This window comes from Mobula birostris, chromosome 5 (genome assembly GCF_030028105.1).
Source record: "Mobula birostris isolate sMobBir1 chromosome 5, sMobBir1.hap1, whole genome shotgun sequence".
NCBI classification, from domain to species: Eukaryota; Metazoa; Chordata; class Chondrichthyes; order Myliobatiformes; family Myliobatidae; genus Mobula; species Mobula birostris.
Genome location: NC_092374.1, coordinates 132,878,104 through 132,950,192, shown reverse-complemented (window position 1 = coordinate 132,950,192; position 72,089 = coordinate 132,878,104).

Genomic DNA, 72,089 nt, shown 5'->3' with positions numbered 1-72,089 from the left:
TTCCTTTCTTTCTCATCCCTGCTTTCTCATATATCTTTTTCAACTGTTAAGGAAGTCTTTCTCAGGATTTGAGAGTCTGGTTGTGATGCGACTATTGGTTTTCCAGCCCACTTCAAAGGGCAGTTAACAGACAACCACACTTGCGAGGGACTGAATTCATGCTTCATGATTTCATGACTAAGTGTGTTAGGTTTCCTTTGGTGAATCACCTTGGGTATTTATAACAAACTAACAATGATGTGTCATGTTTTCCTACATCAGATTTTTAAAACCAAATTCAAACTCTTCAAAAGCCCTAGGAGGAATTTGAATGCATTCTCTGAATAATATTTTGCAGTCACTATGCTACTGTATGACTTTGCAAGTTCCTTTTCTGTTACTGCACTAAAATACAATGTTGTAATCTTTTCCTCTTAATTTCTGAATGAATTCTGAGACTTCTCAATTATTTTTGTGATTGAGCATTGGAAAGTTTTGCTTTGTTGCTGAATGTATTTACAACATTGGTGAAGCTGCTCGGTACTCTAAGCCACTTCTTTATATACTTGTTGATCTTCCGTTCCATTGCCTCAACATGGGACATTGCCACTTCATAGACAGTTAGTGGCCACATTATCTGTGGCATCAGTCTGTACTGCAAGCACCACAACTTCAACTTGCCAGGCAAGCCACACTTGTCAACAGACAAAGCTTATCATCCCAGTGCAATCCCTTGTTGAAGAGGTCAAGGTAGCCAAGGTAAGGTCATTCTTGATGCTTCGAGACTCAAAAGACCCTGTCATCAAGAACACCTAGCCGGATGTGAGATCAGGCAGGAAGTGGTCAGCCTGTGTAGCAGTTGATGAGGCAGAGTCTAGATTGAAGCACAAGGAAGCAGTTGGGGTATCCAGCTAGGCCGCCAGGGACTTGGATGGACAACCCACAAGTGGTGGTCATCTTCTACAGGTAAGGAGCACCGTGAGCTTGTAACACAGGAAATACGACAGGTAGAAGAGGAGAAGAGGTTAGCTAAAACAGCTGGCCTGGTCAAACAAGGGGCTTGGACCTGGTGGGAAAGTGTTGAACAATGACATCTATCTTGGAATGTTCTGTGGCAGATGGAACCACTCCGCATTTCTTTTCTATGCAGAGCAATGTACGATCTGCTCCCAACACCTGCCAACCTCAGCACCTGGTATGAAGATAAGACAGACAAGTGTGCTCCTTGCGGTGAGAAGGGAACACTTCAACATATTTTGAGTGCATGCAGAGTCAATCTTTCCAGCGGCATGTACACTTGGAGACATAACAATGTTCTCAAAGTTGTAACAGAAGCGGTTGAGCAGAGAGTACTGCAGCACAACTTATCTCATGCCCCATGCTGCACAGAACATCGCATATCATTTGTGAAAGAAGGCTCCAAGTCAAGGGTGTACAGCATAGGCTCACGATCAAGCATACTTTCTTCAGCCAATGATTGGTGTGTCAAGGCTGACCTGGACGGGAAAGGCAGTTTCCTGGAGCAAATAGCTTTCACCACATTGCGTCCAGATATAATCGTATGGTCTGACACCAGTAGAGAAGTGGTTATTGGTGAACTCACAGTCCCCTGGGAAGAAAACATCGATGAAGCCCATGAGCGCAAGTTAACCAAATATGCAGAATTAAGATCAGAGTGCAGAGACAGAGGGTGGAAGGTCTCATGCTATCCATTTGAAGTAGGCTGCCGTGGGTTTGTTGCGTTCACTTTCCAGAAGTGGCTGCGTGACCTTGGCTTCACTAGAAGAGAAATCAAGTCAACCAGCAGGGCTGCAGCTGAGGCAGCAGACAAAGGATCAGCATGGGTGTGGACCAAGTATGTCCAGAGGGGCAGATAGTCAGACAGTGTATACATATCTAGCAAACCCTTCAGTAGTTGCATAGACACCTGAAGAGTAGACTATCTGTTCGGTGGAAGCGACCTACAACTCTGATAGAGGCAGATGCCAAGTTTTTAAGCTCACCAGTGGGAGGTGGTGCTTTAGCACTGCTGGCCCACCACCTCGAGGGAGTCTTGATCATAAGCGGGCCGAAACTCCTGAAGACAGGTGGCAGATCAACTGATGATCCCACTGGTGATAGCACAGGACAGTTAACATCTTAGTCCACGTGTATTTTTTAACTCAGTATTCTAAGCTGACCATTAGAAAAGTGATCTAAACAATATGTTGTTGTGTCAAAACAAAATCACAAGTTCCATTTCATGGGAGGCAAATAGGACAGCGGCTACTGCAGCTGCTTCACACTTCTATGACGTAGGTTGCTTAGTAAATGGTATCTTGGTTTATCATTGTCACAAATACTGAAGGTCCAGGCAGGGCAGGGGTAGCATGCACCTCTGGGGAAGGGACTTTCCATGTCCCTTCCAGGGCAGCTCACTCACCTTGGGTCCCCACCCGTCTCTCACAGCGCTCATCTGTGGCTCCAAGCAGCTGTTTGCATGTGATAGCGGCCACTCCCCGGTACACCACTTCGACCGGCGGGCTAAACCATTTACAGGTAGCTGGCAGCCTCAAAGCCTGGTGAGATAGAGGTGTGCCTGCCCTTGCATGCCAAGTCCTCTCCGATGGACTGGGTGGATGAGATTCGTGGTGAGATCCAACAGCCAGGATGGTGGTACTGCAACGCTCCGTGGAGAGCGAAGGGCATGGCAAGGCACAAAAGACATCATGCTTATCCACTGCAAACAAGGAAGACCCCAGTTTGTGATGCTTGTTTGTACCACTGGACCCGGACTTCTGAAGTTGAGAGAGTGGAACTGCCCCAGTGCAATAGCACTTCTACTTAAAAAATTCTCCCCATAGGACATGATGGACAACCACCAACGAAGTACAGTGAACAACATTCCATCATACCGATCATTTCATCTTGGGTGCTTTCTGTGTGGAGTTTGCATGTTCTCCTGTGATATGGATTTTCCCTGGGTATTCCTGTTTCCTTCCTAACTCCAAAAGCTTAGTGGCAGTTAGGTTAGGAGATGGGTGGCAAGTGGATTAGTGTGGGACTTGGTGGGTATGAGAAGGAATATGTCTTCTCATGCCCCTCAGGGGACTTGGTGGGCCAAGGGAATTTCTACCATGCTTTATGACCCTATGATGAATAGTTCTAGTTGCCTGATTACAACCTAGCAGGCCAACAGTATGCTTTTCTGAAACAAACTGGACAAATCCCATGTGCTTGTTTTATCATTTTAATTTGAAATCTAAGAATACTAGGGAATTTGGCAATAAAACGTTACACTCTTCAATGTGATATTACGGGATTTTGTCATGCACAGCGATTGACTTTAGTTGATTTCTCTTAGACCAACTGTGGTGGAATTTAAAGGAAACTTGGAAAGATGCTAATTGTAAGTTAATTTACAGATCTACCATTACCTTTGAGAAGAGGGAACAGATTTAGTCAAGTACCCTGCATACGTCCCCATCATCAAAGTATTTAACTGTTCTTCCGCAGACAATGCATTTGTTACCTACAGTGTATTTTTTTAGGAAGTTAATGCGACAACTACAGCTGTGAAGATCCCTGCTGCACCTGATGACCCTGTGATCTCTGTCTCAGAGGCCGATGTTAGGCTCTCTTTAAAGAGAGTGAACCCTCGCAAGGCGGAAGGTCCCGATGGAGTACCTGGTAAAGCTCTGAAAACCTGTGCTAACCAACTAGCGGGAGTATTCAAGGACATTTTCAACCTCTCCCTGCTATGGGCGGAAATTCTCACTTGCTTCAAAAAGGCAGAAATTATACCAGTGCATAAGAAGAATAATGTGAGATGCCTTAACGACTATCGCCTGGTAGCACTCACACTGAGAGTGATGAAATGCTTTGAGATGTTGGTCATGACTAGACTGAACTCCTCCCCCAGCAAGTTCCTGGACCCATTGCAATTTGCCTATTGCCATAATGGGTCAATGACAGATGCAATCTCATTGGCTCTCCACACAGCTTTAGGCCACCAGGACAACACAAACACCTACGTCAGGATGCTGTTCATCGACTATAGCTCAGCATTTAATACCATCATTCCCACAATCCTGATTGAGAAGTTGCAGAACCTGGGCCTCTGTACCTCCCTCTGCAATTGGATTCTCGACTTCCTAACCGGAAGACCACAATCTGTGCGGATTAGTGATAACATATCCTCCTCGCTGATGATCAATGCTGGCGCACCTCAGGGGTGTGTGCTTAGCCCACTGCTCTACTCTCTGTATACACATGACTGTGTGGCTAGGCATAGCTCAAGTACCATCTAAAAATTTGCTGATGATACAACCATTGTTGGTAGAATATCAGGTGGTGACGAGAGGGCGTACAGGAGTGAGATATGCCAACCAGTGGAATGGTGCCGCAGCAACAACCTGGCACTCAACATCAGTAAGGCGAAAGAGCTGATTGTGGATTTCAGGAGGGTAAGACGAAGGAACACATACCAATCTTCATAGAGAGATCAGAAGTGAAGAGAGTGAGCAGTTTCAAGTTCCTGGGTGTCAAGATCTCTGAGTATCTAACCTGGTTCCAACATATTGATGCAGTTATAAAGAAGGCAAGACAGCGGCTATACTTTTTAGGAGTTTGAAGAGATTTGGCATGTCAACAAATACACTCAAAAACTTCTATAGTTGTACCATGGAGAGCATTCTGACAGGCTGCATCACTGTGTGGTACGGAGGGGCTACTGCACAGGACCGAAAGAAGCTGCAGAGGGTTGTAAATCTAGTCAGCTCCATCTTGGGCACTAGCCTACAAAGTACCCAGGACATCTTCAGGGAGCGGTGTCTCAGAAAGGCAGCGTCCATTATTAAGGACCTCCAGCACCCAGGACATGCCCTTTTCTCACTGTTACCATCAGGTAGAAAGTACAGAAGCCTGAAGGCACATACTCAGCGATTCAGGAACAGCTTCTTCCCCTCTGCTATCTGATTCCTAAATGAACATTGAATCCTTGGACACTACCTCACCTTTTTAATATACAGTATTTCTGTTTTTTGCACATTTTAAAAAATCTATTCAATATATACGTATACTGTAATTTATTTATTATTATTATTTTTATTTTATTTATTTTTTTCTCTTCTATATTATGTGTCGCATTGAACTGCTACTGCGAAGTTAACAAATTTCACGTCACATGCTAGTGATAATAAACCTGATTCTGACTTTGAATCTATCTTTAATTAGCTCAATCCTATGCAGCTGCTCTCATATCTAATTCCTCAGAACCTCATTGCTAAGAATATATCCTCATTGTTAACATCGACTATTTATTCCACTCTGTTGATGCTGCCTGGCTTGCTGAGTTCATCCAGCATTTTGTCTGTGTTATATCCTTACTAAACCTCTTTATCTTATTTACTCTTTGTGGTCTGTGGTCACTTTCCTGTAATGTTCTGAGGGAAATGTTGCCCTGCCTTAATTTTTGTAACATTCCAGGCTTTTATCCCCTTGTGTCTGAACTCTTCACCCTAGTGGACAATTGGCCCAGATCACTTCTGCTTTCTAGCCTTGCATCAGCCTTAAAACTTTAATTAACTCATTTAAAAGCTTTGTTATCCTTTATTAATATGCTAGTGGCTTCACAAAGCCAATCAACATGCCTTGTTACTGTTCCATTCAATGCACACTTCTCTTTGTTCTTTATTCCTTTAAAATGCTTTAATTCTTTGTCATATAGTGAGCTTATTGTCCATTGGCCCATCTGCCTCCCAGGTCTTGGGTCGGGAACTGCTTCATTACTGAAATATGAGAAACGTCTTCTCAAGTTATAATTAATGAACACTAATGAAGTTTCAGGAATGTGTGGCTTTGAATTTGGTATTTCTGGAAAATACCGTCTCACTTGTGGTAAAACAACAGAAGCAAAAAACAATAAACAGTCAATAAAGATGCATCTGTACTAATGATCTAGTAATTATGTTTCACCATAACTTAATCAGGCAGTTTGACAGCACTATTATTGTAAAGTTCATTTTTCACAGAAAAGTTTGTTAATCTATTTTTGAAGAATATATTTAACTAACAGTCACAATAATCCCGATTTAGTGATCACATTGCTTATAGGTGTCAGTTGGTAACACTTTCACTTCCAAGTTGAAAGGTCGAGGACTTGCACTGGTACCGTGCTTACACTGCTGTGGAGTGCTGATTCATTACAGGACCCATGGCTGTCTGGTCAGGAGATTCACCGGTATGTTTTACACATGAGCTAAGAAGGACATCTGGTTAGGACGTGTACATCCTTGCCAGGAGCTTGTCCTATGTTCCTGCCCTCTGTTGATGCTCCCTTGTCACAGATAAATGTGGAGAGTCTGTCTCTGAGGACTACTGTAGGGGTCTGGGTTGAGTGGTGTGGACTTCACTGCTGAATCCTGGTTGGCATAGTGAGCGTGGGCCATTGCTGGGACATCTCCTGCTCCCTGTGTTGGCAGTTCACCCAAGTCCTACGGTCTTCCTCTTCACTTCACTTTGGCATGCGATCGAAGTTATTGTTTCCCCTTCCTGCTTGGTAGCACTGCAGTTCCTAGCCCGGCGTGGAACACCAGTGTTCTTGACAGCAATGGGGAATACAGGAGTTCACTGAAGGTTTCCTGCACTGAAGTGCTGACAGTATAGTACATAAGCATAACTCTTTCGTGATCCTTTAATTAATGCTGATTCTATATGTTATTTCATTCCTGAGAATGTATTTCAAGTACTAAGTGAGGTCCTAGTGTCCTGATAAAGGACATCATTCTGAAACATTGGCAGTTTATTCCTCTCCATAGATGCAGCATGACCTGCTGAGTTCGTCCAGCATTTTATGTGCGTTGCTTAGGATTTCCAGCATCGGCAGAATCTCTTGTGTTTGTTCCAAAATATTCTGATATGCTTACCGTAGAAATTCTCCCTCTGCCTCCTGCTAATCAGCCAATCTTCTATCCATGCTGGTAATTTTCCTGGAATACTGTGGGCCCTTAGCTTACTAAGCAGCCTCATATATGGCATCATGTCAAAGGCCTTCTGAAAATCCTTGTAAACAACATCCATTGGCTCTCCATTGTCTATCCTGCTTGGTATTTCCAATCACTGAAGTCAGGCTAACTGGCCTATAATTTCCCTTTTTTCTGCCTCCCTCACTTCTTAAAAGTGGAGTGACATCTGCAGTGTTCCGGTGTTCCTGAAGCATTCCAGAACCTGGTGATTTTTGAAAATCATTACTAAAGCCTATACAATCTCTTCAGCTACCTCTTTAGGAACAGCAAGGTGTAGTCCATCTGGTCCAGGTGACTTATCTACCTTCAGACCTTTTATCTTCCCAAGCACCTTTTCCGTAGTAATAGCAATGACACCCACTTCTGTCCCCGACAGTCTCGCATTTCTGGCATTCTGCTTGTGTCTTCCACAGTGAAGAATGATGCAAAATACTTACTAATTTCATCAACTATTTCTTTGTTCCCCATTACTACCTCTCCAGCATCATTTTCCAATGGTCTGATATCCACTCTTGTCTCTCTTTTACTCTTTATATATCTGAAAAATACCTTTTGTACCCTCTTTTATATTATTGAATAGCTTACCTTCTTGTTTCATCTTTTCTCTCCTTATGGCTTTTTAGTTGCCTTTTATTGGTTTTTAAAAGCTTCCCAATCCTTTATCTACCCACTAAATTTCTATATTGTATGCCCTCTGTTTTGCTTTTATGCTGTTCTTGACTTCCCTTGTCATCCACAATTGCCTCATCCTCCCTTTAGAATACTTCTTGATCTTTGGGATGTATTTATCTTGTGCCTTCCATTCTGTCATCATCCCTGCTAGTGTCCCCTTCCAATCAACTTTGGCCAGCTTACCTCTCCTGTCTCTGTAATTCCCTTTACTCCACTGTAATACTGATACATCTGACTTTCGCTTCTTCATCTCTAACTGCAAAGTGAATTCTGTCATATTATGACCACTCCCTCAAAAGGACTCCTTTAGCTTAAACTCTGTAATCAAATCCGGTTCATTACACAATATTCAATCCAGAATACTGTAGCTGATGCCTTAGTGGGCTCAACCACAAGCTGCTCTAAAAAGTCATCTTGAAAGCATTCTACAAATCCCATTCCCTGGGATCCAGCACCAATCTGATTTCCCCAATTTACCTGCACACTGCCCTATTACAAGCCTTTGCTATTTCCTGTTGAAATTTATATTCCACATCCTGGCCACTGTTCGCTATTGAACTGTAATTTTTCATTCCTTCTTCACTTCCACAGATCTTCTCCTGTCATTTTCAATTTCCTTTCTTTTCCCCATCTCTGCATTTGATTTTGCCCTGTTCTGAGAAAGCCTCACCAGTGTCATGTGTTAACATCTTATTTCTCTCGATCTGCTGAATACATTTAGTGTTCTATGTTTGGAAATTATTTCTGATTACCCACTTTGCCAGCTTGAAGTTTTATATTTACTTTCAACACCCCTATGTGTAAGATTAAATGTTATCTTGGTACCTCTATTGTGATAAGGTCCACTACCGTTGAAATATAAGTAATGTCTATCCATTTCTATAGATGATACCTGACCTGCCGAGTTCCTCCAACATTTTCTGTGTGTTGCTCTAATCTCTATCCAAGCTATGGGAAATTTTAAAAAAAATGTTGCAGGTAATCTCCAGTCAATTTAGGTAAAACTCCAGCAGAGTAATGTTGATTTTCTATTAGTTGATGGATCCTGTAGGCAAAACAACTTAATGTATTGCTGCTGCTGCACTTTTCAAGCCCAGTCACATTTTACAGGCACTGTGCTTCCAGCTATAGTCATCCCCTTCATGCTGTGCCATTGTTTTACTGAGACCAGGTCATATTAAGGTACTGAATCAAGTTCAAGTTCTCGTGCGTTGGCAGCACCCTCTCAAGAGCGGTTCACATTGAAGACGAGGTCAGCAGCATGATCGCCAAGGCGAGTGCCAGTTTTGGGAGACTACGTGACACTGTCTGGGGGTGAAGGAGAATTACGCTGAAGACCAAGCTGAAAGTTTACCATGCTGTTACCCTACCCACCCTCCTCCAAGCGTGCGAAACGTGGACTGTGTACATAAGACACGTGCATAGACCGAACCACTTCCACCTGTCGTGCCTACGGAAGATCATCAAGATCAAGACAGAATTTCGGACATGGGAGTGCTGTCTGCAGCAGACCTGCCACCATCCACACATTGCTGACAAAACTTCAAGTCAGATGGGCAGGCCGGGTCATCAGGCTGTCAGACGATCGCATCCCCGAGCAGTTGTTCTTCGGGGAACTGTCCACAGGGAAGCGCTGTCATGGTGGTCAGTGAAAATGATTCAAGGACACTCTCAAGACCTTGCTCAATGCTCTTGAGATCGGTCACACTTCTTGGGAACCTGCAGCCTTGAATCGCTCACCCTGGCACAGCCTTCTCAATAAAGGTGCCACCAAAGTTGAAAAGAATCGCAACACTGAATCTAAAAAGCAACAACCACAGCGGAAAGAACAAGCAGCAGGCACTTCAACGACTGAACTTTCATACACTTGCTTCACGTGTGGGGGGTACTCCCTAGCCCGGATTGGACTCATCAGTCATCCCCAGACAAACAAATAACAAGCACACACTCAAGGATGTCAATGGTCCTAATTGCTTGCGATGGATGCGCGCGCACACACACACACACACACACACACACGCACACACCTCCGATGCCTCTCTGACGCAGGCAGGAACATGTTCTGTACTGTCCTGCTCCTTCAATTTCTCCACCAACCAGCCACTCGCTGATGGAATAAACCTGCAGTACTTTAAGCTCTTAATGGGCAGTAAGCTTTATCGTCATAAAAAAATATGGTAAAGAGGAGAAAAACACTTTTGTTTGACCCATAGAAGCTGCTGTGATCGAACATGATGCCATCCTACTGAAGTTTCTGGAATGTAAGGAATCATTAGATTTAGGCGGCTATTGCCATTCAACCATCAGTCTCCTGAACCTGTATAGGTAACTTCACTCACCTCAGCACTGAACTGATTCTACAACCTACCGGCTCAATTTCAAGGACTCTACAACTATCGTTCTGCATTTGATTTATTTACTTACAAGAGGAGATCTGCAAATGCTTCAAATCCAGTCAGCACACACAAAGTACCAGGGGAACTCGGCAGGTTGGGCAACATCTATGGAAAACTGCAAACAATTAATGTTTCAGGCTCAGACCCTTCATCAGTCCTGATGTAAACGTTGACTGCTTTCTCTTTTCCGCAGATGCTGTCTGACCTGCTGAGTTCCTCCAGTATTTTCCATGTCATTTATTTATTAAGATCACAGACCACCACAGCATTGAAACAGTTCATTTCTCCCATCTAGTCCATGCCAAACTATGATTGATATTTACTTTGCTTTAGTATTTGCACATATTGTTTTCTTTTGCACATTGATTGTCAGCCTGTGTTCATGTGTAGTTTTTCATTGAAGCTAGTTTTTCTTTGTCCTAATGTGAATGCCTGCAAGGAACTGAATCTCAGGGTGACATATGCATTCTTTGATAATAAGATTTGATCTTCAAAGATTGATAGCTAAGTCTTTCTCAGAGTAACACACTCTCTCACTTGTGTCTTGTAACCACTGTACAACTATTGGGGATTCCTCAAGTGTCTCCAGCTCATTTATTTCACATTAATTTGTATAAAAGTTTGTATGAGACATTCTGTACTTTACTTTCATGTCCAAGTTAGGAACTGAATCCAGACGGTGAGTCTGAGTTTGCTGTCTGTTAGCATTAATTTCTCATCGAACACATGAGTTGTCTTCATGAATGACAGTTCTAGATGCGTCAACATTGGCTTCCATCAAGCATGTTCTCTGTCTCTATCTCTCTCTCTCTCTCTCTCTGTATCTCTCTCTTTGTCTCTCTCTCTTTCTCTGTCTCTCTTTCTCTCTCTCTCTTCCTCCCTCCCCCTCTCTCTCTCTCTCTCTTCCTCCCTCCCCCTCTCTCTCTCTCTCTCCCTCTCTCTCTCTCTCCCCCTCTCTCTCTCTCTCCTCCCTCTCTCTCTCTCTCTCTCCCCCCTCTCCCCCCCCTCTCTCTCCCCTCTCTCTCTTTCTCTCTCTCTCTCTCTCTCTCTCTCTATGCCTCGGTCTCTGTCTCTGTCCGTCTGCCTGTCTCTCTGGTTGTAGTAGTACTCTTGAAGTTTCTCTGCTGTTTTTCTAAACACCCCTCAAGGAAAAGCATTTTGGTTTCTGTGTTTGATGGGTGTTTCTTTTGCACTGTGTTGCCCACTCTGTGATGTGGCACAACTGGTGAAAGAAAATATAAATTCTAAAGCTGTACAGGTTAGACTTAGTAAGTTGTGGGCATGCAACACTTGTGGGATGCCTCCTGCACATCCTCGGACTAGGTTGGTTGTTGATGCAAAATGGCACATTAGTATGTTTCAATGTATGTTAGACAAATAAAGCTAGTTTTTTTAAAAAGATCTTGAAAAGTTTGGCTTTGCAAGCTCTATGTCATTGTCAAGGTTATGTGACAAAGAGCTCAGTGTGTCCATTACCTTATATCAGGCGAAATTACCACGTACAAATTCATTCTCTTCAATGACATGTTCAGTTTGGTAAATATTTGCTTAAAATGACAACTTCCTTCTCAGCACTGCTGGGGTTTTTCAGGCACTGCCCTGAATGCAGTTGGAGTCCTGTGAGCAGTTTTGGTACATTATATAAGACAGAATGTGCCGACATTGGAGAGCGTCCAGAGGAGGTTCATGAGAAAAATCCATCATGAGCACTAACTTCCCCAGCATCCAGGACACCTTCTAAATGTGATGTGTCAAAAAGTGGGCATCCATCATTGAAGATCCCCTCACCCAGGACATGCCCACGTCTCACTGTCACCATCAAGGAGCAAATATAGGACCCACTACCTCAGTTTTTATTTCATTTTGTTTTGTTCTCTTTTTGCACTACTTATTTAATTTAATATATATATATATATTTCTTATTGTAATTTGTCGTACTTTTTCTTATTATGTATTACACGGTACTGCTGCAGCAAAACAACAAATTTCCTATGTCCGTTTGTCCCTCCCCACTAATCTCCCTCCCAGCACTTACCCTGCAATCAGCCAAAGTGCTACAGCTGCCCATTCACTCCTCTCTCACCTCCAATCAGGGCCTCAAACAGTCCTTCCAGGTGAGGCAACACTTCACCTGTGAATCTGCTGGGGTTGTCTATTGTGTCCTGTGCTCCCGATGCGGCTTCCCCTACATTAGTGAGATCTGTCGTAAACTGGGGACAGCTTCGTTGAGCGCCTCCACTCAATCTACCAAAAGCGGAAATTTCTAGTGGCCAAACATTTTAATTCCTATTCCCATTCCTGTTCCGACATGTTGGTCCATGGCCTCCTCCTGTGCTAAGATGAGGCTGCCCTCAGGATGGAGGAGCAACACTTTATATTCTGTCTGGGTAGCTTCAACCTGATGGAATAAAGATCAATTTCTCATTCTGGTAAAAAAAGATTCCCTCCTCCTCCCCTTTTTTTTATTCCCCATTCTAGCCTTTTACCTCTTCTCACCTGCCTATCACCTCCTCCTGGGTCCCCTTATCTTTCTCCTTCTCCCATGGTCCACTCTCCTCTCCTATCCGATTCCTTCCCTTCCAGCCCTTTGCCTTTCTCACCTACCCAGTCACACCTATTGCCTTCCAGCTAGACTCCTTCTCTTCCTCCCAACTTTTTATTCTGGCATCTTCCTCCTTCCTTTCCAGTCCTGAATAAGGGTTTTGGCCTGAAATGTCGATTGTTAATTCATTTGCATAGATGCAGCCTGACCTGCTGAGTTCCTCCAGCATTTTGTGTGTGTTGCTCTGGATTTCCAGCATCTGCAGAATTTCTCGTGTTAACAATCCCACAACATATGGCAGTGATATTAAATCTGAATCTGACAACGAGCAGGCATACCTAATAAAGTGGCCTCTGAGTGCATAACCATAACAAAATTTTCCCAACGCTTCAGTGTATTCTGATCTCATTGCTTCCCTCCCACAACATTGCTTATGTTATTACTATCTGAAATTGGAAGTATTGTCTGCTAATTTAGTCAATCTGATTTCAGTTCCTCAATACTTATCAACTTCCAACAGAGTGACCTAACTGTGCTGTCAGTGTGGTGAGTGTTTCCCGCAGGAGATTAATCTGGTATGGTTTTCTCTTTCATTGATATACATATTATCACAAGCGATTGTTTCTTAACCTCAGGAATCTGAGTTTACAGCCAATTCTAAATTGGATAGAAGTATAATCTCTCCAATAGCTATGACTTACCATTCTAGTGAATAGTGTACATCCAATCATGCATATTATTTACTTATTTAGATATACAGCACAGAACTGGTCCTTCCAGACTTATTTAACACTAGCTTCATCAGAGGACAATTTACAATGTCCAAATAACCAACTGTTCAGTATGTCTTTGGAATGTGGGAGGAAACCAGAGCACCTGGCAGAAACCCATATGGTCATGGGTAGAGCGTACAAACTCCTCACAGCCGGCGCTGGAATTGAACTCTGAACTCTGGACCCCCCTGAGCCGTAGTAGCAACATGCTAACTGCTACTCTGCTGTGCGCCCAAATTCGATCTTTTAAAAGTGCACTTATTACTTATTCGTGGTGACTGTTGCCACCTGGGATTTCTGCTCTTCCTTTCAAAGTGAGTTGTATAGAAAGGGCAGAAGAGAATAACCTTTCTACTTTTAAAATGCATCCTTGATCTACGTACCAGATGCTATGTGATACCAGTATTAGAGAGGTTGCAATGGACCAGCAAGCAGTAAGTGACTCTGAAATGCAACGCTTTACAAAAAGGTTCCAGGAATGTTACAACAGGGAAAATGCCAATCATCCAATCCACTATTTACTGGGTCAGTACAAGAACAATCCACATAGTTCTCTCATCTGACCTCTTCTCGTAATCATACAAGATTTTTTTCAACTCGCTACCACTCCCACTCCTTTGTGTGGTATGACTGAATTTACCTCCAGTATCTAAATTGGTAATACATTTTGATTCATTAACCAGTGACCTCTCCCACCACAGATATTCTCTCCGCTTCCCTCTCCCATTGTAGAGAAGATACAAAAGCCTGAAAGCATGTACCTCCAGGCTCAAGGACAGCTTCTGTTAGCAGGCTTTTGAATGGACCTTTTGACAATAAGGTGAACTCTTGGCTTCACAGTCAACTTTGTTATGATCTTGCACTTTATTGGTTACCTGTACTGCACTTCTTTGGTAGCTTTAACACTTCACTCTGCATTGTTATTGTTTCCCGTGTCGTGGCGGGGAGATACATCTCTACCAAAGGAGATGTAAGGCACTCCTTCCCTCCACTAGCCTGCAGGTTACCCTTGGGCAAGTGTAGCACTTGCTTAGTCCCCCGATCAGGGTCATGTGAAGCCATGGCAGCAGGTCGTGAATGGTCGTATGAGCAGCTGGTGCATATCACAAGTCCTGGTTATGCGACCACTGATGTCAGACAGAGAATTCCTGAAAAGTATTGATAATGGCTGAGGTCACTCATCTTGTAAAGACACTGCCCAGAAAAAGGCAATGGCAAATCACTTTTGTAGAAAGATTTTCTAAGAACACTCATGGTCAAACACCATGATTGCCCACATCATACTACAAGGCACATAATGATGATGATAATACTATTGTTTTATCTTATTCTAGCTCAATGCACAGTGTAATGATCTGATCTCTAGGAACAGTATGTAAAACAAGCTTTTCACTGTATCTTGGTACATGTGACAATAATAAACAAATACCAAATTTCTAAAACAAGTAAACGGTGAATAATATTGATCCTTGATCCTATACCAATTCCAGTTCTGGGTACGGTACTAACCATTCACTGTCTTCCATAAACCCCTTCAATATTTGGTCCTTTTGCTGATGGATGTTGTTTCTCTTCATCCACTTTTGTCTAGACACCTTTATGAATTTCAATGCATATACTAGACACACCTAAAAAACTCCCTATTCCAAGCAGAAGGGCTCTAGCTACTTGACCTCTGTAAATTTCAGTATTTCAGTAAATGTTTCCGTTGGCTTTCTAAATCATTAAATCTTTCCCAATGTGTGGTGCCCTAAACAGGAAAATCCCCTAATTCTGGCTGAATGTGATGTCACATGATGTCATCATGACTTTCTTGCTCTTGCAGTCTTACACAGTCCAAAATTCAATATTCTTTAATGGTTTTCTCTATCAGTTCAACCACGTTCAATGACTTATGCACCTATACCACCACATATCTCTACTCCTGTGACCCTTTTTTGAATTATTCAAGATTAATCATTGTTTTTAAATGTCATCAAGGATAAATTGTTATTATTGTGGTTATCCTTGCACCCTTTTATAACAAATGTACAAGGATTAAGGTGACATTTCTCTAGTCCTTTGGCACCATCAAAATACCTATAGACTTCGGACAATTATGACATTACAATGATTTACCCCTTGGTAATAATGATCAGGGAGGCATAGAGAGAATCTGTAATTACCAGCAAGTACGTTTATTGCCTCAATGGAAGAACACATAAATTTACGTACATAACCGAATACCTGTGTGCACTCCTACTAGGTTTTCCTGAACCACTATCAACAGTCGAAGAATAGAAAAGGTAATACCAGTAAAAAGGGGTCTCTACTTACCTCGTAATCCTGTTCCAAATTTCCACGTGTCCATGGGGAACTCCATGACCACAATGGTGTGTCTCTCAAGAGTCATCGCTGCCTGTGCAGTCAAAACGTCGACTTTTATATTCATTCCCGACCAACTCAAATTTTGCATTTCAGTGTTATTGGCTACAGGTCATCTGACGGTGGTAAGGACATGTGATATCGTATGTATGTTTTGAAATCTTCGCTAGTACACATCAGTATTTGGATAGTAAATAGTTACAATAACAATACTATTTTGAAATGATGTCATTTTTCATTAGTCTTTCTAATATTAATAATTTTGTACACATTTTCTAAAATACTTTACTTAGCAATACAGCACAGAACAGGCCCTTCCGGCCCTTTGAGCTGCGACACCCAAAAACCCCTTATTTAACCCCAACCTAATCACAGCACAACTTACAATTAACCTACCTGGTATGTCTTTGGACACTGGGAGGAAACTGGAGCACCTGGAGAAACGCCGAGCATTCCAGGTAAAAGATATACAGCGATTCTTTACAGAGGATGTCAGGAATTGAACTCTGACCTCTGACCTCTTCCAAGCTGTGATAGCATCATGCTAACTGCTACACCACTGTGGCGCCCAATCTATCTCTTATACTATTCAATTTGTCTTGCTTCTGCTATTATTCATAGTAAAACAATGAGCACTTGTAAGTAAGCAACAGGACCTATCCATTTTCCTTAGAGTCCATAATTTTTGTCACTAATTATTATTTAATGGTAATGCCTGCTCAAAATTACTATGGCACGTGAGAGAAACTTTTACAAGGTTATTGCCAAGTTGGGCACCCTGTCTCAAAAACATTTGCCACCCCAACCCTAGGTTGCTTTGTTGCTCAGAAACAGAATGATAGTGAACAAAGTTTCAGGATGGGTTCTTGTACTTTCAAGATATAGTCGTTAGAGTGTCACTGTCAATGAAATAATGAGCTCACCGACCTCCTTTTGATAGGGTTAACTCTGATTTCACCCACATAAAATTAGAGGAAGGTTCTGTTTCTTTTGTACTTCGACTGTGATTTAGTTTGCTGATGGAGGATGACTGAAAGGCATTGAATGACTCAACACAACATCAACGTCATCACTTAGCTACAGAACTTGGGTTTCAGTCCTGATGGGCTGAAAGCTCCCTCCGCACCACCCCACGCTCCCCATACAAATGCTGCTCAGCACTCTGAACTCCTCCAATAGGTTGTTTGCTGCTTCACATTCCAGCATCTGCAGTCTCTTGTCCAATTAAACTTAAAGACAAAAGTTAACTTTATTTGTCACACGTACATTGAGACAGACAGGGAAATGCGTTGTTTGCGTCGAGGATGCGCACTGGGCCTCTCACAAGTGTCGCCATTCTTCCGATGTCACCTGGATGAAACTGGGGGAACCCTATGGGGTCACAGGGAGAACGTACAAAGCCTTTACAGACAGTGGTGGGATTTGAACCTCAATCTTACACCCGATGTTGCAGAGTGTTAGGTAGCTGATACGCTACTGTGCTGACCCACTTTGCTGTCATGTCCCCATCCAGCAACATCATCCAATAATCTGAACCACCAGTTCTGATTCCATCCTTCCTTTCCCCTTCCCCAGTGCTGCTGCCTTCAGTCAATTAAAGCACACTCTGCAGAACGACATCTCACCTCTCTCTTTAAAACACCCTGAGAAGCTTAAATCTTGTTGCCGCTGTGTTGGAGGGGTCACTCTCCTCGATGCTGTCAGGGGATTTTTTCGAAACTCTGAGAACTATGTGATTCTGAGACCACTGTCTACATCCCTTCCTTGCCCTGCACCTACCAATCACACCCCCACGTACCAACAGCTATCATCCCAATCTTTACTTTCCCCAACCCCCAACTTCCATCAACTCCCCAGTCATCATGGACTCACCTTCACCACTGAGCAGGCGAGAAGTTCTCTGGGGAAACTCAGACATGGCAAAGTATTGGGATGGGATAATGTGAACCCCAAGGTCCTGAAGCAGTTGTGTGGAGTTCTCCAGTGCATTTTCAATCTGAGTCTCAGCCTGGAAAACATCTTGTGTGGTTCTAGTACCCAAGAAGGGCCAACTGAAAGTCTTGAATGACTACTGTTCAGTGGCCCTGACCTCACATCATGAAGACCCTAGAGAGGCTGGACCAGGCTCAACTCTGACCCCGGTCAGATCAGCCCTCGATCCCCTCCAGCTTGCCTACCAGGAGCACAATGGAATCAGCAATTCTGTCATCTACCTGCTGAACAGAGCCTACTCCCACTTGGATAAGCAGGGCAGCACTGTGAGGATCATGTTTTTTTGATTGCTCAAGTGCCTTCAATACCATACAGCCCTCACTGCTGGGGGAAAAGCTCTGTTCAATGCAGGTTGACACTCCCACTATATCCTGGATAATGGACTATCTGACTGGCAGACCACAGTTTGTGCGGCTTCAGAGCTGTGTGTCAGACATGGCTATAAGCGGCACTGGGGCCCCACTGGGACTGTATTGGCTCCCTTCCTGCTTACCCTGTATACCTCGGACTGTATACAAGACTGAGTCATGTCATCTGCAGAAATTCTCTGATGACTCAGCAATAGTTGGGTGTATAAAGGGAGGACGGGAGGATGAATTCAGGGCCCCGGTGGAGGACTTTGTCAAATGGTGCAAGCTGAATCATCTGCAGCTCAACATCAGTAAGACAAAGGAGATGGTGATGGACTTTAGGAAGATTAAGCCTACTCTGTTCCCTGTTACTATTAATAGAGAGGACATGGATGTGGTGAGGACCTGCAAGTACCTGGGAGTGCACCTGGACAACTGACCAGAGTGGAGCACCAACACAGAGGCTGTGTACAAGAATGGCCAGAGTTGCCTCTGCTTCCTGATGAGAATGAGGCCCTTTGGAGTATGCAGGCCTCTCCTTCACACGTTCTACCAGTCTGTGGTTGCCAGTACAATCTTCTATGTAATGGTGTACTGGGGCAATGGCATCAACATGGGTGATGCCAACAGGCTCAATAAACTGATCAGAAAGGCTGGCTCTGTTATAGGAGTCAAACTGGACACACCGGAGGCTGTGATAGAACAAAGGACCCTACGGAAAATCCGGGCAATTCTGGATGGACAATGTTTCTTACGCTCTGCATGCCACCTTGTCTAAAAAGAGGAGCTCTTTTAGTAATAGACTAAGACAACTGTGCTGCTGCAAAGAGTGTCATATGAGGTCATTTTCACTCTCGGCCGTTAGGCTCTATAATGAGTCAACTTATAGCTGGCGAAGTGATGACCCCCTTCTGTTAGACTGTTTATGGTAACTTTTTTTATTCTTTCTACTTCTCTTCTAACATTTACATCTGTGCACTTGTAATGCTACTGTGACATTGTAATTTTCTTTGGGATCAATAAAGTATCTACCTATCTATTTATCTATTATTAGTGGGGATTGTAAATCTCCTTCGATACTCTGGGTTGTCTTTCTTGTTGGTGATAGGCATGTTGGGGGTTTGGAGTTTGATGTCCTTGTTGCGATTTTCCAGGTGACCAACTTGTTAGTTTTTTGTGTGAAGGAGCGGTTTGGGGGTTGGGCGTTTGATGATCTTGCTGCTGTTTTTTCATGTGGGCAATGTATTAGATCTTTTGTGTGAGGAGGGGGTTGGGGGCTTGGTGTCTGCAAGTTTTTTTTGTAGGGTGGGGGTTGATGTCTTTCTTTCAACAACTTGAAAGGTTTTCTTTGATTTGAGGCTACCTGCAGAAGGCGTATCTCAAAGCTGCATACTGCATACATACTATCCTACTATCTCCTTAGTACTTCTACAAAACCTTTTGGGTTGTCTAATGATATAAAAGATGTTCTATCAATATAAGATCATTGCAATAATATATGGTAGTTTAAGTACATACATTAAGAATATAAGTAAGCATGTACTTTCACGTGGAATTGCTTGCCCATCACACCAATACAATTCCACGCCATACACCCTCTCTATAACACTTTCTTGCCTCATGTGCTTAATGTGTGGGCCTCAATGGTGTAAGTGCTCTAAATGGTGAAATGCCTCAGGAGGTGTCTACGAAAGTGAGTGAAACTTGTGATTTCCTAATTGTTTTTGATTTTTGGAAATTAAAACTTAGAAGCTATAGAGAGAAAGAGGTAAACACTCAAAAGAAAATCAAGCATCAAGTCACAAACAAGAGAAAGTCTGCAAATGCTGGAAATCCAGACAACTGCTGCTCCTTCACCATTCCCCATTCCCTATTCTCTCTCTCACCTTATCTCCTTGCCTGTCGATCATCTCCCTCTGGTGCTCCTCCCCCCCCCTTTTCATTCTTCCATGGTCTTCTGTCCTCTCCCATTAGATTCCCCCTTCTCCAGCCCTGTGTCTCTTTCACCAATCAACTTCCCAGCTCTTTACTTTATCCCACTACCTCCCAGTTTCACCGAACACCTTGTGTTTCTCCCTCCCCTCCCCCACCTTTTAACCCCGACTCCTCATCTTTCTTTCCAGTACTGATGGCCTGAAACGTCAGCTGTACTCTTTTCCAGAGATGCTGCCTGGTCTGCTGAGTTCCTCCAGCATTTTGTGTGTGTTTCAAACATCAAATGTGGTTTGGATTGAACAAAAACTAAATGAGATAAAAAAATAAACATTTGATTGACCATTTTGTAAAATCTGGTTAAACCTAATATAATACTTAAAATATAAAACCATTTCAAATCCAGTAAATTGGCTCTTTTCTTCACCGTAACGATAGGATATTAGAGGCACAGATTTTCTCTGTGTTGTAGGGCTAAGATCAGAGGATATTCTTTTACAACGAGTGCAGGGAAGTTTAGTGCGAATGTCAGAAGTACCGTACTGTGCAAAAGTCCAGGTATATATATATATATGTAGTTGTTAGGGCTTCTGAGATCATTACACAGTACTGTATTTGTCAATGTGGAGTGGAGAGTGAGTTTGTAAATCTGGCAGGAGCAAAGGCTGTTGGGAATGGTGAGGGTGGAGTGCCATGGGAGGGGTGTGGGACAGGTGGCAGAGAAGGTGTGCCCGGGGCAGTGAGTGACATGTGTGCAGACACACCCAGCCCTGAGACACCAGACAAAGTCACTTGATTCCCAAAAAATAGTTTATTCAGCATTACATAATATCTCTCTGGTCTTCCCACTCCCTACTCTCTCCCCACACCTTTTCCACTCTCAGCCCAGAATTGAGACCCATGTCAGGACCAGGTTTCTCATCACTCCCATATGTCATGAAATTTGTTTTTTTTTGCAGCAGTAGAACAGTGCAATGCATAAAGTTACTACAGGGCTGTGCAAAAGTCTTAGGCTCCCTAGATTTATATATGTGCTTAAGATATTTGCAAAACTACTGTGTATCAAAACACCAAGACATATATTTGCATCAAAGCACTGTATGCTTTTCACACAGGGAGTGGTGGGTGCTCAGAATGCACTGCTGGGGTTGCTGGCTGAGGCTGACACATTAGAGATGTTTAAGAGACATTTAGGTAGGCACATGAATGAAAGAGAAATGGAGATTTAATGGTTCACTTTAATATCAGAGAATGTGTACAACCTGACATTTTTACTCTTCGCAGTCATCCATGCAACGGTAAAAAAAACCCAAAGAATGAATGACAGAAACATCATAACCCCAAAGACCCTCTCCCCCCACTTGTCTTGGAAAAGCACTGGACGCAACCCCCTCCCCGATCCCTCCTTCCTTGCAAGCAATAGCAAAGCCCCCGAAGAGACTTTGATCTGGCGGCCATCAAAAACTACAGTCCATAACCCAGCACTGTGGTATCTTGGACAAGCTGTCTTTCACCAGCAAGGGAGAGAGAGATCGGTTCTGAAGCAACCAGAGCTGGAGTTCAGCGGCTCTCTGTCCAGAAGTTACAATCTTCTGTGTTGCTTCTCCAAGATCCCCGACTGGAGGACTGACAGGCTCTCACTCACCGTCAAAAGAGAGAGAGAGAGGATCGCTCGATTGCAGGGACTTTCTTCCGACAGCAGTGCACACCACCTGCTGTCTCACTGTTTCAGTACCCTGCGATGCTTTAGTCAGCGACATTGGCGAGGAATCGGGTCGTCCACAGGGCTGCACCCCAAAGCCGCAGGTCCTCCAGGCTGCACCCGGAGATATCGAAATGCCAGGCTGCGCGCTGAGTCCGAGAATGAGAACCCACCACTTGTGGAGAACCATAGTTTGAGCTGTAGCTGCAGATGACAGACTCCGACAGGACGCCAGCCACCTTGAAAAGAGAGACCTGAGGACAGAAGATCAAGCCGTTTCACAGATCAGCTGGAAGAATTCACCTGGGCCTGTAAAAACCTCTTTTCAAGCTCCTCCCACCGTATGGGTTGTGTAGGAGGGTGGGCCTAGACTGATTGTGGAATAGGTTTATATAGGTTGAAACAACATGATGGGCTGAAGGGCCCATTCCACATTGTATTGTTCTATGTTCGTTATTATCTAGGTTCTGCTTATAAACATGGAGAAAACAGCAGCCGCAGAAACTGCTGAAATTTGCCTACCTTTTTAACTGAGCTGCCTGAGACGAAAGAGAAACATTTCATCGTGTGGAATTTAAATGATTGGCCATCGGGATATCCTTCCTGGTAACTTCACAACGAAGCAATTCAATTGCACATCAAGGTTCCACTATTTAAAGTCCAAAATACTCCACTTTTTTTCAGCAAAGTCTCTCCATCTGCAACCAGTAGGATCTGTGTTTTGTTGAGCATCTTTGCTCTGTCCGCAACAGGAAGGATTTTCTGGTGGACGACCATTTCAATTCCACTTTCCATTCCCATTCCAACATGTTGGTCTATGGCCTCTTTTATTGCCATGAAGATGCCGCTCTCAGTAACACCTCATATTCCATCTGTGTGGCCTCAAACTGATGGTATGAACATCGATTTCTCCAACTTCTAGTAATTTCTCCCCCTCCCCCATCCCCAGTCTGGCTCTCCTCTTATCCCTTTACATGTTTATCATCCCCCCTCCAACCCTGCTCGGGTGCCCCTCCTCCTTCTCTTTCTCCTATCAAATCCTTTCCAGTCCTGATGAAGGGTCTTGGCCTGAAACGTCGACTGTTTATTCCTTTCCCTGCAGAGACCCTGCAGAGTTCCACCAGGATTTTGTGTTTATTGCTCTGGATTTCCTGCATCTGCAGAATCTCCTATGTTTAAACTTTTGTTCAGAGTGTTTTGATAACGTCATGGTACTGTCCCTACCGGTGTCAGATTAAGGCAATGGGTGCTTTCAGCAGGACAACGACCAACAAGAGATAGGCTGCCAATGAGTTCAGTCGTTGACAATGTCCACACATAGCGTTGTTGGGGGTTTGCCATGCCAAACCAGTTTCATGTCCTATTCTCCAAATGCTAGACACAAGGGATTCTGCAGATGCTGGAAATCTTGAGCAACAAGCACAATGTGCTGGATGAACTCGGCTGGTCAAGTGGCACCTATGGAGAGGAATAAACAGTCGATGTTTCAGGCCAAGAACCTTCATCAGGACTGGAGGGTAGAGGGAAGAACCTCTCTACAGATGCAGCCTGACCTGCAGAGTTCCTCCAGCGCTTTGTGTGTGTTGCTCCAAGTACTATTAATGGTTGCTATCACAATTACTTGGGGAGCATAGCTGACGGGAGAAGCATATTAAAGCTATAACCTAGAGGACATCACAGCAGAGCAAAGAAGGTATGTCGTATTCCTGCTGCTGATTCTTTCATATCCTCATAATACAGGTCTTATTGTTAAGAAGCGTCTCAGAGTAAATGAACGTCTGTGCTCTAATGGGGCTCCTTCATCAAAACTGGACTTCAAACAGTAACATATCTTTTCTCTCGTAGCTACTGAATGAGATGCTGGTGCTTTGGCTTCTTTTCTGCTTTTGCTTGAGATTTCCAGTATTTTTCTAATCAACCATCTGCTGTTTTGTGGGAATAGTTTTTTTTTAAGGTGCCTCTAGAAATTAACTTCCCTGTAATCTAGTCCATGATCACCTCTTAGACAATGCAGAGGGGTTAAAAATCACATTCCATTTCATAGCAAGAAGCTCATGTTAAATGTCATGTGTGTCTCCTGCTCAACCATAATTTTTTGATCTTTGAAAATGTGCTAGAGATAGAACAAAGGAAAGGAGACGCTAGGGACGTGACAACTTTTATTAATCTCTGAATCACTGACATTGCCGTTGGACATAAGAAAACTGCGGAGAAAAAAAAGAACAAATACCTGAAAGCCGTGTCATTTAGCGTGAACAGAGAGACAATTGTTTGAAATGAAAAACAACAGTAGGTTCAAATTCCACCTCCTGGAGGAAATACAGGGCTGATGAGCCTAAGCCTAGAAACTGTACCTTAAAGTTAATTAGCTGGAGGAGAGCATGGCCGTGAATCCTCCTAAGGATCATTCCTGTTTTAAAATTTTATTTGCTCACAAAATGTGGCCATTGCAGGAAATTTATTGTCCATCCTTAATAGCCCTTAAACTGCGGAGGAAGGTATGACTCAACAGCATTATTGGATCTAGAGACACTTAGAGACCGGATTGGGTCAGGAAAGGCTAATTTCCTGCCCCGAAGGACATTATTCAATTAAATGTATGACTCGTGGTTACCACTCAATAGTTTGTTTGTAAAAATAGAAATGCTGAAAATCAGAGCAGTGGTAGTCCATTTAGTCTTTGGAACAAGAAAGGCTGTGCTTTCAACAGAACCATTCTCTGAGATACTGGAGAACAGCTGGCGAGTTAATTTGGCCTCTCAATCTGCCTCGGTATGACCTTACACTACACCTACACTACAGCACTTGTTAGCAGCCGACACAAACAATGACCCACCCAGTCTGGACATTCTTCTCTCTTCTCCCATCAGGCAGAACATTCGAAAGCCTGAAAGACCCTACCACCAGCTTCTACCCCAGTTATCAGACTCATGTATAAGATGGACTCTTGATTTTATTGTTTACCTGCACTGTACTTTTTCAATTCCTGTTACACTTTATTCTGTATTGTTATTCTTTTATCTTATTCTAGCTCAATGCACTGCGTAACGATCTGATCTGTATGAACAGTATGCAAGACAAGCTTTTCAGTGTATCTCAGTGCACACGACAATATAAAGCAATTCTAATCAACCTATCTTAGACATGCATATGGATATGCAGAGAACGGTGGGTTAGGGACCATGTGCAGACTGAAAAGACCAGTTTAATTAGGCACAATTATGTGGACCAAGGGCTGCTCCTGTTCTCTACTGTCTGATGTTCTACACGCTGTGGCCACTTTATTAGGTACACCTGTACACCACTCATTAATGCAAGTATTTAATCAGCCAATCATGTGGCAGCAACTCAGTGCATAAAAGCATGCAGATATGGTTAAGAGGTTCATTTGCTGTTCAGACAAAACTTCAGAAGGTTGAAGAAATGTGATACAAGTGATTTTGGCCATGGAATGATTGTTGGTGCCAGACAGGGTGATTTGAGTATCTCAGAAAATACTGATCACCTGGGATTTTCACGCACAGCAGTCTCCAGATTTTACAGAGAATGATGCGAAAAACCAAAAAGCATCCAAAGGCAGTCCTGTGGGCAAAAACGGCTCGTTAATGATAGAGGTCAGAGGAGAACGGCCAGACTGGTTCAAGCTGACAGGAAGATGACAGTAACTCAAATAACACCCCCACAAGTTAGAACAGCAGTTCGCAGAAGAGCATCTCTGAACACACATGTTGAACTTTGAAGTGGATGGGTTACAGCAGCAGAAGACCAGAAACATACACTCGGTGGCCACTTTGTTAGGTACCTCCTGTACTGTTCTGTTCTAGTAGTGAGACAGTCTTTCTTTGACTGATTCTAATCCCCTCTCATGGTGTATCTCAACCATACTGGAGATAAAGGAAAGGTGCAAAGCAAAATGCCCATGGCTCAATTGCAGAAACACATTGGAAAGTAAACATTTACAAAGTTGTGAGGAGAGCTGGGGGGGAGGGGTCAAAGCACTTTGTATACCATAATTTCTATGCCAGTTAACAACAGCTAGACTTTAAGGCATTTTGACTGCATGTTGTATGTGTGGCATTTACTTCCTGTACTGGATTCGGAATTTTATAGCTGAGGAAACGAGAGACACAGATGCTGGAATCAGCTGGAAGAACTCAGTTAAAATCCATCTGCCATTTCTTCAGTCTATTTTTCCAGTTGGTCCAGATCCTGCTGCAAGCTCTGATAGAATGGCAGGCAGTGACTAGTGGGGTACGCAAGGCTCAGTGCTGGGACCCCAGTTGTTTACAATATATATTAATGACTTGGATGAGGGAATTAAATGCAGCATCTCCAAGTTTGCGGATGACACGAAGCTGGGCGGCAGTATTAGCTGTGAGGAGGATGCTAAGAGGATGCAGGGTGACTTGGATAGGTTGGGTGAGTGGGCAAATTCATGGCAGATGCAATTTAATGTGGATAAATGTGAAGTTATCCACCTTGGTGGCAAAAATAGGAAAACAGATTATTATCTGAATGGTGGCCGATTAGGAAAAGGGGAGGTGCACTGAGACCTGGGTGTCATTATACACCAGTCATTGAAAGTGGGCATGCAGGTACAGCAGGCGGTGAAAAAGGCGAATGGTATGCTGGCATTTATAGCGAGAGGATTCGAGTACAGGAGCAGGGAGGTACTACTGCAGTTGTACAAGGCCTTGGTGAGACCACACCTGGAGTATTGTGTGCAGTTTTGGTCCCCTAATCTGAGGAAAGACATCCTTGCCATAGAGGGAGTACAAAGAAGGTTCACCAGATTGATTCTTGGGATGGCAGGACTTTCATATGAAGAAAGACTGGATGAACTGGGCTTGTACTCGTTGGAATTTAGAAGATTGAGGGGGGATCTGATTGAAACATATAAAATCCTAAAGGGATTGGACAAGCTAGATGCAGGAAGATTGTTCCGGATGTTGAGGAAGTCCAGAATGAGGGGTCACAGTTTGAGGATAAAGGGGAAGCCTTTTAGGACTGAGATTAGGAAAAACTTCTTCACACAGAGAGTGGTGAGTCTGTGGAATTCTCTGCCACAGGAAACAGTTGAGACCAGTTCATTGGCTATATTTAAGAGGGAGTTAGATATGACCCTTGTGGCTACGGGGATCAGAGGGTATGGAGGGAAGGCTGGTGCAGGGTTCTGAGTTGGATGATCAGCCATGATCATAATAAATGGCGGTGCAGGCTCGAAGGGCCGAATGGCCTACTCCTGCACCTATTTTCTATGTTTCTATGTTTCTTCCTCGCTGTCCACTACACCCACAATCTTGGTGATCCAGTTAATCGCATTATCAGCCAGATTGTTGATATAGATGACAAACAACAAAGAACCCAACAAAGAATGCTGCAGCACACCACTAGTCACAGGCCTCCAGTCAGAGAAACAACCATCTTCAACCACTCTCTGGCTTCTTCCACAAAGCCAATGTCTAATCCAGTTTGTTACCTCATTCTGAGTACCAAGCAATTACACCTTCTTGACCAGCTTCCCATGCATGAACTTGTCAAAGGCCTCAGTAAAGTCCATGCAGCCAACACTCACTACCTTGCCTTATCAAATTTCCTGGTAACTTCCTCAAAAAACTCTATAAAATTGGTTAGCCATGACTTATTAGATTAGATTAGATTAGATTCAACTTTATTTTCATTGTGCCAAGTACAGATACAAAGCCAATGAAATGCAGTTAGCATCTAACCAGAAATGCAAAGAATAGTGTTATTTACAAAATAACTGCGAATAAAAAGTAAGTGCTACAGCACACAAATATAAAAGTACTGAGACAGTCCAATATGGGTGCAATACTGCTTAGCGCTGTGATGTGAGGTTCAGTAGTGTCACAGCCTCAGGGAAGAAGCTCTTCCTGTGCCTGCTGGTGCGGGAGTGGAGGCTCCTGTAGTGACTACTGGATGGGAGGAGAGTAAAAAGTCCATGGTTGGGGTGAGATGCATCCTTGATAATGCTTTTCGCCCTGCCCAGGCAGCGTTTATGGTAGATGTTCTCAATGGTGGGCAATTGGTGCTGATAATCCGCTGGGCAGTTTTCACCACACGCTGGAGTGCTTTGCAGTCCGATACAGGACAATTGCCATACCACTCTGAGATGCAGTTGGTCAGTATGCTCTCAATCATGCAGAAGGGCAAGTCGACTATCCCTAATCAGTCCATGTCTATCCAGTGATTTAGAATATCTTCCAATAACTTTCCTACTACTGATATCAGACTCCCCGGCCTATCATTTTGGGCTGATTCTTAAAGCCTTTCTTAAACAATGGAACAACTTTAGCTATCCTTCAACTGTCTAGCACCTCCTCCTCTGTAATCTGTACAGGGTCGATAATCTTGCTGCTGCTTTGCTCATATCTACAGACTATCTCCTCAGTGTCCATCTCCTGAGTAAATACAGATCCAAAAAAATCCATTTAAGATTTCCCCACCTCATTCGGCTCCGTGCATAGTTTAGCACTCTGATCTTCCAGAGTACCAGTTTTTTCTCTTGCTATCATTCTGCTCTTAGTATATAATATCTGTTGAAGCCCTTAGGATTATCCTTCACCTTGTCTGCTAAAGCAATCTCATGCCTTCTTTTAGCCTCCTGATTTCTTCCTTAAGTGTTCTCCTGTATTTCTTATTCTCTTCAAGTACCTCAATTGTTCCTACCTGACTACACCTGCTATGCACCACCTTATTTTTCTCAACCAAGGCCAAAATATCTCTTGAAAACCAAGTTTCCCTTCACTTGTCATCATTTCCTTTTTCTGCGACAGGAATATATAAACCCTGTACTCTCAAAATTTCACTTTTGAAGGCCTGTCACTTACCAAGTACACCTTTGCCAGAAAAACAACCTGACCCAATTTACACTTGCTGGATCCTTTCTGAAGCCATCAGGACCAGTCTTTCTCCAGTTTAGAATCTCAACCCGTGGACCAGACCTATCCTTTTCCATAACTACCTTGAAACTAATGGTATTATGATCACTAGATACAAAGAACTCCCCTATACAAACTTCTGTCACCTGCCCTGTCTCATTCAGTAACAGGAGATCTAGAATCACACACTCTCTCATTCGGACTTCTACGTACTGGTTAAAGAAACTTTCCTGAACACAGTGAACAAACTCTATCCCATCCAGTCCTTTTACAGTATGGGAGTCTCAGTCAATTTGTGGAAAGTTAAAATCACTCACTATCACAACTTTATGTTTCTTGCAATTGTCTGCAATCTCTCTAAAAATTTGTTCCTCTAAATCCCCCAGACTGTTGGGCGGTCTACAATATAATCCCATGAACATGATCATACCTTTCTTATTCCTCACTTCTACCCATAAGGCCTCACTAGATGAGCTCACCTGTCCTATCCATGTCATTGGTACTAACGCGGACCACTACCTCTGGCTGCTCCTCTTCTCACTTAGAATGCCGTGGACTCAATCCAGGATACCCTTGACCCTGGCACCACGATGCAACAAACCAGCTGGGAATCCCCTTCTCACCTACAGAACCTCCTTTCTGTTCCTCTAACTAACAAATCCTCTGTCACTACACTTGACTCTTCTCCCCCTTTCCCTTCTGAGCCATAGAGCAAGACTCAGTGCCAGAGACCTGATCGCTGTGGCCTTCCTCTGCTAGGTCATTCCCCCAACCTGCCGCTGAAGGGAATGTCCACAGGGGTACTCTGCACTGGCTGCCTATCCCCTTTCCTTGTCCTGATGGTCACTCAGTTATCTGTGTCCTGCACCTTGGGTGTAACTAACTCCCTGTATGCCCTGTCTATGTCACAAGTGCGGAGCACGGGTGGACCCAAATGCAGAACACAAACACATTTTGTAGTGTTAATAAAAAATAGAGTTTATTAATAGTTACTAGGAAAGCAGGGAAGCAAGGATTGTACAGAGAGACATCAAGGAATGAATGAAGCAGAAGCAGGAATATGCATGACTGGAGTTGGGCTTGGACCCTGGACTTAGACTTGGACTCAGGGCCTGGGACTTGGGGCCCGGATTTGAACTTGGACTGGGACTTGGGACTCTGACTTGGACTTGGACAGGGACTTGGAATTTGGAACATCGGAGCCTGGACTTGGAACTCGGAACATCGAAACGCAGAGCCGGGACTCTTCCTTGGATACAGGACACAGAGCTGGGACTCTTCGGGGACACAGGACAGAGAGCCGAGACCCTTCTTAGACACAGAACACAGAGCCAGGACTCTTTTCTTGGAGACAGGACACAGAGCTGGGACTCTTCGGGGACACAGGACAGAGAGCCGGGACTCTTTCTTGGATACGGGACACAGAACCGAGACTCTTCCTTGGAGACAGGACACAGAGCCGGGACTCTTCTTCGACACAGAGCACAGAGCCGGGACCCTTTTCTTGGAGACAGGACACAGAGTCAGGACTCCTCTTGGACACAGAACACAGAGCTGGGACTCTTTCTTGGACGCAGGACACAGAGCCGAGACTTTTCCTTGGATACAGGACACAGAACACAGAACACAAAGAGACAGTTCTCAACTCAAAGTAGCGGCAAACGGCCGGACATACCCAGTGGAGGCGAGGACACAAAGAGACAGTTCCCAACTCAAGGTAGTGACAAACAACCGGGCCTACTCAGTGCAGGTGAGGACATGAAGAGACAAAACCACACAACGATAGACAGTTCTTTTATCTTGGAACGAAGTGGCTCCAAGTAGTGGCAAGCTCTTGACTCGGCCCTGGAGCTACAGACAGCGGCTGTTGACTAACTCTGGTGGGTTAACTTGATGGACCCACTCCGGTGAGGTAGCTTAGCGGCTTGCTCAGGTGAGGTAACTTAACAGACTGGCTCCGGTGAGGAGAGGAGACTTACTGGCACTCGCTTCAGGGAGAAGACTTGACTTGCTCCGGCGATGTGACTTGGCTCATTCCGGCAAGGTGACTTGCTCGCACTTGCTTCGGTGACGTCAGGTGACAGCTGGTGACGGTCTAGCCCCAAATAGCTGAAAGCCGGGCAATAAATACTGACTGTTCAGCTGAGAATTAAGTGCCTTTAATTACAGAGCCCAAGAAACACAGGGAAACAATGAATTAAAGGAAAACAAGGAGTCAACAGTCCCGATTGTGACACAAAGGAAATTTAAAGGGAACCGGCGAACAACAGATTGGGACTGTGACAGTCTATCGCCCCCCCTGCCTCCCGAATGATCTGGATTTCATCCAGTTCCAGCTCCAACTCCTTAATATGGTCTGCTGGAAGCTGCAGCTGGATGCACTTCTTGCAGTTGCTGTCATCAGGGGCACTGGAGGTCTCCAAGTATTCCCACATTCCAGAAGAGGAGCATTCCCATATCCTGTCAGAATTATATAGAGAATAAATATTGAAAACATGTCTACCTATGGCCATTGCCTCTCCTCACGAGAGCCTTGATGATCCAAAGCCTCAACTCCCACTCTAACACTGGCCCACTCACACAATGGCCAATCCACTTAAACCTAAATTCTTTTTATTGGACTTTGCAAAGTTCCTAATTACGTGCAATCCAAAGTCTTCCCAGGAACTGTGGTGTGCAAAATGTTCCAACTGTTGCCCCATTTGCTTCATTTAAATTCTTTCTTCTCTACACAATCTGTGTCTCCTCAGGAACCATGGTGAGCAGTAAGTGCTCACTTCTTTTAAGACTCTTTCTCCCTCTATACCATTTGGTGTCTCCTTGAGACTGTGGCGCACAAGAAGTTTAATTGTTACTGTATGCGAAAGTCCATTTCTATACAGGAAATGGAAGATATTAACTGTGTCATTATTTGCACAAAGCCTTTGTCCAAGATATTTCTTCTCAAGACCCCAGTTTTAAAAAAGGCATGTACAAATACAAGCTGGAACAACACACACAAAATATTGGAGGAACTCAGCAGGTCAGGAAGCATCTATGGAGGGGAATCAAAAGTTGATGTTTTGGACCAAGACCCTTCATCAGGACTGCAACAATCATACCTCAGCCCAAAATGTTTACAGCTTATTCCCCTTCACCTAACCTACTTAGTACCTCCGGCACTTTATGTGTGTGTTGTTCTGTATTTCTAGCATCTGCAGAAACTTTTGTGTTTACAGAGACTGGAGATTGCTTTATACAAGACTGGTCCATTTATAGAGTTGGCACAAACTATCTAAAGATAGTGAGACATCCCTGTTAATCTCCATGACAAGGTAGAATTTGTGATATTATGATGAACTGTGCTTAAGTTGAAGATAGATAGGTAGATAGATAGATAGATATACTTTATTATAATCCCGAGGGAAATTTGGTTTTGGTACAGCCGCACCAACCAAGAATAGAGCGTAAGTATAGCAATACAAAAAACCCCAACAATCAAACAACAAAATGCAGAACTATGCCAGATGGAAAATAAGTCCAGGACCAGTCTATTGGCTGAGGGTGTCTAACCCTCCATGGGAGGAGCTGCACGTTCGATGGCCACAGGCAGGAACGACCTTCCGTGCCGCCCAGTGTTGTATCACGGTGGAATGTGGCCGAAATCCAACAGTAAAAAGTTCAATATCCAGTCTGCAAACACGTTCCTCGATCGTAATATGCCCCGGATTGCACCATTCGTTGTTAGCCAGATCAGTAAGCATCCCACTCCTTCACGCCGCTTACCGCTCTCGGTGCACTTCCAGTCAGGCAGAACGGTATTACCCACCGACCTCGTCTTCTCCAAAAGTCTCTGTTGTCTCGACCCGGTCCTCTTTCCTCGGCTTTGTGATTCCCCCTCTGTGTGTTTTCCTCTGGATTTCAGCAGGGGTGTCTGCCACTCTGTTCGCTAAGCCGACCGGAAGGAGGGTCAGAGAGATTTAAAATCCATCTTGAGATATTTATATAAGGTTTTGCCTAAAGGAATAATCATTTTAGGTCTTTAGCCTAATGGTCCTTAAGTTTTATGTACAGCTGAAGTACTTATTTACTGGCAGTTGAAACTTAATATAGTTACTAAGATTGCTTCCATATCTAATAGGAGATGCTCTTCAGCATCTTTTGCTATCACTGTACTGAAGGTGATGAATATCATGTTATCTGCATGATAAAATATACATATAGTGGTCAATTTATTAGGTACACCTGTTCATGAATGCAAATATCTAATCAACTAATCACGTGGCAGCAACTCGATGCACAAAAGCATGCAGACATGGTCAAGAGGTTCCGGTGTTGTTCAGACCAAACGTCAGAGTGGGGAGGAAATGTGCTCCACATGACTTTGACCAGGAAATAATTGTTGGTGTCAGACGGGGTGGTTTGAATATCTCAGAAACTGCTGATCTCCTGGGATTTTCATGCACAACAGTCTCTACAATTTACAGAGAATGGAGTGGAAAACAAAAAAAAAAATCATCCATTGAGCAGCGGTTCTGTAGGCAAAAACACCTTGTTAATGAGAGAGGTCAGAGGAGAATGGCTGGACTGGTTCAAGCTGCCAGGAAGGCGACAGTAACTCAAATAATCTCGTGTTACAACAGAGTGTGCAGAAGAGCATCTCTGAATACACAACATGTTTTACCTTGAAGTGGGTGGGCTACAGCAGCAGAAGACCATGAACATACACCTTTATTAGGTACAGGAGGTACAATTGAATGTTCTTGTTGTAGATCCAGGTAGATGTTTAATTTTTCTTTGGATAATTATCAGGTCAATGCACTGGGTCAGTGCAGGATGTAGTTTGGTACAAGGGAATACAGGAAATTCAAGATACAATGAAACACTGAAGAAAAAGATGGATAATTTATTCTAATTTTATGGCATTGTATATTACGTTTGTTGCCAGCGACCTCTGAGAGCAGAGGCTTTGAGGCTTTGGCTACAGAAAGCAGCAACCGTTGGGGGTAGTGTGGCTCAGCTGGCTTTCTGGCACCTGAGTGGGCATTGGCTGCAGGATGGCACTAGTGCAGATGTGCTGTCATTCTGAGAGAGGGCAACATAATTTATTCTCATCATGCTACATTCCTGTGTCAGCTCAGCACATTTGTCAGCCCCAAAGGCTTTAGATAGAAGACTATGTGGCTGAGACCCATTCCAGAGACCCAAGCATATAATCCTGGTCAATACAAATTGGAACACAAACAAAGTTCCATGCTGTCAGAGGTGCCTTTTTTCAAGAGGAGAAGCCAAAGACCCCATCTGGACCCTCACATGGATTTAAAAATCTTCAGCCATTATTTGAAAAGGATGAGAGTCCACCAGTGTATGACCAACATCAGAAATAAATGATCTGGTCATTAATTCCATTGCTGGGGAAGAGTTCAGGAGGATTAGTGGCGCCTAGCAGCGACTCCTTCGCTTGCATCTTTGGAAACAGCTCTATTTCTATCTTTAATATCTCTATTTTTTTTCCATTTCAGGTTTCTTTTGAAGACCCTGACCTGGAGTTACACGCGGACCACGGAATGGGACCAGCTGTCTGGGTTTCACAAATGGCCATTGTTTGGCGTGTTGAGGGCTCGGCCTAAGAGCTTCACTCTCCTTTGGAGGACCGAGATTTCATGGCTCTAGAGACTGGGGGGGATCAGAGGTCAATGCCTTTCAGGAGATCAGTGTGTCGTGCGAGACGGAAGATTTCTGGCTGTGTGCCCAGAGACCTGAGATCTTTCCTTCCAGAGTTTTCATTAGGACTGCATAAGACCATTGGAGATCAGTAATATGAATAAAGCCAAACGGTGCCAGCCATGTGCAGGATGGAGTCCAGACCGCCCTTGCCTTGAGCGAAGGCTATTCTGGTGATAAAAAACTTCTGCAAAGTTCTTCAGCTACAGTGTCAGATGAGGTCTTGGTTGAGAGATAATGTCTTTCTGGAAGTTTGTGCAGGCTTTGCACATCGTTTAAAACTTTGATTAACTACTATAGAGGCACAGTGGAGAGTATCCTGACAGCTAGCATCATGGGCCTGATATGGAATCACCAATGCCCAAGGATGGAAAAGCCTACAAAGTATGGTAGATACCACCCAGCCCATCAGAGGAAAAGCCCTCCCCACCATTGAGCACATCTACAAAGAGCACTGCCACAAGAAAGCGGCATCCATCATCAGGGACCCCCACCATCCAGATCATGCTCTCTTCTCACTGCTGCCATCAGCAAAGGGGTACAGGAGCCATAGGTCTCACACTACCAGGTTCAGGAACTGTTATTACCCCTCAGCCATCAGGATCCTGGACCAGTGTAGATTATTTCATTTACCTCGACACTGCTCTAATCTCTGAACACAGCTTATGCACTCCCTTTCAAGGACTTTACAACTCATATCCTCAGTATTACTTTTTCCACTTATTATTATTTTTTTCTCAGCACAGGCTGGTAAATCCTGTGGTATGGGCATAGCCAAGTACACTCATTTCTCAACTGCTTGGAACTTTGAAACTATTCTAATGGTGGCTTTCTGGAGGTTTACATAAATATTTCTGTGTAGGCCAAATTGCTTAATGCTATTGTGCAGTGACTTTGGGATGGTACCAATTGTAGACATTACTATTGCGACAATATATACCCTGTTCATGTTCCACAGTCTTTCAATTTCCTCTTTTAATTCATCATATTTCTGGTGTTTTTACTTATTGATTTCTGTATGTTCTGTGTGCTTGGAATGGCTATATCTACTAAGTCAGTTGTTCTTGCTTGCTTATCCTGTAACATTACATCCAGATAGTTATGATGGATTATCCTATCTGTAATAATGAATTGGTTGTAATATAATTTGTAGGACCCTCACTCTAATATGGAATCAGGCCTGTGTCTTTTATGAGTTTGTATTTTAAAGCAAGATCTTGGTGAATGAAGGTTGCCATTTGATTGTGCCTGTGTCAGTAATCAGATTGAGTTGCACCACTGCTGGATTCTGTAAATGTGTTGGATTGTTTCTGGCTTCCCTTGGCAATGGCCTTGAATTTGTTGATCTTTTATTATGTATTTTTGAGAATTGTTTTTGTGTTAACCACCTGGTCCTGTATTGCCACAAGGAACTCCTCTGTTCTGGGAAGAGATCTCCAACTCTGAGCCAGGCGTTCGACTCTTCCTTGTTGACCTCTAGTCTGCTCAGATCATGGGGATGTCTTCCATGGACGGTCATGCTCCTCCATTGGTTAGCTTTCTGTTCTGTAGTGATCATTTCTTCATTTTTTCTGCGTTGTGCTTTCAGTTAAGTTTAGTGGTGTGTCTTTCTTATCATAATTGCATATGCTCACTTGAAGTGCTGAATCCTGTTTTCATTGATGAAAATATATCCTTAGAAGTTTTTTTCTACCTTTGATAAATTTTCTATGTCTGTTGTTCTTCTTCCTCCTTCTGTCCTAGGTAATGTTAATCTAAGTGTGTTTGAGTGTACAAAGTTTTTTCCGAAATGTTTCTGTAACTCTTTAGTTCTGCCCTCCAGAATGCAAATGATAATACTTGGAATGATTATGGTATATAGTGGTAAGCAGTAACAGAGCAGCAGTATGCAGTGACAAAGAAAAGAGATACAGGCGGTTCCTGGGTTACGAACAAGATCCATTCTTTAAGTCGAATTTGTAGGTAAGTCGGAACAGGTACGTACGGTTCTTATTTAGTGTCAGTTAGTCAAATGTTTCTCCCAAGCAGTAACGTTAGCCTATCCTTCGATGCCTTATGCCCTGGTTCACTTTTGTGCTCTTTTGAAACGTAGATCCTTTCAGGCATAAGCCAGTCTCGTCTACATTAAATATTTGGCCTGGCAAATAACCTCCCTCCTCAATGATTTTTTTCAACATTTCAGGAAAATCACTCACAGCACTTACATCGGCACTCGTTGTTTCACCTTGCACTTTAATATTATGTAAATTTGTCCTCACTTTGAAACGATTGAACTAACCCCTACTTACACCAAATTCTTCATCACAATCACCTTCACTTGCTGCACGTGCAGCTTTTAAATCATTGAAAAGGCTTAGAGCCTTTTCTTGCACTAAAGTAAGGCTAATTGGTATATTACGCTGATTTTGATCGTCTAACCAAATTATCAATAGCCTTTCCATTTCAATAATTAAACCATCAACGGAACAGAAACACTGCGGATTCAGCAGCCGTGGGCGGCGGGTCCTGAGCTCCCCTGGGTCCTAAAGTCCACCAGCACTGAGACAGCTTAAATGGGATAAGTGGTAACTGGAAAAGCGGGGTCAGGGTGAATCTTGCTAAGAAAAATTTAACCCAAATACCAAGTTACACACTCAACACAGTGTTAACAGCAACATGATACGACTTAAAATGGCGGATGGCATTTTCCGTCCTTGAGCCAACGAATTTTTAATATAATAGGATTTATGACAGTCCGTTCGTAAGTACGAGTTGTCCGTAAGTCGGACGTTCATAACCCGGGGACTACCTGCAGCAGATGGGCAGCAGTGCTCCAGGTTGTCATTCTGTTAGTTCATACAGAGAAAGGGCCACAGAAGCAAAATTCAAAAGGGCGAAGAATACCGGTCTGCAGCTGTTGTATTTAAATGCACGTAGTATTCGGAATAAGGTGGATGAACTCGTGGCACAATTAGAGACCGGTCAGTACGATGTTGAGGACATCACTGAGTTGTGGCTGAAAGAAAGTCGTAGTTGGGAGCTTAATATCAGAGGATATACTTCGTATTGAACGGACGGGCAGGAAGGCATAGGCAGTGGTGTGGATTTGTTAGTAAGAGATGGAATTACATCTTTACAAAGAAGTGACGTAGGATCAGAGAGTGTAAAAATTTTTGTGTGTGGAGTTAAGAAACTGCAAGGGTTAAAAAAAAATTATTGGAATCATAAGTAACCTTCCAAATATTATCCAAGATGTGGGGTTGAGATTGCAGAAGAAGCCGGAAAGGGCATCTAATAAGGGTAATGTCGCAATTGTAATGGGGGATTTCAATATGCAAGGAGATTGGGAAAATCAGGTTGATGTTGAATCACAAGATTGGGAATTTGTTGGAATACAGTGTTGGAAAATGCATGATAATGTACTTTAGTAGAAGGAACAATAGTACAAAACATTATCTAAATGGAGAGATAATTCAAGCATCAGAGGTGCAAAGGGACTTGGGAGACCTTGTGCAAGACTCCCAGAAGGTTCATTTACAGCTTGAGTCTGTGGTAAAGAAGGCAAATGTAATGATGGCATTAATTTCAAGGGGAAGAGAACATAAAAACAAAGAGATAATGCTGAGGCTTTATAGGACGCTAGTCAGGCCGCTCTTGGATTATTGTCAGAAGTTTTAGGCCCCTATATCTTAGAAAAGATGTGTTGTCATTGAAGAGAGTCCAGAGGAAGTTCATGGAGATGATTCCAGGAATGAAGGGGTTAACATGTGAGGAGCGTTTGGCAGTTTTGAACCTGTACTCACTGGAATTTAGAAGAATGCGGGGGAGGGGGAGCAATCTCATTGAAACCTACCGAATGTTGAAAGGACTAGATAGGTGGATGTGGAGAGTTTGTTTCCCATGGTGGGGGTATCCAGAACTAGAGGGCACGGCCTCAAATTGAGGAGCGATCCTGTAGAACACAGGTAAGGAGGAATCTTTTAGCCAGAGAGTAGTGAATTTGTGGAATGCTCTGCCGCAGAGGCCAAGTCCATGGGTATAATTAAAGTGAAAATTGGTAGTTTCCTGATTGGTCAGGGCATCAAAGGTCTTGGTGAGAAGGCAGGTGTATGGGGTTGAGCGGGATCTGGGATCAGCCATGATGGAATGGCAGAGTGGACACGATGGGCTGAATGGCCTAATTCTGCTTCTATGTCTAATGGTGTCAAGGTCCTAAGGATGGTACAGCCAGCAGAAAAGTCAGCACCATTTTCACTTCTGACCTTGGATGCTGTCTGCATGGAGTTCATATATTGTGCCAGGTTCTCTCTGGATGCTTTACTTTCCTCCCAATATCCCAAAGATATTGGTGGGTTAGCTCGCCACAGTGAATTGTCCCCAGTGTGTAAGCAAATAATAGAATCTTGGGGAGGGGTATTAGTAAGGATATAAATATGATCAATAGTGACTTAATGTTAGTGGGTGGTCAATGTGGTGCAGACTTAGTATGTTTCTCTGTTGTGTCTCTCTGTGACTCTATGGCCCGTCCTGCAAAATCAGAGGAAGCTGGACTCTTGCCGTTCTGTGAACTGCCAGCAGAAGGTGAAATTAAACCACTCACTGGCGTGAGATTTTTTTAAACTTAGAGATACAGTGCAGTAACAGGCCTTTCTAGGCCAATGAGCCTGGACTGCCCAGTTATATCCTTCTGACCAATTAACCTGCTAACCCGTGTGTCTTTGGAACCTGGGAGGAAGCTAGAGCACGTGGTTGTGGGGAGAACATACAGACCTTAAAGACAGTGGTGGAATTGATCACTGGTTGCTGGTACTGTCGTAGCGTTACACTGACCAATATGTTACCATGCCACCAAGACGTGCAATATAATGATCCCTATTGATAGGCACGTGCCTCTCTGTTGAAAGGTTCTGGGCTCCAGTTCCTCTCCAAAAAGTTTTCAGCAAAAAGTTTTCTCTAAAAAGTTCTGAGTCCACTGTACAGTTGGAATTTCTGTCTTCGGATGGGACAATGAATGTGTTTCCTCTCTCTGAAAGATAATAATAATAATAATAATAATAATAATAATAATACACAGCAGTATCTATGTAAATCTTCAGAAAGCCACAAAACTAAACATCACTAGGATAGTCTGAAAGTTCCTAGCAATTGAGAAATTGAGCTTGGGTTCTGCCCGTACCTCAGGTTTTACCAGCTTGAGCGGAGAAAAAAAATAATAAAACACTCTGGTTTCCTCGGCTGTGCAAACCTAGGGAAGACAATCTCCAGCCCCGGCAAACGTGTGAGACTGAGGCATGAGCCCACCCCAAACCTCCTGTTTGTGTGGATGCTGTGTGATTTGTTACCCTGTTACAGATGAGTGCCACGAAATAACACCGCATACAATTAAAATATTTAGCTTTATAATTCTTAATTTGAGTAAAGGGTTAATAAAGAAAACAACAAAGAAAAGAAAAAAAGCCCACTTTAATGAAACAGTCTAATGTGCACAAGTTGGAGCTCACGGTTTCCTCATTGCCGATCCTCCTTCGATCTCACCCTGGGCTTTGTTGAATCACAGCCCCGCTCCAGGTCGAATCCTACGATCTCTTCTCTCCAGCATCTTATCTCTTCATCTCTCACCAACAAAAGCCCCAAACACAACCTTACTGCCCCTCACCAGAAAAACCTCCCTTCAATTTGACCATCCTAATTGGATGGCACCCAAGTATCCCATCTCTTAACTTCAACAGTAACCCAAACATCAGCTGCAAACAAGCAGCTCGCACAGAACAGCACAAAATGAAATACAGAACAGCAAACAGTAAAATATCTGAACCAGAGCATTACACTCTCCCCCCACCAAAATAGTCATGTCCTCATTACTTTGAAATAATTTGTCATCCCATTATTAATAACACACTTTTCAAAGGAATTTCGTGATATCAGAACCTCCAATCCATTTGTAAAAGGTCGTGACATATCTCACTAGGTGGATAGCCATAGTACTCTGTTCCTCCAGTGCTATATAGGCCAGCCTATCTGGGGGTCTCCTGATCCTTTGAGACCTCCTTATTGCATCAGTGACTTCTTCAGGTTCCGACGCTCCTTGGGATACAGCTGGTCTACATAGCGAGGCCTCCCCCCACTCTATCACTTGTGCCTTCCTGCAACTCGGTCCCCTCTGCCACTTGGCTGAGCTCCACTTCATCCCCTTCACGGGACCCAGCCCGTCCATAGAGAGACACCCCGATTTCACTTGCCTCCGCACAAAAAGGGTTGAGAATCTCTTCCTCAATCATTGGAGAGTTAGCAAAAGGCAGCATATACCACACCCCCATTTCCTCATCCTCCGAGTCTGTATCCCATTCAGGGGTGGGGGCCAGTCTAATCTCTCCTGCTGCTGGTCCTTCAGTCTCCCTACATCGCTGCAGAGTCCTCTTACTAGGTGTAAGGTCCAGGTCAGGCTCTGGGTCAATACGCACATCTTGTTCCAGAGGCAGAAGGTGGTTCCGATGGGGAATCTTGCCAGGCCCATTCCCATCTTCTATTTTCACCAGGAAAACTGGTACGATTGGCATCTGACTCTCCACTACTTAGGGCATAGCCACCCAGCGGTCAGCCAGCTTATGCTTCCCAGGAAGCCCCAAGTTCTCTATAAGGACTCGGTCTCCCAGCAGGAGTTGGCAGAACTGAACCTTTTAATCATACTTCCTCTTATTTCCTTGGTTCTGCTTGGCAGCCGAGACCTCAACTAATTCATAAGTCCTTTTCAGCTCCCTTCTCAAATCAGACACCTACTTCAGATAAGTCTTCAGTGGTAACTCTTCCTCGCCAGTCCCAAAACAAAGGTCGATGGGCAACCCTGCCCAGCGCCCTAATATCAGATAATACAGTGAGTACCCGGGAACTTCATTCTGTGTACAGTTGTAGCAGTGGACCAGATGTCCAATATGTCAACTCCACTTGTTCTTTTTGCTGATCTCCAAGGTTCCGAGCATGTCTAGCAAGGTCCAATTGAAACTCTTGGGTTGGGGATCACCCTGCGGGTGATTAAAGCATAGTCCTCAACTTCTCAACTCCAAGCATGCTCAGTAACTCATGTATGAGCCTGCTTTCGAAATCCTGTCCCTGATCACTGTGCACCCGCCCGGGGAGGCCGTAATAAATAAAATACTTCTCCCATAACACTTTAGCCTCCGTGGACGCCCTCTGATCCTTGGTAGGGAAAGCTTATGCATATCTGGTGTAGTGATCCATAACGAGCAAGACATTCGCCACGTTGCTGGCATTGGGTTCTATTGACATGAAATCCATCACACCAGGTCAAGGGGCCCCGCACTCTGCAAGTGGGAAAATGGAGCAGTCCCTGTAGGTAGTGTTTGCCTCCAGATACATCAATGCACAACTTCGGCTTCATTCGGGGCCAATAAAACCGGTCTCTGAGCAATCCATAGGTCTTTTCAACCCACAAACGTCCAGAATTATCATGAAATGACTTCAACATAATCCTCCAATACTTCTCAGGCAGAACCAGCTGGGAATGCCAAGGTCGGTCCGGAGGTGACGTGACCCGGTATAGGATCTGGTTCCACAACTCCAATCTGGGCCATTCTCTCAGTAATGGAGGCGCCACAGCGTGTTTCGTCCTCTCTGCTTGGGCCATGCCTCCCTTTTTGACTGCTGACCAAATGGTACCGATGCCCGGGTCATCTCGCTGAGCAGCTGCCACTTCCTCAGGACTCAATTCCGGCAACTGGTTTGTCTTCAGAGTAGTCGGGTTACAGTAAACTTGAGGGATGGCACCATTCGAAGCTTCCAATTGATCTATTGCTCGATCCTACCCCTCCTATCCCTCTGCCTTCACGGTGATGGAAAACTGGCACATGGCTTTCACCCCCAGGGCAGGAACGCTCTCCCACTCCTCGTCCCTGACCAGTCCCTCATGCATCCATCGGGACAAAGTATCAGCATCAATGTTCCGGCTTCCCGACTGGTACTTCAGGCTGAAATCATAGGCAGACAATGCTGCCAACCACCGATGGCTTATGGCATCCAATTTTGCCGAGATCAGGATATAATTTAGAGGATTGTTGTCCATCCTCACCTCAAACTTGGCACCATAGAGGTAGTCACTCAACTTATCCATCGCAGCCCATTTCAAAGCCAGGAACTCCAACTTGTGCATATGACAGTTTTTCTCAGGGTGACAGACTCCGCCTGACAAATGCAAAAGGTCTCAACTGTGTGCCCTGATCCTGATACAGGACACACCCTAAGCCCTCTCTGCTGGCATCTGTATGCAGTACATATGGCAATTGGAGGTCTGCAAAAGCCAGTAGAGGTGCTTTCGTCAGCAGTTCCTTCAGTGACTGAAAGGCCTCTTCACATTTCACATCCCATCTCACTCCAAAAGGCTCTGAAGGGCAAAGATCATCTTTACCCTCCTCTCTTTTTGTCTTCCTCCATTTCTTCCCCAAAAGAGGGTGACTCACTTTCACATAGTCCTTCACGAACCTCTGATAGTACCCACAGAACCCAAGGAACCCAAAGCTCACAATCTGGGGCTTTGGCCATGTGGTCAGCGCCTCTATCTTAGATAGATCTATAGCTACTCCATCCCATGAGACTATATGCTCAACATAGCTAACAGACGTCCTGCAGAACTGGCACTTGCATAGTAAGAGTTTTAACCCTTCAGCTTTCAGGTGGCCCAGCACCTTCAGAGGCCTTGCTCCAAGGTGGACCCAAACACTACGAGATCATCCAGATACACCAATACCTCAAGGAAGTTCGTATTTCCCACTCTGTGACACGTTGGAAATTCACAGGGGCTCCCGATATGCCCTGAGGCATTTTTCAAACTGGAAGAATCCCAGTGGACATATAAATGCCATCTTCTCTTTGTCAGCCTCACTCTGATAAAAAATATGAACCAGGGCATTACAATAACAATAAGTGATCAAAAATACATAATAAAAAGACCAACAAATTTGAGACAATAAATATAGAAAATGCAAAGAGAAACCAGAAATGATCCAACACATTTACAGGATCCAGCTCAATCTGATTACTGACACAGGCACAATCAAGTGGCAAACTTCATTCACCGAAATCTTGCTTTAAAATACAAACTCAGAGAAGACACCATACCTCACTATAAATACAAGCCTGATACAGTTTTAGAGTCAGGGTCCTACAAATTATATTATGACTATTCTGTTATTACAGACAGGACAATCAATAATAACCAACCAGATATGAGATTACAGGATAAACAAGCAAAAACAACCTACTTTATAGGTACTGTATATCCAGACACACATAACACACAGAAATCAGTAAGTGAAAAACATCAGAAATATACAGTGAATTAAAAGAGGAAATTGAAAGATTATGGAACATAAACTGGGTATATATTGTTCCAATAGTAAAATCTAAAACTGGTATCATCTCAAAGTCACAACGCAATAGCGTTAAGTAATTAGGCCTACACTGCAATATCTATGTAAATCTCCAGAAAGCCACAATACTAAACTCCAACAGAATAGACTGAAATTGCCTAGCAATTGACAAATGAGTGTGCTTGGCTTTGCCCTTACCTCAGCTTTTACTACCTTGAACTGAGAAAAAATAAAAATATTAATGATAGTAACTAATATATTGAGCACTTTTCATTCAAGTGATGTAGTTCAAAATGCTTTACAGTGAATGAAGTGCAAACATGACAATAAAAGACAATAAGATGTTAGTGAAAAGCAAGATGAAATAAATAGAATTTGAGCTGGCATTTAAAAGTGTCCTCGCAGTCTGCCTCCCTTATAGTTTTAGGTTTTTAATGCCACGGTTTAGGAGTGTAGTTCAAAAAAGCTGACCTGACAAATGTCTTTTGAGGGAGATTGTTTAATTTTGAGAGACCAGGGGAAGAAGACCTGAGCGCTTGAGCAGGAGTATAAAACAAAAGTGATTCTGTGATGTGTTCTGGTCCCAGGCCACTGAGAGTTTTAAAAACAAGTAAGAGAACTTTAAATTCAATTCTAAAGGATACAGGAAGCCAATGCAGAGTAACTAGAATGGGAGTGATATGTTCCCTCATCCTTGGTTTTGGTTTAAAGTCTAGCAACAAGGATTCCATGGCAGTATGTGGAAGACAGATGAGTTAACCTTAATGCCCTATCCATTCAATCCCCTCAGTTACCATTTCTAAAAAAAATCTTTCCTGATCACATTTTGTTTTACCTGACCCAATGGAATTGAACTTTATATAATTCACGGCTACCATCTCAAGTAAATACAGGTGCATTTGCAACCAACAGTTCACTCCGCCCTACTGAAAACACCATTTCCTTTTCTAATGCTGCGGGCTGCGTTTAAACAGTGACAGGCCCATTGGGGTTCATGGTTTTTATGTGGTGATCTATCTATACTGGAGAATGATTAGTGTGGACAACTCACTTCCTGTACTTAATTAAAGCTTGACCACCACAATTGATTACATCTCCTGCTGATGACATTGGGCAAATAAATGAATGCCCCACCCACCAGACCTGTCCCACAGATGATAAGTGAGTCCATATGTCCTATAAATACAGTGTCTTCCCCACATATTTTCCACTCTTATCTCACCTCTCCATTTTATGCATTTTCTTACCTTCAATATTTGTTCAATCGCTGCAAAAAATAGCTTACAAACAAAAAAATTATCTTTTAGTGATTTTAATGCATGCAGTAATGGAATGAATATATCAATGACACCAACATTAAAATAATTCTAATTTATCAAACATCTTAAAGAGGTTATTAATTATTCAGTTTGTACCATCCCTCTATATTGATTTTATTCCAAATGCACATGTATAATTAATTAAACCCTTTTCATTAAGTAATATTTTTAGGTAAACCTTTTGCTTGCTAGTTGTTAGTGAGTAAATAACCATGAGGAATGGTGTATAAAGAAAGCTATTTCTGTTCAATTGTTTCAGTTAAGCAGCTGTCATTTGCCTTACATTATGTATTCTTCGTGGGGCTATGCTAATTTTAGAGAGGCAATTTTTCTACAATAAGCACTCCAACCACTAACAGAAAACTCTTTATGGTACAGGCCCCAGGGAGCTATAAGCTCAGCCAAATTAAACAAAGGCTTATTACTCCAACTGGGCCTGTCTGTGCCAGTAATACACCATGAGGTTCACAGCACATTGCCTCCAATCTGTGTGCAGTTAACACCTGGTCCAAGCCTTTATGGCAATTAATCAAGATATCAATCAATTGTGACAAAAAATAATGACTTATGTGGTATATTACAGTATTAGACATAAAAATCTTTTCCAGTCTATCTTTCTTAAGAACTGCAAATTTTTTTTTTTTGTTTTTAGTTCTTCTGTGATTAGCCGGAATTATAATATTATATCTATTGTTTGTAACCACGATCAAAAGCTTTAAGCACAAGGTTAGTTATCACAATACCGTATGAACCCTTTTCACTAGGCATATTCTGAACTGGCTTAGATTCATTCTTTTGAATTCAGATTGAAAAGTAGGTGCACCTTCTGCCCCAGCTGGCATGATACGACACAGCAGACAAAGATTGAGGCACTCAGTCACCCACTGCAGTAGGGAGATGGGCACCGCACTCTATCATTAATAGGCACAAGTGCCCTCATTAATTATAGCTGCAGCAGCTCTGAGCTTTAACCCTCTAGTGTCCATGATCACATCATGCCGCTTACTATTGATCATGCCAAGGTTTCAATCTGAAATAGTGACCTTCTTACTTATAAGCAATATTGGCAATTTTTCTTACAAATTCCATTATAACCCTTTGCAATTTGCCTATAGAATATCATGATGCAGGTAACATATGATGCAGGGTGTGTGTTGGAAAATTGAAGGACAATTGCAAATATGTTGATGCTTTTGAAATTCTTACTTTGCAATCATTGCTTAATAGTCTTACAATAATTTTTTAAAATGATAGAAGAATTTTGCCAGGATAATAAACTTACTGCTTACCTGAGTAATATATAGATCGATCTCATTTTTCAATTACAGAGTACTTGTTGAAAGACTCAATTTATGTATCTTTAATTTGTATTTTTTAATGGAGTGCTCGACCTCTGAGTTGAGAACTGAGTAGGGAATGGGCTATTTCAGATCATGTACCATACAACAAGAAAGGTGTAATCAATAATCTTGAGGAATCTCTTGGAAGGACTGACCGTAAAATGACAGAATTTTTGCATTAAATTCCGAAGTTTTCAAGCTGAAATCTAGGTTTTCAGTTTAAACAAAGGAAGTTATGCAGGCATGAGGGTCAGGTAGTCTGGGGTGTATTGACAATCCACTACATTAAAGAAATGATATGAGCAAGCAATGTGTTGCTTTTGAAGAAATAGTGTGTAATTTGCAATCAATATACATTCCTTTAAGGCACAACAGCACAGCAGGAAAAATGCTCCAGTAGAAATTAAAGATAGTATTACATCAAAGGAAGAGGCTTATAAGGTTATCAGAAAAATAAACTGTATGTCTGAGAATTGGGGATGTTTGGAATTTAACAAAAGATAGTCAGAGTAATCTACTGAGAAACATAAAGATAAACCATAAGAGTTTTTAATAGTTATGTGAGAAAGAAAAGATAAGGACAATTGCAGTTACCTCACACACAAAAACAGGAGAAATTATAATGGGGAATCAATCGAACAGTTGGTGCCTATCTGAATGGAAAATGACACAGAAATTCTCTAGTAAGGTCAGAGGACCAAAGGTCTAGATGGTGGAGTGAAGTGAACACAAGAGATTCAGGAGTTGCTGGGAATCCAGAGCAACACGCACTTCATCAAGACTGGAGAGGAACGGGGAAGAAGCCAGAATAAGAAGATGGGTGGGGGAGGGGAAGGAATACAAGCTGGTAGGTGATTGGTGAGATGAGGTGAGGGGGAAGGTGGGTGGGTGGGCTGAAGTGAGAAGGTGGGAGGTGATTGGAGGAGAAGGTAAAGGGTCAAAGAAGAAGAAACCTGTTCGGAGAGGAGAAAGGACTGTGGGAGGAAGGGAAGGAGGAGGGGACCAAATGGAGGTAATGGGCAGGTGAGGAGAAGAGGAGGGGTAAGATGGGGGGCAGACTGAAGAGTAGAGAAGGAGAGAATGGGGAGGCGGGAGGAATTACCGGAAGTTAGAGAAATCGATGTTCATGACTTCAGGTTGAAGGCTGCCTAGACGGAACATGAGGTGTTGCTCCTCCAACCTGAGAGTGGCCTCTAGAAAGTGAAAAATGCTACTAGAGAAATTTCAGACTCCCAAAATAAGAGAGATTAAAAAAGATCTGATAGTCTACATCTCAGAGTTTTGAAAGTGATGGCCATGGGCAGAATGGATGCTTTAGTCATTTTTCCAAAATTTAAGCACTCTGGAATTGATCCTTTGGTTCAATAGTAACTGTGGCCTCATTATTCATGTGTAACGTGCTGTAATGTTTCACTGCTGATGTAATGGCCTCTCTGTAATATTTCACTGCTAATGTAATGGTTTCTCTGTAGCAGCAATGTTTGGGTTATGACTAGAGATAATGGGGGCTTTGGAATGTGTGCCATCCAATGAGAGACATGTTTCTTTCTTGTGGGGCTGAGAGAAGGGATTTCACATTCTTCTGTCGGCGAGAGATGGAGAGAGAAGATGCGAGTGGAGAGAGTCGGTAGACCGCCAGGCAGAGTGGACTAGGAGCGAGGGTCGGCTACGCATGGAGGAGGTCGACGGGGAACAAATGGATAGAACCGTGAACTCCAACGTGCACATTAGACTGTTTCATGTGAATGGGCCCTTTTTCTTTTCTTTTATTGTTTCTTTACTAGCCTATAGTCAAATTAAGAATTATAAAGCTCAATCGTTTAATTGCATGTTGTGTATTGTTTGTTATTTTGTGCTACTGATTTGTAACAGGGGAGCACATCACACAGCCTCCACCCAAACAAGAGTTTTCTCAAGTTTGGCTGGACCGGAGCGGAGGCTGTCTTCCCCTGGAGTAAGCCACGAGCCGAGCTGAGGGTTACATAAGGAAGGATGGAGTGATAAAGAAAGAGGAAACTATCAACCTATTAACGTGACATCAGTAGCTGAGAAGATGTTGGAATCTATAAATATAGCATCTGATATCAAGCTAATTCCAGAGTAATAAAACAACTGATCAGAATTAACAAATTAAGAGAGTAAATGTCTCACACAACCTCTCATGGTCCCAGAACACATCCTCCACAGTCAGGAAAGCTCACCGAAATCTCTGCTTTTTGAGGAGACTGAAGAGATGACCTATGCATGTCTATACTCATGTCCTTTGACAGATGCACAGTTAAGAGCATCCTAAGGTGCTGCATCGCTGCGTGATACAGAGGCTGCACTATGGCGAACAGGAGGGCTCGACAGCAGTTAGGTAAAACTACCCAATGTGTCACCAGCACAAGCCTACCCCCCCCCCCCCATCAAGGACACATATACAGAAAGGAGCTGGAAAAAGGCCAGCGATATTGTGAAGGATCCCACCCCACTCTGCTCATGGACTGTTCATCCCACTGCCATCACGGAGGAGGCTGCTTAGCATCCCACCTTAGGACCACTAGACTCAAAGACAGATACTTTCCCAAACCATTGGGCTGATTAACACCTCCATCTATTAACCCACCCCACCACCACGACATATGCATCAGACAGTCCTCTCCACAGCCCATCAGCACCCTTCATCCCCATTCTCGCATACACTGCCACTTTGTGTTTACACTCCACACCTCATAACTACACTGACCTACCATGTTTCCATCTGCCCTGCTGCTTCCTAGAAGTGCTGCTCTTGCCAAGACTCACCAGGTTCATCATTTCCTGTCAGAGTCACCTTATACACAGATACTCCTGTGTGCAGCATGACTTTCTGCACATACAGTCAGTTTCCGTGTACAAGCTAATCCTGTGTGCATACGACCACACTCAACTGTTGCACATTATGCTTCATGGATTAATTTTACATTTATATTTATTGTTTTTTACTGTGCTCTTTATACTTATTGTGTTCTAAATGCTGCATCGGATCTGGAGTAACATCATTTCGGAGTAAATTTACATTCTACTGCCATGATACTCAGGTTGGAGGAGCAATGCCTTTGTCTGAGTAGCTTCCAATCTGGTGAACATTGATTTCTCTAACTTCTACCCGTCCTCCTTCCCTCTTTTTCCATTCTGCATTCTGGTTCCCCTCTCACTCTTCTTCTCCTCACCAGCCCATCACCTCCTTCTGGTGCCCCTCCTCCTTCCTTTCACCCAAGGTCCATTGTCCTCTCCTAACAGATACCTTCTACAGCACTTTACCTCTTCTATGTATTGCCTCCCAACTTCTCACTTCATCCCACACACACCTTCCTCCTCACCTGGTCTCACTAATCACCTGCCAGCTTGTACCCTCTCCCCTCCCCGCACCTTCTCCTTCACCAATCACCTGCCAGCTTGTACTCTCTCACCTTCCCCCTCACCAATCACCTGCCAGCTTGTACTCTCTCACCTTCCCTCTCACTTTCCCCCTCACCAATCACCTGCCAGCTTGTACTCTCTCACCTTCCCCCTCACCAATCACCTGCCAGCTTGTACTCTCTCACCTTCCCCCTCACCTATCTCCTGCCAGCTTGTACCCTCTCCTCTTCTCCCACCTTTATATTCTGGCTTCTTCTCTCTTCCTTCCAGTCCTGATGAAGGGTCCTGGCTTCAAACATCGATTGATATTCTTCTCCACAGTTGCTGCCTGATTTATTGAGTTCCTCAAGACTCAAGACTCTCAAATACTGAGACCAAACTCGACTGATGTGTTGATGATCAGATCTGGAAATAATACTTGCAATGAGATTGGAGATGAGATTGCCTCACAAAAACCAAAAAGCTCAAACAAAGAAACCTACAACTTATTTTGAAAAGGTAGTTTAAAGATGTAATGATTAGTTCAAAGATTAGTTTAAAGAAGGACTATTATTTATTTTATTTAATTTAGAGATACAGCATGGTAATAGGTCCTTCCAGCTGATCGAACACATAATGCCTAGTTACACCCATGTGATCAATTAACCCAGACGTCTTTGGAATAGAGTCATTGAGTCATAGGACGCCACAGTGCAAAAACACACCTGTTGGACCATCTAATCGGTGCTAAAGTATTATTCTGTCTACTTGCATGGACCTGCACCTGAACCATAACCCTCCATAACCCTCCCATCAATGTACTTCTTGTTTGGACAAGGTACAATGTCCAAACTTCTCTTAAGTGTTGAAATCAAACCTACATCCCACCACTTCCGCCGACAGCTTATTCCACACTTGCACCATCTCTGAGTGAAGATGATCTCCTTAAATATTTCATCTTTCACCCTTAACCATGATGTCTAGTTATAGTCTCACCTAACCTCAGTGGAAAAAACCTGCTTGCATTTACCCCATCTACATCCCTCATAGTTTTATATATCTCTATTGAATCTCCCCTCATTCTCCTACGCTTCAAGGAATAAAGACCTAAACCCTAAGAATGTGGGAGGAAACGGGAGTATCTGGAGGGAACGCACGTGGGCACGGGGAGAACGTACAAACTCCTTACAGACAGCGGTGGGAATAGAACCCGAGTCACAGGGGCTGTAATAGCTGTGTGCTAACCACTGCACTACCATTCTGCCTTAACTCAATTAAAACTTGTCGGTGAACAAATTAAAATCAAACCAGCTTTCACTTTTAACATAGGGGCAAGGTTGAATACAACTATACGACGCGGGTTCAGCAGAAGTGTAGTTTAGAGTAGAGCTGTGGAGAACAATGGAAGTATGTGCTTGGCTGAAGGCTGATCAACGTTACAGCTGAAAGGTTGCATAAACGGAACATACGCTCGCTCGCTGTCTCAGTCATGCATGCTACCACCAACCGGAGGACATTTGACAACAACAGCATGCTCTAGACTTGGAAGGGGATCAGGACTGGAGGTGCAATGTCTCTTGGCCTGCCATTGAGCAGATGGTGACAGTTCACTCGATGGAAATCGGCCATGCAGGACAGCTAATGGAGCAGTGGGATAGGTCTGAGGAATGAGATGCAGGAAGCCATAGAAAACAACAAAAGAGGTGGCCATATTCTGAAGTAAGCCAAGGTGCAGCATAAACAGGAGATGAAAATATAATTCATTCACTGGGGACAGGGTCCGGTCTACTGCTATCAGTCTTCGTGATACACTATAGGAACTTCTGCAGTTTGAACCTTAGACATAGGGCCAGCAATAAGCTCTTCAGACTCTTGAGACTGCTTTGGCATCCAACTAACTGGTATGTCCTTGACTGTGTGGGGAAATTGGAGCACCTGGAGGAAACCCATACAATCATGGAAGAATGTACAAACTTCTTCCTGGCGGTGCTGGAATTGGACTTCAAGCTCCGATGTCCTGAGCTGTAATAGCATTACGCTAACCACTGCACTACCATGGCGATAGCTGAAAACAAGCAAGAAGGATTACATCCCTGTGGTATTTTTTCTTTATTCCCTTTGGACACAATGTTGTATCTCAAGGTACTGTGCCTTGTCAAAGTATTCAGCTCCCAACCCTTTGTTCACATAAGTAAGCATTACAAGCAAGGATCTAACAGAGGATTTTTACTCGTGAATCACATGCTCCTTCTTTTCACATTAGGGCCCCCCCCCAAAAAAAACATCAGGGAACATTGTAAAGCATGTAAAACTAAAAATTCAAAAACTGAAATGTCAGTGGTTCAAAAGTATTCATCCCCTTTTGCTCAGTACCTAAGTTAAACCGCCTCTTGCAGCAATTGCAGCCAGTAGTCTTTTTGAATACGTCTTTATAAACTTTGCACAACATGATGGAGCAAGATTTACCCATTCATCCTTGCAAAACTGCTCAAGCTGTGCCAGGGTAGATGGGGAGTGGCAGTGCATAGCAATCTCAAAGTTCAAAGTAAAATTTATAATCAGAATACGGTACATACTTGTCACCACATACAACCCTGAGATTTTTTTCTGTGGGCACACCTAACAAACCTATAGAACAGGAATTGTAAACAGGATCAACGGACAACAAACTATGCAAATGCAGATATAAGTAAATAGCAATAAATAACGAGCATGAAATAACAAGGTAGTCCTTAAAGTGAGACTATCGGTTGTGGGAACACCAAAAGTAGAATGAGTACAGTTCTTCCCTTTTGTTCAAGAGCATGATGACTGAGGAGTAGTAACTGTTCTTGAACCTGGTGGTGTAAGTCCTGAGGCACTTGTACCTTTTACCTGATGGCAGCTGCGAGAAAAGAGCATGGCCTGGGTGGTGAGGATCTTTGATGATGGATGCTGCTTTCCTACGGCAATGTTTCATGTAGATGTGCTCAATGGTTGGGGGGTGGGGGGAGGTTTATCCACGATGTACTAGGCTGAATCCACTACCTTTTGTAGGATTTTCCACTCAAAGGCATCGGTGTTCCCATACCAGGCCATAATGCATCCAGTCAACACACTTTCCACCACACATCTATAGAAATTTGCCAAGATTTTTGATGTCCATCTTGAGTTTTTACCAGAGATGTTTGATCAGGTTAAGGTCAGGACTCTGACCGCACTGCTCAAGGACATCAATCTCCTTCATTTGAAGCCAATCACTGGTTGCTCTGGCAGTGTGCTTTCGGTCATTGTCCTTCTGAGAGGTTAATTACCTCCTCAGTTTGAGCTTTCTGGCAGAGGCTAGCCAGTTTTTATCGAGGATCTCTCTGTCTTTAGTAGCATTCAGCATCCTATCAATCCTGGCCAGATTTCCAGTCCCTGCTGCTGAAGAGCATCCCCATTGCATGATGCTATCCCCACCATACTTTACAGTTGGGAAAGTGTTACCTGGCTGTTGCGCATATATATGCTTATCATACTGCTTAGTTCTGAAGTGAAAAAATTCCACTTTATTCTCATCTGACCACAAACCTTTTTCTACATCTTTACAGTATCTTCAGTATCTTCCATGTGATGATTAACAAACTCTTCATAAGCAAAGAATTTTTTTTAGGACAGGGTTTCTTCCATAAATATCTTTTTTGGGCAATGCCTTAGAGATTGTAGACACATGAACTTCATCTCCAGTGGCAGCCGTTGACTTCTGCAGCTTATTCAGAGTGACTGTTCAGAGGTGTCACAATAGCTCTCTCACAAGTGCCATTCTTCTCCAGTGACTAAATTTAGAAGCAGTGACCTAGGCAGTGTGGCTGTGGTTTCATACTTTTTCCACTCTTTCATGATGGACTGCACTGAGCATTCCTGCCTTTGAGATGGTCTTGATCCTTCCCCAGATTTGTGCTTCTCTATTATCATTTCCCTGACTTGCCTTGAATGCATTTTTGTCTTCATTTTGGTTTGACCTGTTGAAAATCTGCCATACTGTTCAATCTTACAGAGAGAGGAGCTGTTTATTCAGGTGATCAACAAATTGGGTGAGTTGGGAAAGTAAATACAGCATTGCACCTGAGTAAAGTTAGCATAGTAATTACAAAGGGCATGAATACTTTTTCAGCCTCACCATTTAAAAAAAAATTTTTGGGAAATTGTTGACAGGTCTTGGGGTTGAGTGCAAACTAAGGAGGAGGTTTTCTCCGGCAAGAGAATCTTGAATTATGGGTCACAATCTGAAAATAACAGACAGGTAATTGAAGACTGAAATTAGCAGAATTTTCTTCACTTAAAGAGTGGCAAATCTTTAAAATTCTTTGCCTTAGAGGACTCTAAAGGTTGAATTATTGAAGGCAAAACAGAAATTGTCAGTAAAGGAGTGAGGTGAGATTAGGGTGGTTACGGAAATGATGTTTGAGGTGGAAGATCGGGCAAGATCTTGTTGCATGTCAAAGCAGTCTCAAGAGTTTGAAGAGCTTATTGCTGGTCCAACTGCAGAAGTTCTTATTGTGTATCATGAAAGCGGATAGCAATTATCTGGACTTTGAACCTGGTATATTTGAGCAGAACATGGCTCAGTAACATTGCCTTTCATATTTCTTACTCCACAAAATGCTTATACTCCTGTTACATGGATCAACACATGCTTGGAAAAGAACTTGGTAGGCACACTAGAACTGGAACTTGAATTTCTGGAAGCAATTTGGAAGGCACAGGATGTATACATCCCAAAGAGGAAGAAGTGTCCAAAAGGCAAGACGACACCACTGTAGATAACAAGAGAAGTCAAAGCCAACATAAAAGCCAAAGAGAGGGCATATATTAGAGTAACAATATGTGAGAAGCTAGAGGATTGGGAAACTTTTAAAGAAGACAACTAAAAATATCATAGAGAAAGAAAATAAGGAATACAAATGTAAGCTAGCCAACAATATTAACGATGATATCTTTAGATGAAGCATAAAAGAGAGGCAAGAGTGGATATCAGACCACTGGAAAATGATCCTGGAGAGGTAGTAATGGAGGATAATGAGACGGCAGATGCACTGAATAAGTATTTTGCATCAGTCTTCCTTGTGGAAGACACTAGGGGTATGGTGGAAGTTCCAGGTGTCAGAGGTCATGAAGTGTGTGAAGTTACCATTACTAGAGAGAAGGTTCTTGGGAAACTGGAAGGTCTGAAGATAGGTAAGTCCACTAGGCCAGATGGTGTACACCCCAGGGTTCTACCAGAGTTAGCTGATGAGATTCTGGAGGCATAAGTAATGATCTTTCAAGAATTACTAGATTCTGAAATGGTTCCAGAAGATTGGAAAATTGCAAATGTAACTCCACTCTTCAAGAAAGGAGAAAGGCTGAAGAAGGAAGCTATAGGCCATTTAGTCTGATCTCAGTGGTTGGGAAGATGCTAGAGTCAATTACTAAGGATGAGGTCTCAGGGTACTTGGAGGCACATGGTAAAATGGGGTATAGTCAGCATGGTTTCCTGAAGGAAAATCTTGCCTGACAAATCTGTTGGAATTCTTTGAAGAAATAACAAGCAGGACAGACAAAGGAGAATAAGTTGATGTTGTGAACTTGGATTTTCAGAAGGCCTTTGACAAGGTGCCACACTTGAGTCTGTTTAACAAGCTACAAGCTCATGGTATTATAGGAAAGATTCTAGCATGGATAAGGCAGTGGCTGATTGGCAGGAGGCAAAGAATGGGAATAAAGGGAGCCTTTTCTGTTTGGTAGCTTGTAACTAGTGGTGCTCCACTGGGGTCTGTGTTGGGACTGATTCTTTTTAAGTTATATGTCAATGATTTGGATAATGGAATTAATGGCTTTGTGGCAAAGTTTGCAGACGATATGAAGATAGGTGGAGAGGCAGGTAGTTTTGAGGAAGTAGAGAGGCTTAGACAAATTAGGAAAATGGGCAAAGAAATGGCAGGAGGAATACAGTCTGGAAGTGTATGGTTATGCACTTCAGTAGACGAAACAAAAGGGTTGACTATTTGCTAAATGGAGAGATAATACAAAAAAAACTGAGGTGCAAAGGGACTTGGGAGTCCTTGTGCAGGATTCCCTAAAGGTTAATTTGCAGGTTGAGCTTGTGGTGAGGAAGGCAAATACAATGTTATCATTCATTTCAAGGGGACGAGAATATAAAAGCAAGGATTTAATACTGAGAATTTATAAGGTACTGGTAAGGCCTCACTTGGAGTATTGCGAGCAGTTTTTGACCCCTTATCTTAGAAAGGATGTGCTGAAACTGGAGAAGATTCAAATTATGTTCATGAATGTGATTCCAGGATTAAATGACTTGTCATATGAAGAATGTTTGTGGCTCTGGGCCTGTATTCACTAGAATTCAGAATAATGAGGGGGTGACTTTATTGAAACCTATCGAATGGCGAAAGGCCTTGATAAAGTGGATGTGGAGAAGATGCTTCCTATGGTGGGAACGTCTAAGACCAAAGGACACAGCCTCAGAATAGAAGGGGAACCTTTAGAACAGAGATAAGGAGGAATTTCTTTAGCTAGAGAGTGGTGAATCTGTGGAATTCTTTGCAACAAGCAGCTGTGGAGGCCAAGTCTTTATGCATATTTAAGGTAGAGGTTGATAGAGTTTTGATTGGTCAGGGCATAAAGGGTTAAGGGGAGAAGGCAGGAGATTGAGGGTGAAAAGAAAAATGTATCAGACATGATGAAATCACAGAGCAGACTCAATGGGCCTAATAGCCTAATTTCTTTACTTTATTGTCGCTAACCAATTGATACTAGAGCGTACAATCTTCACTGCGATATTTGATTCTGCGCTTCATGCTCCCTGGATTACAAATTGATAGTAAATATTAAAAATTTAAATTATAAATCATAAATAGAAAATAGAAAAGGGAAAGTAAGGTAGTGCAAAAAAAAAGAGAGGCAGGTCCGGATATTTGGAGGGTACGGCCCAGATCCGGGTCTGGATCCATTCAGCAGTCTTATCACAGTTGGAAAAAAGCTGTTCCCAAATCTGGCCGTATGAGTCTTCAAGCTCCTGAGCCTTCTCCCGGAGGGAAGAGGGACGAAAAGTGTGTTGACTGGGTGGTTTGTGTCCTTGATTATCTTGGCAACACTGCTCCGACAGTGTGCGGTATAAAGTGAGTCCAAGGGCGGAAGATTGGTTTGTGTGATGTGCTGCACTGTGTTCACAATCTTCTGCAGCTTCTTCCCGTCTTGGACAGGACGACTCCCATACCAGGTTGTGATGCACCCTAGAAGAATGCCTTCTATGGTGCATCTATAAAAATTAGTGAGGGTTTTAGGGAACCGGCCAAATTTCTTTAGTTTTCTCAAGAAGTAAAGGCGCTGGTGGGCCTTCTTGGCAGTGGACTCTGCTTGGTCGGACCAAGTCAGGTCATTTGTGATATTGACCCCGAGGAACTTAGAGCTTTTGACCTGTTCCACTTGCGCACCACCGATGTAAATTGGATCATGAATTCAACAACCAATTCCTTTGTCTTGCTGACGTTGAGGGATAGGTAATTGTCTTCGTACCATGCCACCAGGTTCTTAATTTCCTCTCTGTGCTCAAACTCATCATTACCCGAGATACAGCCTACAATTGTTATGTCATTAGCGAACTTATATATCGAGTTTGATGGAAACTTGGCTACACAATCATGGGTGTACAGTGAGTACAGCAGGGGGCTGAGTACACAACCTTGTGGGGCACTGGTGCTCAGAGTGATTGTAGAGGAGAGCTTGTCCCCTATTTTTACTGCTTGGGTCCTGTCTGTGAGGAAGTTGAAGATCCAGCTGCAGATCTGAGTGCTAAGGCCCAGGTTCCGGAGCTTAGGAATCAGTTTATTTGGAATGATGGTATTAAAGACAGAGCTGTAGTCAATGAAAAGGAGCCTTATGTATGCGTCTTTATTGTCCAGGCGTTCTAAGGAGGAATGTAGGGCCAGAGAGATGGCATCTGCTGTTGACTTGTTGCTCCGGTAGGCGAATTGCAAAGCGTTGACGTTGACCGGTAGGCTGTGGTTGATGTGTGCCATAACTAATCTCTCGAAGCACTTCATAGCAATTGATGTCAGAGCCACAGGTCGATAATCGTTCAGGCATGCCACCTTGCTCTTCTTTGGCACCGGAATTATCGTTGCCTTCTTAAAACACGAGGGGATCTTAGACTGAAGCAAGGAGCAGTTGAAGATGTTAGCAAACACTCCAGCTAACTTGATTGCACAGGCCCGGAGAACCCATCCTGGGATGCCATCTGGGTCTGTTGCCTTCCTTGGATTTATCTTCAGGAAGGCCCTTCTAACGTCCTCCTCGGTGACGATGAATCTCGATGCCACCAGGTCCGGTTCATCCGGAGGGAGTGGGACGCTCCTCTTCTGTTCAAATCTTGCGTAGAATACATTAAGTTCATCAGTTATTGATATTCCCAGCCCTTTCTTTGCGCCCAGTGATCTCATTTAGATCCTGCCATTCTCTACCGGCATCCCTCTGGTTAGCTGGGGCTTCCAACTTGGCTTGATATTGCCTCTTGGCGCCCTTAATGGCTTTCCGGAGTTCACGCCTGGATTCCATGTAGCGACTGGTATCCCCGGACCTAAAAGCCGCAGCTCTAGCCTTTAAAAGGGACTTGACCTCATAATTCATCCAAGGTTTCCGGTTAGGGAACACCCGGATCGTCTTGCGAGACACACAGTCCTCCGTGCATTTCCAAGTAAAGTCCATGACAGCTGAGGCATACTCATCGAGGTTAGCTGCCGAGTCCTTGAATACTAACCAGTTCACTGATTGAAAGCAATCACAGAGGACCTCATCCGTTTCCTCCGTCCAATGCGACACCACTTTTGACACCGTGACCTCCAGCTTCAGTTTCTGTTTGTAAGCTGGGAGGAGGAGTACGGCTTGATGGTCCGATTTTCCGAAGTGAGGTCGTGGGACGGAAGGATAGGCATCCTTGACTGCTGTGTAGTCTGCTCCTATATCATATAATCATCTGATCTTATGATCTAACTTGAAATTGTCTAAGTGACTGATATAGAACTTAGAACATAGAATGGTACAGCATGGTAGAGGCCCTTCGGCCCACAATGTTGTGCCGACCCTCGAACCCTGCCTCCCATATAAGCCCCCACCTTAAATTCCTCCATATACCTGTCTAGTAGTCTCTTAAACTTCACTAGTGTATCAGCCTCCATTACTGACTCAGGCAGTGCATTCCACGCACGAACCACTCTCTGAGTAAAAAGCCTTCCTCTAATATCCCCCTTGAACTTCCCACCCCTTACCTTAAAGCCATGTCCTCTTGTATTGAGCAGTGGTGCCCTGGGGATGAGGTGCTGGCTATCCACTCTATATATTCCTCTTATTATCTTGTACACCTCTATCGTGTCTCCTCTCATCCTCCTTCTCTCCAAAGAGTAAAGCCCTAGCTCCCTTAATCTCTGATCATAATGCATACTCTCTAAACCAGGCAGCACCCTGGTAAATCTCCTCTATACCCTTTCCAATGCTTCCACATCCTTCCTATAGTGAGGTGACCAGAACTGGACACAGTACTCCAAGTGTGGCCTAACCAGAGTTTTATAAAGCTACATCATTACATCGCGACTCTTAAAGTCTATCCCTCAGCTTATGAAAGCTAACACCCCATAAGCTTTCTTAACTACCCTATCCACCTGTGAGGCAACTTTCAGGGATCTGTGGACATGTACCCCCAGATCCCTCTGCTCCTCCACACTACCAAGTATCCTGCCATTTGCTTTGTACTCTACCTTGGAGTTTGTCCTTCCAAAGTGTACCACCTCACACTTCTCCGGGTTGAACTCCATCTGCCACTTCTCAGACCACTTCTGCATCCTATCAATGTCTCTCTGCAATCTTTGACAATCCTCTACACTATCTACAACACCAACCTTTGTGTCGTCTGCAAACTTGCCAACCCACCCTTCTACCCCCACATCCAGGTCGTTAATAAAAATCACGAAAAGTAGAGGTTCCAGAACAGATCCTTGTGGGACACCACTAGTCACAATCCTCCAATCTGAATGTACTCCCTCCACCACCACCCTCTGCCTTCTGCAAGCAAGCCAATTCGGAATCCACCTGGCCAAACTTCCCTGGATCCCATGCCGTCTAACTTTCTGAACAAGCCTACCGTGTGGAACCTTGTCAAATGCCTTACTAAAATCCATATAGATCACATCCACAGCACTACCCTCATCTATATGCCTGGTCACCTCCTCAAAGAACTCTATCAGGCTTGTTAGACATGATCTGCCCTTCACAAAGCCATGCTGACTGTCCCTGATCAGACCATGATTCTCTAAATGCCTATAGATCCTATCTCTAAGAATCCTTTCCAACAGCTTTCCCACCACAGATGTAAGGCTCACTGGTCTATAATTACCCGGACTATCCCTACTACCTTTTTTGAACAAGGGGACAACATTCACCTCCCTCCAATCCTCTGGTACCATTCCCGTGGACAACAAGGACATAAAGATCCTAGCCAGAGGCTCAGCAATCTCTTCTCTCACCTTGTGGAGCAGCCTGGGGAATATTCTGTCAGGCCCCGGGGACTTATCTGTCCTAATGTATTTTAACTACTCCAACACCTCCTCTCCCTTAATATCAACATGCTCCAGAACATCAACCTCACTCATATTGTCTTCACCATCATCAAGTTCCCTCTCATTGGTGAATACCAAAGAGAAGTATTTATTGAGGACCTCGCTCACTTCCACAGCCTCCAGGCACATCTCCCCACCTTTATCTCTAATCGGTCCTACCTTCACTCCTGTCATCCTTTTTTTCTTCACATAATTGAAGAATGTCTTGGGTTTTTCCTTTACCCTACTCGCCAAGGCCTTCTCATGCCCCCTTCTTGCTCTTCTCAGCCCCTTCTTAAGCTCCTTTCTTGCTTCCCTATATTCCTCAATAGACCCATCTGATCCTTGCTTCCTAAACCTCAAGTATGCTGCCTTCTTCCACCTGACTAGATTTTCCACCTCACTTGTCACCCATGGTTCCTTCACTCTACCATTCTTTATCTTCCTCACCGGGACAAATTTATCCCTAACATCCTGCAAGAGATCTCTAAACATCGACCACATGTCCATAGTACATTTCCCTGCAAAAACATCATCCCAATTCACACTCGCAAGTTCTAGCCTTATAGCCTCATAATTTGCCCTTCCCCAATTAAAAATTTTTCTGTCCTCTCTGATTCTATCCTTTTCCATGATAATGCTAAAGGCCGGGGAGTGGTGGTCACTGTCCCCCAGATGCTCACCCACTGAGAGACCTGTGACCTGACCCGGTTCATTACCTAGTACTAGATCTAGTATGGCATTCCCTCTGGTCGGCCTGTCCACATACTGTGACAGGAATCCATCTTGGACACACTTAACAAACTCTGCTCCATCTAAACCCTTGGAACTAATCAGGTGCCAATCAATATTAGGGAAGTTAAAATCACCCATGATAACAACCCTGTTATTTTTGCACCTTTCCAAAATCTGCCTCCCAATCTGCTCCTCTGTATCTGCGGCTACTAGGGGGCCTACAGAATACCCCCAATAGAGTAACTGCTCCCTTCCTGTTCCTGACTTCCACCCATATTGACTCAAAAGAGGATCCTGCTACATTACCCACCCTTTCTGTAGCTGTAATAGTATCCCTGACCAGTAATGCCACCCCTCCTCCCCTTTTTCCACCCTCTCTATCCCTTTTAAAGCACTGAAATCCAGGAATATTGAGGATCCATTCCTGCCCTGGTGCCAGCCAAGTCTCTGTAATGGCCACTACATCATAATTCCATGTACGTATCCAAGCTCTCAGCTCATCACCTTTGTTTCTGATGCTTCTTGCATTGAGGTACACACATTTCAGCCCTTCTACCTTACCATCTTTACACCGTTTACTCTGGTTCTCTTTCCTCAAAGCCTCTCTATATGTTAGATCTGGCTTTACTCCATGCACTTCTTTCACTGCTCTTTCACTCTGGGTCCCATCCCCCTCACAAATTAGTTTAAACCCTCCCGAACCATGCTAGCAAACCTACCTGCAAGGATATTGCTCCCCCTCGAGTTCAGGTGCAACCCATCCAATCTGTGCAGGTCCCACCTTCCCCAGAAGAGATCCCAATGATCTAAAAATCTAAAACCCTGCTCCCTGCACCAACTCCTCAGCCACGCATTCAACTGCCATCTCCTCCAATTCTTACCATCACTGTCACGTAGCACTGGCAGCAATCCTGAGAATGTCACCCATATAAACCATCCATGACTAAAACTTGTAAAACAATCCATGAAGTTTCACAGCAACTAGTTCATATAACATTGAACAGCAGTTCCAGGAAGAAAGCTTGTGGTGCATTAAATGACTAACATTATACTGTCAACCAATGGTCTGTAAACTGCTAAATCAAAAGTCTCCGGATTCACTACCCACTCTTGAATATTTGGGGGCCAGAATCTCATCTGACACTGTGATACAATACAAGGAAAGAATGCTGACAAATAGTTGAAGGTTATACAAATTTATGATTGAATATTACTACTTTTATCAGCAAGCATCAATTAAATGTATTTATCCCCTTGATATATTGTAACCCCAGCAGCATTTAGTTTAGGAACTGAATCTATAAAAGGTACTCAGTAATGTTTGTAAGTAGAAAAGAAGAGCATGTCAGAAGTGGGATCTGAACCTACGCCTCCATTTGAAGACAAGAACACCTGCTTTACTACAGGAGTTAATTCCTTGAGTTACAGGCCTTAGATGAACTCCTGTGAATGGCTGTTAAGGTTGTGTCAGAAATTAACGAGCTGAAAAATGTGGAGAAGGAGCTGAACCAAACCTGTATGTAGCCATTGGTGGTTTTAATGAAGTTGGACAAAGATAAAGTAACCAATCATTTGCTTGAGGCTTAAGTTAAATATTATAGGCTACCTGCATTTCTTCTACAACTTGGTTTTCCCAGGTCTCAAATACCTGATAGCTGAAAGCAAGCAAGAAGTTTTGCATCCATGAGTCAGGTTCCCTTGTTTCCTTGGAGTATCTCATAAACCTTCTCATCTCCATGATCAGGACTAACTCTCTCTCCCCACCTCCCCCCACTTCCGTTACCTTTAATTCTACTGGACACATTCGCCACGTTCTTCAAGATTCAAGATTCAAGGTACATTTATTATCAAAGAAAGTATAAATGATACAACCTGGAGATTTGTTTGCTCACGGGTAGTCACAAAGCAAGAAATCCAAAAGAACCCAATTACAGAAAAAAAACAAAAGGCCGACACTCGATGTGGCAAGAAAAAGAAAGGAAAAAAAATACAATTCATGCAAACAATTGAAGCGAACAACTGCGTTCTGAACCAAAACCGATTCTTCTCCGTCATGAGGATGTTTTCAATGGTGGGAGAGTCTAAAGCCAGAGGGGACAGTCTCAGAACAGAAGGACATCCCTTTAGAGCAGAGATGAGGAGGAATTTCTTTAGCTAGAAGGTGGTGAATCTGTGGAATTCACTGCTGCATTTGCCTGTGGGGACCAAGTTATTGGGTCATATGCAAAGCGAAGGACATTAAAGGTTACAGGGAGAAGGCAGTAGAATGGGGTTGAGAGTGAGAATAAATCAGCCATGATCCAAAGGTGGAGCAGACACAAAGGGACAAATGGCCTGATCTGCTCCTGTGCCTATGGTCTTATGGTCTTATGTGAACCACCTTCTTTGCTCCAGACCGCCCATTGACAACTCCTCCCTTTCTTGAAATCAGGATCCTTTGTTCACTACTTCCCATCTGCCAGGGTGCCTTCATCCTTTTCTTAGCATCTTCCCAGTGCAGCAGGCTTCCTCAGTTGCCTCTGGGTCAGGGAAGAGCAGAGATGGGAGGGGCCAGAAGGGGGCGCAGTACTCTGCTCTCCGCAGTAATCATTAGGCACATGAGGCATAGATGGAAATGTAATGTTCATAATGTAATGGTTTCAACAAGCCTCTCTAAAAGTAGTCAGACTTAGGCACCTGCTAATATACCAGCTTAAAGAGCTTACAGCACAGAAAACGGCCCTTTGGCCCAACCTGTTCATTTTGACCCAACCTAGTCCCATTTGTCTGCTTTTGGCCCACTTGTCTCCAAACCTATCTGGCAGAAACCTCACTCAAGCACGCCCTGTGACTAAATTTTAAAGGAGAATTTGAAAGGATTTCTAGGTTTACCAATTTCACAAAGCCAACGCCTCCCTAAAACCAACCCATCACAGCCCCATCCCAAACTGTGTGACTCCAGCCTAATCCAACCCTGCTTGAGCTTCATTGTACAACAAGGCTGCACATTACAAGTATCAAATTCATTAAACTTCAGGTCCAGGTTCAAATTACACACATACATACATTTATAAAGTTTGTTTCAAAGGAAGATTGTTCACTTCTCTTTGTTTCTGTTGGACATTTTAATTTTGATACATTTCAAAAAGAGCAGAGATTGCTTTCTGCTGTTCGCTGTGATTGAATTGTAGCCGGATGACATCCTTGCACGCTGCTTATAAATATTTCCCATTATTCTCATCACAGTAATTTCCATCTCTTTAATTTTAATTTCTCTCTCTTTATTTCTGGCACCCTCAATGATGGAAGATCAGATTTCCCATGATCTATAATGGCAGAATTAAAATTTGTCATCTGAAAAGGTATCTAAAAGGATTTTGTCTCCTTACATGTTAGAACATTTCACCTTCCATAATCATCAGCAATTAGGTTTGCTTGTAGGTCCTTGTTCAAAAGCACAGCATCTCATTTAGAGAAGTCAAACAGGGCAGGATTGTCACAGTGAGTGGTAGAGACCTGGGGGATTGTGTTAAACAGATGAACCTAGGTGTACCAGTACAAGTTTCCTTGAAAGTGTACCAGAGATAGACAGGGTGGAGGTAAAGGCATTTGACATGTTGTCCTTCATTAGTAAGGGCAATGAGTATGGAATCATAAACACAAGATGCTGGAAGTCCAGAGCAGCACACATAAAATGCTGGAGGAACTCAGCAGATCAGGCAGCATCTATGAAAATGAACAAACAGTCAACATTTCGGGCCGAGACCCTTCCTCAGGACTGGAAAGGACGGGGGAAGATGCCAGAATAAAATGTTGGGGGAGGGGTGGAGGGTAGCTAGAAGGTGATAATCCAGGTTGGTGGAATATGGCTGGAGAGGAAGGAGTCGGATAGGAGAGGAGAGTGGACTATGTGAGAAAGGGCAGGATGAGCAGACACAGCGGGGAGGTGATCGGCAGATGATAAGAAGTAATGGGCCAGAGTGGAGAACAGAAGAAGCAGGGAGGGATAGGGAACTTTTTTTAACCAGAAGGAGAAATTGATATTCATGCCATCAGGTTGGGGGCTACCAAAATGGAATATAAGATTTTGCTTTTCCATCCTTCCTGAGCATGGACATTGAGATGTTATGTTACATTTGTGCAAGATGTTGGTAAGGCGACACTTGGAGCGTTGTGTTATTTATCTAGAGATAAAATAAATTTGATTTGTCCTACTTTAGGAAAGCTGGAAAGAGTGCAGAAAATATTTACAAGGGAATTGCAAGGATTTGAGTGACTAGGTTACAAGAAGAGACTGGACAGTCTAGGGCTTTATTCCTTGGAGTCCAGGACACTGAGGGGTGTTTAAAATCATGATGGGTGAATGCACACAGAATGTTTTTCCCAGGGTTGGGGAATCTGGAACTAGAGAGCATGTGTCCAAGGTGAGAGGGAAAACACCTTGTACCACTGCAACCAAATCTCTTAAATCCTAATCTGATAGAAATAACAGCCACCATACTGTTTGACTTCTTCACCACAGGCAGTCCCTGTGTTTCATAAGGGTTCCATTCCTGAGATCTGTACGTCGGCTGATTTCCCATAAATCTGAAACACCCTTTTTCCAAAAATACCCATGTCATATTGCTCGACGTGAACTTGCTGTAATTCTACTTGACTGGCTAACCGCACTAACACCACTGATAACTAAACCAATTGAATTATACGGCACACAGTTCTTAAGGAATACATTGAAACATGTTATGATTATTAATATTAGCTTGAAAATACTTTAAATGCATGGGGAACTTTGTATAAAGTTGGATTTCCATAGGTCAGATTACTTATAACCTTGAGAGTCCCTGTACTTGTTGAAGGTTTCTGCAAAACCTCTTGTGATTTATGCACCAGAACACCCCAATCCCTCTGAACTTCACTCATTTGCAGCCTTTCACCATTTAGATAATAATCTGCCCTTAGATTCCTGTTTAAAGTGGTCCTCAGTATGATTTAGAGGTTAATTGATCCCAGTCAGCAGAACAGTAGTAATTCATCGGAAGACTGAGGGGAATTCTGTTGTCTCCCATGGTTAGGCAGTGAATCAAGCCTTACATCTGCTCTGCAGGATTTACGTACACCTCCAACTGTTTAACTGCAATGGTCAGATCACCCAAACAGCGCATGCTATTTACTGACGTGTGTTCCTTCCGTCAATCGGTGCAGGATTCATCATTATTTGTCATCTATGTTGGTTTGAATGATAATAGGTAGACTGGATCAGAATATGTGTGGATATTATCAAGGTTGGGGGTGTATTGGACTGCGAGAAAAGCTGACAAAGCTTACAGCAGGATCTAGGCCAGCTTGGAAAAAATGGTGATGGAATTTAATGTGGATAAGTGTGAGATGTAGCACATAGAGACAACAAACCAGAGTTGGACATACCTGTATATAATGAATGGCAGGACACTGAGGAGTGTGGTAGAACAAAGGGATCTGGGACTACAAATCTGTAATTCCTTGAAAATAACATCACAGGTAGAAAGGGTTGTGAAAAAAGCTCTTTTGGCACATTGGCCTTCATAAATCAGTAGAGGAGTTGGGATATTATGTTGAAGTTGCATGAGACTTTAGTGAGGCCTAATTTGGAGTATTGTGTGTAGTTCTGGTCTCCCATCTACAGGAAAGATATCGATAAAATTGAAAGAGTGCAGATAAAATTTACAAAGGTGTTGCCAGGACTTAAAGGTCTGAGTTATATGCAAAGGTTAAATAGATTAGGACTTTATTTCCTAGAGCATAAAAGAATGTGGGGAGATTTGAAAGAGGTATACTAAATAATGGGAGCTATAGGTATGATAAATGCAAGCAAGTTTTTTTCCACTGAGGTTAGATGAAACTAGAACTAGAGGTCATAGGTTAAAGGCGAAAGGTGAAATGTTTAAGAGTAAACTGAGGAGAACATTTTCAGTCAGTGCGAGTTCAGAGTGAGCTTCTAGCGAAAGTGATCCGTGGAGGTACAGTTGCAATATTTAAGAAAACTTGGAGAAATACATGGACGGGAGGGTTATGGGGGGCTATGGTCTGGGTGTAGATCGATGGAGACGCCAGAATAATAGTTCAGCAAAGACTAGATGGGCTGAAGGGCCTGCTTACTGCGCTGTAGTTCTCTATGACTATGACTCAATGACTATTAGATCTTGCAGCGAATAACACCACAGCAAGCAGCACAAGTGAACTGACATGTCCTAATGTTCATGAAGGAAATCACCTATCTATATTCCAGATAAGCATTTTGCTCTGGCAATTATCATCCGAAACCACCAGAGATGAAATTCTTGCGATACACAGTACTGTGCAGAATCCGTAGGCACGCACATATACAAACCCCATTTCCAGAAAAGTTGGGATATTTTCCAAAATGCAATAAAAACAAAAATCTGTGATATGTTAATTCATGTGAACTTTATTTAACTGACAAAAGTACAAAGAAAAGCTTTTCAATAGTTTTACTGACCAACTTAATTGTATTTTGTAAACATACACAAATTTAGAATTTGATGGCTGCAACACACTCAACAAAAGTTGGGACAGAGGCATGTTTACCATTGTGTTACATCACTTTTCCTTTTAATAACACTTTTTAATCGTTTTGGAACTGAGGATACTAATTGTAGTAGATTTGAAATTGGAAATTTTGTTCATTCTTGCTTGATATAAGACTTCAGCTGCTCAGCAGTCCATGGTCTCCGTTGTCTGATTCTCCTCTTCATGATGCGCCATACATTTTCAATAGGAGATAGATCTGGACTGGCAGCAGGCCAGTCAAGCACACACACTCTGTGTCTACAAAGCCACGCTGTTGTAGCCCATGCAGAATGTGGTCTGGCATTGTCCTGCTGAAATAAGCATGGACGTCTGGAGAAGAGACGTTGCCTTGATGGCAACATATGTCTCTCTAAAATCCTAATATACACCTCAGAGTCAATGGTACCTCCACATACATGGTACTCACCCAGGCCGTGGGCACTGATGCACCCCCATACCATCACAGATGCTGGCTTTTGCACCTTTCGCTGATAACAATCTGGATGGTCGTTTTCATCTTTGGCACGGAGAACTCGACGCCCGTTTTTTCCAAAAACTAGCTGAAATGTGGACTCATCTGACCACAGCACACGGTTCCACAGTCTTTCGGTTCATCTGAGATGAGCTCAGTCCCAGAGAACTCGCCGGCGTTTCTGCATAGAGTTGATGTATGGCTTCCTCCTTGCGTAATACAGTTTCAAGTTGCATTTCTGGATGCAGCGATGGACTGTGTTGAGTGACAATGGTTTTCCGAAGTACTCCCGAGTCCAGGTGGCTATAATTGTCACAGTAGCATGACAGTTTCTTAGGCAGTGCCGCCTGAGGGCTCGAAGATCACGCGCATTCAACAGTGGTTTCCGACCTTGCCCTTTACGCACTGAGATGTCTCTGAATTCTCTGAATCTTTTCACAATAATATGTACTGTAGATGTTGATAGACCTAAATTCTCTGCAATCTTGCATTGAGGAATGTTCCTTTTGAACTGACTAACAATTCTCTCACGAATTTTGGCACAAAGGGGGAGCCACGACCCATCCTTGCTTGCAAAGACTGAGCCTTTGATGGACGCTACTTTTATACCCAGTCATGATACCTCACCTGCTACCAATTAGCCTGCTTAATGTGGAGTCTTCCAAACCGGCTTTACTTGAATATTCGGTGCACTTTTCAATCTTATTTTAACTCTGTTCCAACTTTTGTTGAGTGTGTTGCAGCCATCAAATTCTAAATTTGTGTATATTTACAAAATACAATTAAGTTGGTCAGTAAAACTATTGAAAATCTTTTCTTTGTACTTTTGCCAGTTAAATAAAGGTTCACTTGAATTAACATATCACAGATTTTTGTTTTTATTGCATTCTGGAAAATGTCCCAACTTTTCTGGAAATGGGGTTTGTATATAGAAATAGCTAGGATGCCCAAGACTTTCATATTTGTCTATGTGGAGCAGACAGTGAATTTGTAAATCTGGTGACAGTGAAGAGTTTCGGGAATAGTGAGGGTGGAGCACCATGGGAGGGGTATGGGACAGATGCAGAGAAAGACTGCCAGGGGCAAGGGGGTGGTAAGCGTAGGTGCAGACACACCCAGCCCTGAGACACCAGGCAAGGTCATTTGATTCCAAACAATCAGTTTATTCAGCATTACAGAACGTCTCTCTGGTCCTTCCCGCACCCTCCCCTCTCCCTTCCTCTTTTCCCAACTATGATTCCCTTCTCCCTGCCCCCTTCCCACTTTCAATCCACAATAGAGTCTTACATCTGCATCAGGTTTATCAATCACATATGTCATGAATTTTTTTTGTGGTGGCAGCACAGTTCAATACATAAAATTACTACAAAACCTTCAGTACCTCTAGCTCTATACTGTGTATATATATATATACACACAGCTTGGCACCAGTGTCGCTGCACAGCAATGTGTGATTAAGTGCCTTGCTCAAGGACACAACACGTTGCCTCAGCTAGGGCTCGAACTCACGACCTCTTCAGGTCGCTAGTCCAATGCCTTAACCACTTGTCCACGTGCCCACACACACATGTATGTATGTATTATGTATGCATGTATGTACGTATGTATGTATTTATGTATGTGCGGAGGAAGCTCCATCCCAACTGGATCTCACTCTGATGGATACTGCACCAGTTCAATGACACTGTCCGCTGAGAGCAAGGTCTGTATACAGTGAGGCCACTGGGTATGTAGCGTTACCCCTGTGTCCACGACATGGGTGGTGGAGGACTGATGACTTCCATTGGAGAAGACTGCAGATGAACTTGGAGTTTTAGAGTCACAGAGGTAAACATTAATGAAACAGGCCCTTCGGCCCATCTTGTCAATTCTAATTAGTCCTATTTGCCTGCAACGAACAAACTATATATTTTTATTTAGAGATACAGTGTGTTATCAGGCCCTTCCAGCCCACCAAGCACGTGCTGCCCAATTACATGTGATCAATTAACCTACTAACCCGTAAGTCTTTGGAATGTGAAGGGAACCCGGAGCAACCTGAGGAAATTCATGAGAAAATGGAGAGAATGATCGTACAGACAGTGGCAGGAATTGAACCCAGCTTGCTGGTGCTGTAACAACATTACGCTGACCGCTGCACCACCGTTACACCCCAGAGAAATTCACTGGTTCCAGCAGTATCTGCGGAAGGAAAGGAATTGCTGCTGAAATCCCCCTGTTCTTTTTTCATTGCTGTAGATTCCAACTTCTGCATATCCTTGTGTCTTCATTTGCCTGAGTCTGGCCTACAACCTTTTTGCACACTGAATCCACAACAGTTTCACCTTGTACTTCCACCAGCTGAGCTTTCTCTGCAGAGCAACACACACAAAATGCTGAACAAACTCAGCTGGTCAGGCAGCATCCATGGAGAGGAATAAGCAGTCAGCATTTTGGCTCGAGACCTTTCACCAGGACCACCACCTATCCAGGCCATGCTCTCTTCTTGTTGCTGCCAATGGGAAGGAGGTACAGGAGCCTTAGGTCCCACACCACCAGCTTTAGGAACAGTTATTACCCTTCAACCATCAGCTCCTGAGCCAGTGTGGGTAATTTCACTCATCTCGACATTGAAGTGATGCCACAACTTAAAAATTCCCTTTCGAAGCATCTACAACTCCTGTTCTCAGTTATTATTTATTTATTTACTTATGTATCATTATATTTTTATTTTTTCTCAGCTCAAGCTGGTAAAACGTGATGTATAGGCATGGTATTATTATTGTATTTTCACAGTTCATCTTCTTTTGTATATTGGTGTTTTGTCAGTCTTCGTTTGTGTGTAGTTTTTCATTGAGTTTATTGTATTTCTTTGTTCTACTGTGAATGCCCTCAAGAAAATGAATCTCAGGGTAGTATATTGTGACATAGGCATACCTTGATGATAAATGGCAGCATGGTAGCATAGTGGTTAGAACAATGTTTTACCGTACCAGCGACCCAGGTTCAATTCCTGCCGCTGTGTTTAAAGAGTTTGTGCGTTCTCCCCGTGACCTCATGGGTTTCCTCCAGGTGCTCTGGTTTCCTTCCACAGTCCAACGATGCACCGCTTGATAGGTTACTTAGTCATTGTAAATTGTCCCAAGATTAAATCTGAGGATTGCTGGGCGGTGCTGCTCAAAGGGCCTATTCCATGCTGTATCTCAATAAATAAATAAGTAAATAAATGTTACTTTCTACTTTGTATTTTGTGTGTTACTCGGGATTTCCAACATCTGCAGAATCTGGTGAACGCAGCAGGCTAGGCAGCATCTCTGGGAAGAGGTACAGTCGACGTTTCGGGCCGAGACCCTTCGTCAGCCCGAAACATCGACTGTACCTCTTCCTAGAGATGCTGCCTGGCCTGCTGCGTTCACCAGCAACTTTGATGTGTGTTGCTTGAACTTCCAGCATCTGCAAGTTTCCTCGTATCTGCAGAACCTATTGTGATTATCTTTTTCTGCAGTACCCAGATGCTTGTACTGTGGTACTTGCTGCAATATTGGTCATTAAGATCTAAGGTATATGGTTGGGATCCATGCAAGCTAATTGAGTTGATCAGCTGCCACTTCCAGACACTTAGTCCACGGGAGAGCTCCCCCACACTGCCTCCAAACATACCTCCATTCCACTAAACTGTTTATTATTGATAAGCTCAAACCTGAAATCCTCATACACGTATGTGTCTTCACCAGCAAAACATTCTTTGAGCTCACCCTTACAAAGATGTTGCCTGGATTGGGGAGCATGCCTTATGAGAATAGGTTGAGTGAACTCGGCCTTTTCTCCTTGGAGTGGCGGAGGATGAGAGATGACCCGACAGAGTTGTATAAGATGATGAGAGGCATTGATCATGTGGATAGTCAGAGGCTTTTTCCCAGGGCTGAAATGGCTAGCATGAAGGGGTATAGTTTTAAGATGCTTGGAAGTATGTACAAGGGGAATGTCAAGGTAAGTTTTTTACGCAGAGAGTGGTGAGTGCGTGGAATGGGCTGCCGGCGATGGTGGTGGAGGCCGAA